The 60,948-nt window shown below is 49.7% G+C and overlaps 1 protein-coding gene across 1 annotated transcript; it reads right to left on the bottom strand.

Annotated features, from left to right (window-relative positions):
- Positions 1 to 368: 368 nt before the first annotated feature.
- On the bottom strand, positions 369 to 39,060 carry Shc (SHC-adaptor protein). Its single transcript, XM_075865069.1, has 12 exons — positions 38,650 to 39,060; positions 15,190 to 15,643; positions 13,765 to 14,167; positions 10,885 to 10,955; positions 10,697 to 10,757; positions 9,022 to 9,195; positions 7,400 to 7,581; positions 6,880 to 7,009; positions 4,683 to 4,830; positions 3,907 to 3,972; positions 2,862 to 3,097; positions 369 to 835 (listed from the first exon to the last, which is right to left on the bottom strand). Exons 1-12 carry the CDS (start codon positions 38,711 to 38,713, stop codon positions 707 to 709), a joined length of 2,118 nt encoding a protein of 705 aa, XP_075721184.1. The 5' UTR covers positions 38,714 to 39,060; the 3' UTR covers positions 369 to 706.
- Positions 39,061 to 60,948: the final 21,888 nt, after the last annotated feature.

Raw genomic sequence — 60,948 nt, 5'->3', positions numbered from 1 at the left:
TCCACATGGTGTTATGCCGGCAATACTTTTATAAATGTCGTCAAACTGGGCCTCTAAAAGTCTTGCCAAAGGCCTAACAAAAAACTTGTATACGCATCTCTATTATAGCATTCCTCTCCACAAAACTGCTGCAAATGGTGGTGGCAGTCACTGCCACTGCACAATACTGGGCTGACAGTTTTCAAGAGAGGAAATGTAGCAGCTTAGGCACTCGAGAAGATGCCCCTCCCCCCCCCCCCCCCCCCTCCAAACTTTTTTTAAAAAGGGCAATGCATTAAGGCTGGCTTTGCCACTAAGAAGGGGGGTTCCCAGCTTCATGCTGCGACTTTTTTTGTGAAAGTGCTGCTGATCGCAGCCGACTATTCCACCTACAGTGCTGTTCCTACACTGATTGTCGCAAGACAAGTCCAAGTGACTGCAGCAGGCGGAGGACCACAGTTGCTACCCGTGACTCGTCGAAAGTAAGGTCGTTGCAAATCCACCGACGCTGGATGGTCGCACTTTTTCGCCAGAATGTGGCACACTCCCAAAGTCTCATTTCCGAGGAAGTTGCACAAGGAAATAATGTAGCAATAAAAAGTTCCACGACAGGCTGCGACACGAGTCCTCTGAGGAGTCCACAAAGGCACCGATTGCTGATTTGCTTCTGTGGCGCTTCTTGTTAGCCTTGCGTCCCGTTTTTCTTTGGGTGTCGAAGTGAGGTTGATCAGCGAGGCCTTGGCACAGGAGTTTTGAGGACAAGTGCGCTCTCCGCTGAGATGATGGGAAGAGCGTTGTCCCGGTGAAAGTTTACGAGGTGGCTGACGCTGTCGAAAGTTCGGTCCTTTGTGCGCACCTGAAGTAGAAAAGAAAGAGGTTTCATTGTAGGAGCGCGGCACATTCACATAGGCAACAGTATGATTCAGCATTCTGCCATCAGCCCGACCTTTACTTCCCCTGGCCACCAAGAAACAAAACTAACTATGAATGTTCAGATTTATGAAGCTCAGTTGCAGTTCAAAGTTCGGTTAAAACATGTAAAGAAGAAGTTGGAAAAAAAAAAAAGATTGCACATGACACAAAAGAGCCACATAGACGCAAGGGGTAGTTTAGGTTGACCGTTCAGCAATACAGAACTCACGAAATGGAATAAATATGAACATGCCCTCCATTAGCCAACACCATACACCATTCAGCGATGGTGAAGCTGCCAATACTGCTGCACAATGACTTAGCTGAAATGCTAAAACACGTCGCATGCAAAAGAAGTGCACGTTTACAAAAGTGAAACGATTTCAGCCAGCAAGCTACATGCAGTGAAAACCACCAGTAAGCAAAGCTGTTAGTACATGAGTGTCATTCCATATGGTGAAAACCATCAATTAGCAAAGCTGTTACATGTGACTATATGTGATTGGCTAAAGAGATCACGTGGTGTCGTCAATCGATCTCTTGATTTGAAATATGCTTATAGACCGTTCCATTCGTCAAAGATTGGACCGGCAACCAGCACTTTTCTCCTTTCTAGAGCATGCTGACGGCACGAAGTTACAGGATGATGCTTAGATGAGTATCTTTTTCATACAATTTCAGCGTGTTTTAGGTCGAACTGCAGATTTTATTCCCTTTTATTGTGATGTCAGCCAGGAAAAAGGTCAACGGGAAGCCACTGTTCCATTTGTGATTGTTCTAAGAACAACAACAAAAAAATAAATAAAAGAAAACTGTTGTCTGAATATGCGGCACGCATCACCAAATGTGCAGCATATGCAGTTGCTTCACGGTACAACTTCTGTGTTATGTGACAAGTTCTATCACGGACAAGTTCTGACACGGAATACCCAGTGTTCCACTCAGCCAAATGCCGATCGGATATGATTAGATTGACGACCAAACTTAAGCGGTCAAGTACGGCTCTATCCGTTACAAAAGATCTGAGCACCACCTGTGTTGTCTTTGCCTCGTTTTATTATTCGATTTCAGTATAATGGGTTTAGTCACAACAATTAGCCTCGTAGCTCAGCTCAACACAGTGATGAATGTAGTTGATGTGGCTGCATTAACACGGATGAGAAACCCCTCACTTTGCAGTGGAGTAAGCGGCATAACATGATTTAATCTGTGCTGCGCACCCGCATTGTGTAACCAGACCATTCACTAAATTTTACATGAAAATGACGTGTCGAAATGCTTGTGGTGAGCATACAACTTCCGTAATACAGCAAGATGGACCGTACCCGATGTGCGATATCAAAGCCGAATAGTGAAAAAAAAAGGGGAGTTCTGTCACATTGTGCTTTGAATAACTGCTACAGATACACAATTTCTCGCGCGGTCAAGAACCATGTCTGACAAGTCGCGCAATGATACAGTATACAACATAGTTAATTCTCTTCTAAGACCAAACAAAACTAAGCCACGTTGTTGCGGTTGTCTGCTGTTTCTATAGCTGTTAATTTCACTTAGCTTTGCGAACGACAACGGAGATTTTGCAAAAGCCGTACAACTGGTAGACAAAATTATTTTGAAAAAATAAACACAAAAATGGGTGTTATGCCAATCATAAGCCAGAGCCCGGGCGTGCTTGATGTCTCATCGGCAAAAGAAAGAAAATAAAGCACGCTGGAATGTAAATATCTGCATTGCTTTTTGTGTGCCAGCACCTCCCTGTAAACAGTGCGAATTTTGTTTACAGCCGGGGAACAATAAATAAATGATCATGTAATAAAGTGCAATTAAAAGTCGAGCAAACGATAGACAACAGTTTAGACAACGGCTACTGCTGCTACTACTACTACTACTACTACTATTATTACTACTGCTACAGCTACTATGACTGCACAGGGTAGACTAAGACAGCTTTGTTGTAAAATCCAACATACCACGCCTGCTGGGTCCACGAGGAGCAAGTGACGGCGAGCACCGTTCTGCATGCCTGTCAGCACAAACTGCCCCGGGGAGTTGTGCGATTCACGCACCAGAAAGTCCCCATCATGGGCGAGGCGTGACTCGCCCTCCTTGCGGCTGATGGCACCATGGAACCACACTTCCCGTTCCAGAGTCGCACGGTGCCACGCCTCCTCCTGGGCTACACCACTCTGCGGTGGTGCTACGGGAGCTGCATGCGAAGTGTGCAATGAAGTTAGAAGGGCATTGACACGACACATTCTGTCTGCCAACGATGGCCAATGCAAAGTGTGAAAGACCAAGCAGCAAGTGGCGTTTACTGACTGTTGGGGTTTCACGTCCAAAAACAACAAAATGATTATGAGGGACACTGTAGTGGGGGACTCCGAAAACTTCAGCCACATGACGTTTTTTTTCTAAACATGCACCTAAGCACACGGGCCACCAGTATTTTCACCTTCATCGAAAATGTGCCCGCCGTGGCCATGATTGATCCAACGACCTCCAGATCAGCAGTTCAGAGTAGCAAGTTGAATGACGTAGAATCAATGTTCCTGAAGGTTAGTTTGCCCCACCACACTTAGATCACGAGAATGCTGTAGTTAAGGGTTCCGAGTTCACTTTGGCTACGTGATTTTTTTTTTCTTAAGGGCGACAGTCTTTCTTGAGATACTTCGACGCAGAAATTTCGGTCTGTGTGTGTGTGTGTGCGTGTATCTTTCCTGCCTTCCTGTTGGTTATCCGATTTAAGTAGAATGGTGAATGCCGGAGACCGGCCTTCATCGGGAAAAAATGATGAAGGCCGGTCCCCAGCTGAAAAGTAAAAAAAATAAAAAGTTTTCGTTTTCCCATCCTCTACTTCTTAGTATGCACGCGCGCGCATACACACAAACACACGCACACACACACACACACACACATCCAGCTGACGGGTGAGGTATGCTTGCCTCAAGAGTTGGTACGCCCCTGACCACAAAATGCAGGAATGTGTGATAGAAATGGCAGCAAAATAAAACTCACGCATATCAAACGGGTCCAAGATGCCATTTTTGCCCAGTCCAGTGTCCTGGCCCATGTTGACGTATTCTGTTCAATGAAAGATTAAAGAATGGTGAGCAAAAGGACCTAATGGCAGGTGTGCCTCTTTACTGAAAAAAAAAAAATGTCAGATTTACAGTGCACCCTTAGTATAGAACAAAAGCTTAGATAAATTATGCATGCTCAGAGAAAAGAATGCAAGTGTCATTGAAACATTGAACTTCATAAAAAAATTTGGTCAAGGTATTAAAAGATTACATCATCATTGAAGATGTAGTGTAATGGTTCTTCAATGTGGCAGACGAAATGTTGTTTTTTTCTGTTACACTTGATTTTACCCACAAGAGTGCGCTCGCTACTATGATCATGCACTTTGATTGGTTTGTGTGACATAAAGGGACTTCACAGAAGGACCATGAGCAGAGATCATAAATAGAATCGTTGGCTTTACCAATAGATGAATTTCTGCAGCCTTTGTTAAAATAATCAAAAGGCGATGCAACAGATACAGAGAATGTTCAGCTTAGTGTAAATGCAAGCAGCAAGCAACAATGTGTTGACAATTTTATACTAAATGCCACATTGAAAGAGAAGTTAACCTACAGGTTATGAATCTGGTATTCTTTCAGCTATCTAAATGAGCCTAGAAGCTTAGTACACGTTTTCAATGGGGCTTATTTATCTATTGATAGCGAATGACACATGTTTCCCACACGAAGTGTTGGGAAAATGTTGAGAAAACCCTTTGATCAACTCACCATGACGTTGCACAATTGGCACCGGTGGGAGTTCCTCTCCGCTCAGGTCGATGAGATTTGTGTCGCGAGAAATCTTGCGTGCATTTGGCTGAGGTGGAATGCTCACTGGTGCACTTGTTAATGCTTCTCTTGAGGTATCCATGCTGTCCTGTAATGAAATTTGAGTCGTGTTAACACTGTTTCGTGATGAAATGACCGATCGAGTTGAAGGCTGCTAGACATGAGACCGGCCGTCACAGACTTCGAACAGAACGTACAACATCCTAGTAAATGATAATGAACTCGGGGGTTCTGTATTCCCCAACCGAAACCAATTACTAGGCATGCCCAGGTGGTGATTATGACAGTTGGTGACCACAATGTTAAAGCAACAGGAATGCTTTAGTAGGTACCTAAATTTATATACACAAATGCTGGTGTACACTCTGCACTCACTGAAGCGAGGTCACTCGGCTAGCACTGAACATATGACCTCAAACTCAGAAGTACCGTATAGTGCGGAATATAGGTCGAGATTTTTTCCAAAAAATTTCGCTAAAAAGTCACCCCTCGACCTATATACCGGCCCTTGGCATAAACAAAGTGATCGTCTGGCAACAGGGAGTGTCGCATGTTTTTTGGGCATCAGCATCGACATCGCCTCCATGGGCCGACGCCTCTGCCGACGCCATTTTTCTTTTCTTGTTCATTTCGTGTTCGTAGAGAGTGGCGACTTTTACTCTGCGACCAGCTATGAATACCGGGACGCGGCGCCAGTTCACCGCCGCGTTTAAAAGAAAAGTTATAGAATTCGCGGAAGTGAATGGCAACATGGCGGCACAGCGGCAGTTTGGAGTGTCCGAGAAAAGCGTCAGATACTGGCGCAACCAAAAATCCAAACTGTCAGTGTGTAACGCGAGGAAGACGTCGTTTCCAGTCGCCGAGCTGTGCACCCGGAACTCGAGGACAAAGTGGCGGATTTCGTCCGCGAGTACCGTGCCAAATCCCTTCCCGTGAATGCGGAGCTCATTCGCTCAAAAGCCGTCGAGCTCGCCCGTGAAGCCGGCCTGTCAAAGAAAGACTTCAAGGGATCCATTTATTGGGTCCGTCGCTTTATGCGACGCAAAGGATTTGCGCTTCGACGGCGCACGTCGATATGCCAGAAGCTGCCGGAGATGTACGAGGACAAATTGATAGAGTTTCAACTCTATGTGAACAACCTCCGGCGGCAGCATGGCTACATGCTAGGCCAGATCGGCAACGCCGACGAAACGCCGGTGTGGTTTGACATGCCGTCGTCCACGACTGTTTGTGAACGCGGGGCAAAAGAGGTGAGGCTTTTGTCGACCGGTAGCGAGCATTCGCGCTTCACCGTTATGCTTTGCTGCACGGCCGACGGCAGAAAGTTGCCCCCCTTCATAATCTTCAAGCGGAAGACGATGCCGAAGGAGGCCTTCCCGCGGGATGTCGTCGTCCGCGTCAACGAGAAGGGGTATATGGACGAGGCCCTAATGCGCGAATGGATCCGCACAGTGTGGAACCGGCGGCCCGGAGCCCTCCTGCAGCGCCGGAACATGCTCGTGTTGGATGCATTTCGCGGGCATTTGACAGCATCGGTGAAGGAGAGCCTTCGCGACGGAAGGACGGATCTTGTCGTCATTCCGGGAGGAATGACATCAACACTTCAACCGTTGGACGTCGTCCTCAATAAACCTTTTAAAGACCGTGTGCGTGCGCTGTACACCGAATGGATGGCTGGCGACAACCCGCGGACCCCGACAGGCCGGCTGCGCAGGCCACCTCTCGCGACAGTTTGTGGTTGGGTCTCCGAGGCATGGAGGTCTCTGCCTGAAGAGATGGTGGTGCGCGCATTCAAGAAGTGCTGCATCAGCAACGCTCTCGACGGCACCGAGGACGACATGCTGTGGGAGGCGGCTAGTGACAAGCAGTCGTCGTCGTCGGAGAGCTCCGACAGCTCGGAGGACTGTGAGGACTGACTAAAGTGAAGCAGTGAACGATTCCGCGTTTTTCTTTTTTTTTTTTGCTGGTCAAGGTAAGGGGGTCGACCTATATTCCGCCTCGACCTATATTCCGCATTATACGGTAAGTGCAATGCCATCACTACTAAGCCACTTGGGCAAGTGATGCATAGGATCTAGTTGCAAGGTTACCTTGTAATGTCAGATTATATGAATCAATTCCGACGAGGTCAACTTACGTCGGCCGTCGGATCTGTGCGATAGTCAGGCAGAGGGGGAACAGGCGGTGGTGGAGCCTCGGGTGGTATCTTGCCAGGAAGATCATTGTAGTAATCAGGATCATCCTTTGACGGTGCCACAGTCTCTGGCCTGCAAGTACGTCAAAACGACAGCATCAAGACAACTGAAACCTGGAGACTTTTAGCTGTCGCCACATAAATTGCAATGTGAAGGATGCCACCATGAACAAAGCCTAATTTTAAACTGTCTCAAATACAACCCAAATGAACTTATTTAAAAGTTTGTGCTAAAGTTCTTGCCCTGTTTACGTGGTAAATTAGGACATCTCACATTCCTCTCATGCACGTGTTCCAGCAAACATACAATGCTCTTTCTAGCATTTATACATGAGCACCACTTCCCAAATAGTTCAGTCGATGACCGTTTGCTCAGCAACCAATGCATTACTTTGTACGTCGGTAACGCTTGTCTAGAGCATCAATAACGGGGAGGTTATCAAATGAATGTGGCAACACTCACCTCTTTGGTGGCAGCCCTGGTGGTGGTGCTGTGCGCATAAACTCTCGGAAGCGAAGTTCGAAGGCATGCCCGATAGTTGAGATGACATCCTGAGCCAACACACCACCCGAACATTCCAAGACAAAGCAGGCTCGTGCGTTCTGCCCATCTTTGGCCACGTATGCCACAAAGTCCAGAGTTTCCTGCATGCCACCACAAAAAAGCACTTCCCTTTAACACCGTTCTCCATCACATGTCTTTCTCATTCCCTCCCTTCATAGTACGAGCGCTCATAAACAACATTACCAGGTCTTGCTCAGACATCGAAGGCTTCAATCAATGTCCATTAAAAATTGAAACAAAGATAATTTCTTCTTTATGTTAACATCAAGCTGCCTGAACATCTTGGCTGAGCAATGGGGTGCTAATGTGTACTTGGCAAAAGTTTATAGTGCTCATGAACCATTTCATGTTAACTCATTTTGAATGTACAGTACTCACTGATTCAAATGTCCCATCAAATTATTTAGTATAACGACTGCTATATGCAATGCTCGAGATTACCACATCATGTCACGAAGAATCTCGTTTCTCAAGAAATTCTTGGTGCTGGTCTACATGCTCAGAGTCAAAATCACACTGGTACAACCCAAACGGAGGACTGTGGAAATGAAAGTATATGCGTTACCTTGTCCCAAATTGTCTCATTTCGATCTGTGAGCACTGTAGATGATTTCTTTTTGACACACACACACACACACACACACACACACACACACACACACACACACACACACACACACACACACACACACACACACACACACACACACACACATATGTAATGTGTTTTTTTTTTTTGCCATAAAAGTACTTTTTGGGTTGATTTTATACTGTGCCCACGAACTTATTTCATTCACACCCTAAACAGTTGTCATACAGGCACTTTCGATTGTGGTCAGAGACCACCTGGATTTGACTCTATCCATATCAAGAGCTGCTACATGGTCACTTTTAGTCATGATCAGGCCCAATCGGGATGAAGAGAATCCCAATCAACACATCGCAATCTAATTGAAATATGTGCCAAGCTCAATATGCACTTGTTTTGAACTACGTAGCAGTGACCACTCTTGTTCCCAATCAAGAAATATGATGTACAACAAACTCGGTTGTGGTCAAATGTGCCCGTGTGACAATGATATAAGTGTGCCCAAAAATTTGAACGCTAGCCAGAATCTCCAAGCCAACAATATACCTAAATCAGGCACATGCACTAGTTATCAAACAAGGCTTCACTTTCTTGCTGTGTGAGTCATGAAAGCATGCACATTATTACAAGGTAACTGCAATGGGTTTCTAGAAGAACAAAAGGACCAATGAAAGATAAGAAGGACATATGCTGCATTACAGTTTCCATGCTACCAGACGAAATAGCAAAGCCATAATCCAGGACTCAGGTTGAAACTGTATCTTTGTTGCAACAAATGCTTAGGTAGTTTCAGAAGAGACATTCATAAATGGTCAGCAGATGGAAAGAGCACTTCAGCTTGATTATCAACAAATATTAACTAATCTAAATGAGCATTGCTGAAGTGTCATTACAGTGCAGTAAAAGAATAAAACAAACACACAATGCTCACCGTGTCTCCAGCAGAAGCAAATGATATGTTGGGCATGCTGTGGTCGGCGATCACTTGACCACTCTCTTTAACAGCCAGTGTTAGATTGGAGCTGGTGACACAAAGGGTTACGTTCGAGCCAGCATAGTCCAAGTTTGGCCTATCAGCCAGCATACGTTGCAGTCTCCTGTCCACCTGCAAAGATGGCAAGTTGCAAGGTAAGTTATGGCACACACAAAAAAAATTCTTTACAAACAATATTGCAGACAAGAATGACTGTCACACCGCGCACTTATAAAAAGAGCAATAAAGGCAGAGAGAGTCTAATCTGAAGCATAAAAGCAAGCCATTCTTCAAGATTTATTCAACCTGGAAATGTAAATGGTCCCAAAAGCGTGAACTTTCTTCCTCTGTATCAAAAGTGACATCCGTCAAGTCATCCCTTTTCATGATGGATGTCCAAATGGTACGCGCAAATTTTTCCAACAAGCATTCACAATGAGGCAATGGAAGTGACTCAGGCCCTTTAGGAACGCTGTATCCTGATGCTTTGATTCAGGTGTACGTTTCCTGCACCGGTCTAAGCAATCTGTCAAACAGAAATGTAGCTGTATTCTGACACTCTAATTGAACAAAATCTAGTGAAGCCACAGAAGGAAGTTCTAGGAACAATGCGCTAAAATAAGAAAGCAGCGCACCAGCCAGGCTCTCCGACTTCAAACATATGTAACCGCCTGTCCAGTAGTCTGAAGGGGTTTATAATTTATGGATGCTGCTAGACACACAGCTGCATGATTGTGTGAGCATAACTTAAGCAAAGGAAAAAAAAAGTGAGCATAGTTTTTCCTGGTCCAAACATCCGGAACAGCAGTGCGCTTGTTCACATTCGCCCGTGTGGCCTTTTTTTTTTTTTCTGTGTGCATTGTTCGATATTGCCAGACCCGCTCAACATGAGCCACGAGTCAGCAGCACTCGTCTCCCTTTTCAACACCCACGCATGCACGCTGCAAGTTGCTGAGACAGGAAGTGGGGAAAAAAAAACGTGATATTCGCTGTGCCAGCTGCAAATGTTTCGGGGGCTATAAATCAACGCGAAGCACCTAAATGTATTTTTAAAACACACACTGGGCAAAAGAGGAAAACACCCATGTAAGTGAGTTACACAGCAGGCAGCTGCAGCTTGCAGCACAAAAGCAGCGACCACAACCATAAATCAACTGATGAAACCGACACAGCAATGTGGAAATGCCATGGTTGGGAACTCTAGTCTCTCCTTTTGTGCGAGTGCAGTTAGTGCAACACTTTTCAAAGTGAAAACATCGTCATGTGCACCACGAGGCTTAGCAAATTGAAAGAGAATAATGCTTTAACATAATTACACAATAGATAAAAATGATAGACATGTAAGTAAACTACAACACAATTGTACGGCTCACTATCATTGCCATGAATGCTCATATGAACACTGTGATTATTTGCTTTTCATTATCCAGAGAATACAATTATAAGGACAGAGAACAATGAGCAGAATGCTGAATTAATTGCTTGGAATTCTTCTTTTACGATAAACTTGGGTTATGGTGACTGAAGCAATTGAAAAGAAAAAGACAACAACACAAGTCAGAGTATTTTCGAATAATTTTTCTTCCTTTATGATAAAATACGCATATGCTTGTAATATTAGCAGATGCCTCACCTTTCTTTTTTTATCCACAGGTCTCAGTCCTGCTGCTTCACAGACCCTGGTGATGCACTCTCTGAAAAACACAAGACAAACAAGATTGTTTTTAGGCATCATAATGATAACATGATATTGCAGTGCACCTAATACATCTAACGATAAATGTTCATTTATTGTGCACAGGCAATAACAAAATAACTTACTTTGCAATCAGAGACCTCGTGTCAAAGTCCAGTGACTTCATCGACATCTTCACGTCAAGGCAGCCAACATACTGCAAGCACAAAAAGAAAGGTGCGCAAGAATAAGAACATAACTTATAATTATAACACAACAGCAAAGTCAAATGAGCTTTGGTATACGAAAGCAGTTCGAACAAGCTCCGGCTGCAGCTTGTGCAAAGTGGTTTATCACTTAGAATGAGCCACTGGAAAAGGCAATAAGCATACAATTTCTGGTCCAAATGGGAATTTGTCAACATTCAAACTAGATGAAACAAAATATGACTCAGAAGTGAAGCAAAACCCCACTCCCCTTCCCTTTTTCCCTCCAATAAAGACAAAAATGACCTTTCTTAGATTTGGACAGAAGAGTAGAAGGGCTTTGTCACAGCAGTGCTTCCAAAGCAGTGCATGGACACTAACAGACCACCCCACTTTTGCAGAGAAAGGGCACATTTGTAGTGGACCTATTCAACTTTTTCGCCCAGTCATAGTGAGAACCCACACCACTCCCAATTTCGAAATGGCCTAGCAGTGCTTGCCCAATGGAGAAGGGAGAGGGAGGTAGGGGGTGAATGCTGTGCCACTGTTAAACGCCCTTCCCCTATTCCAGGTAGTCAACGCGGGCGCTCTGTTAAGGGCACAGTTGTTAGCCTTCCCCTTTCCCCCCACTCCTCTTCCATCAAAAGCACAGAGCCGCGCCCCGCCCAGCAGTGGAGCTCGTAAAAGCTCACAGGTGGCTTCCTTTACGGCCCTGAACACCCGGGGGTTTTTCTTTTCGCTCTCGCAGGGGGATGCGCGGGATGCACGGAAGGAAGGAAGGGCGAGCGGGGGAAGGCACACGGGGAGCGTCCACAGGAGGGCGGCAATAGAAGCACCCACCCCGACCGCGCAGGCAAAGCAGACGAGGGGACAGCAGCGGGCTCCGGGAGGACATGATGCCAGCTGTTCTTTCGATTCGACCCAAACACACAGAAAAAAAGACCTTCCGGCGGGAGATGAACCCCCCCCCCCCCCCTGCTCTACCGCACACTTACGTTCCCGCTGTCGAAACGCGCGCTGCCACAAAACCGGAAGTAGAAACACAGCGCTGCTCCGCACGCACGAACTCCGGTCGTCGTCTGCTTCCGGTTTTACAACACGCTTCTTGTTACTGCGACACACGCTGACTTACCCTGCATCCCCCCCTTCCTTTCTCGCCCTAGCTGGCTGAGCGAGCCATCATTACGGCTTCCGATCTCCGCGGGCACGGAAGCGGCGAGGAGGAGCCCGGAACTGAGATCGGGGAGGAGGACGGAAGTACGGAAGGAGCGCGAAGCTAAACGAAAGGCAGTTGCACGCGATCGACAAGCGTTCAGCCCGCGCCGCAATGGTGCTCGGTCCAGATATAACCAAAAGATTCTATACCATCCCATTACTCTGCATTCGAACAGTGCTCAGACTACGCTTTATCGACAGGTACGGCCGATCGGGGTCAGAGTGCAAGATAAAAACAAAATATAGCAGTAATAATAATAAGAATAATCTGCCGCTAAAGGGAACCATGTGTAGATGCGAAGCAGCGGGCGCCAACGCTTACACTGGCGGCGGCTTTGACGCTGGCGTTCATCGTGGCATTGCGGAGGAGAGAAATTTGGGGAGGCGGAAGCACGCAGTGATGGACCTGTGTTTCCTATACTGGGACATGCCAATTGCTGTTGATGGTGGGCGATGGAGAAATATAAGACTACGACTGGACACAGAGACCCGCAGTCCGGTTTCAGTTAAGGCGCAGGCTTGGAATTTTTATTGCTCAACAACGCACAGGAGAAAAAATCTCCCACCGGCTCTACCTTGGAGGTCAAGATACAGCGCCTATGTATACGGGGTGACCAGTCAACGGCTGTGCAGCGCGAGCAGCCGGTTTTTTTTTTTTCAGAAAAATCAAAGAACTCGCTAGCAGGCGTTGTCTGCGTTGCGAGGCGAGAGAGGGGGAGCGTAAAAGAGGAGAGAGGGGAAAGAGACGTGCGCAGTAAGCCTGGTTACGGAGCACACCGGATTGAACTCAACCATAAAGACGATTCACAAGTAAAAAAAGCGACATTATAAACGAGCATCGTATTTTTGACCGACACTTTCATTTTTTTTTTTTCATCCATTGTTACCCACAGCACTGAATCTATGTCGCGCTACGGCGTCCAAGCCACATAACTCGAGAAGGACGGAAACAAATGACCAACGAAATGGAACAGTACAAAGTGAGCTCCATGGGTCCGACGATAGTTATAGCGCGAGAACAAAACGACGACACAGGGACAAGAAGGACACGCTATAACTATCGTCATGCCATACCAACTAGCCCAAGCTGCCACACTTCCATGGGTCCATTTTGTAATGATCCATTTGCAGTGGTGAAGGAGTAAGGCTAAGGTATTCATCAGCGGGTTATACTGTGACGCGCGAGCGCTGATCGTGAGCTGTTGGAGCCGAGACTGTGCCGGTTTTTCTGCCCGCTACCCGTCGTCAGTAGTAAACTCCTTTTCAAACTCGTGGAGGCGCACGGTAACGGGCAATAATCCCTCTGTGGCGGCCACAACCCAGTTTCATAACGCTGTTCCTTTGCTGGGGACTCCACGGGATGCCGCCGCGCTGACGTAATTGCCGGCTTCGTCCAGTCGAAGCCCCAGTCCAGTTGTGTGAAGGGCACACTGTCCGACATACTACCGACGCATCATTGTTGATTTACACAATGACCACACGAGATCATGGCTAAGATGAGTCACTTATTTGCACAAGCACCCGGAACGTTACCGCCGCATCACGGGCAGCATTGCGGCCAAAAAAACGTGTGACGGGGGCCCGTGGGAAAGAGGAAGCACTCACCCTGACGGCGTACGTGACTCCCGGTCCGAGCACCTGCTGGTCCGTGTGCAGCCAGCCCCGGGCAGGTCGGCTGACGAATCCCGACGGCGGCGGGTGGGGCTGCTGAGGCGGGGGCGCCCTGCTGGGGCCGCCGCCCCCGATCTGGGACCAGGACGATGCCGCGGTTGCCATCCTGGTCGTTGTGCGGCCGCGGGGAGTCGGACTCCGGCTCGCCTCCGGCTGGTGCGGCGGAGGGGAAGGGGCCGCGAGGTTCGACGGTGCCGGCGGCGAGGCAGAAGACGACGAGGATATCACAGCGGTAAGGCCGTTCGACGACGTCCGGCTAGCGGGATTCGGCGCGGCTGGGCTCGCAGGAGTCGGAGGCGCCTGGCACTGTGGCGGCGACGATGATACGCATGTACTTCTGCGTCCAGAAAGAAAGCGGGAAAAGGTGCTATAGCCACAATTGAAGACCGGCTAGCACAGGTCACATGTCCAAGGGTCATTTGATACGTAGATTAAGTTGTTAGCTATCTGATCGAGGAACTCTGGCAGAACTTAGAAGGACTAACTGCTGGGCTATGCGCATGTGCTTCTGCGTCCAGAAAGAAAGCGGAAAAGGTGCTGTAGCCACAATTGAAGACCGGCTAGCACAGGTCACATGTCCAAGGGTCATTTGATACGTAGATTAAGTTGTTAGCTATCTGATCGAGGAACTCTGGCAGAGCTTAGAAGGACTAACTGCTGGGCTATGCGCATGTGCTTCTGCGTCCAGAAAGAAAGCGGAAAAGGTGCTGTAGCCACAATTGAAGACTCGCTAGCGCAGGTCACATGTCCAAGGGTCATTTAATACGATAAATTAAGTTGTTAGCTACCTGATCGAGGAACTCTGGCAGAGCTTAGAAGGACTAACCGCTGGGCTATGGTAGGTCTTGCACTACGACAATGACGGTGAAATGAAGCGGATAGAGAGAAACATATATGCATGAGCGTAGGCAGCTCCCCCCCCCCCCCCCCTAAAAATCCTATGACACCCATGCAACCCTGGAGAAAGAAAAAAACTGCCCTCAGAATTTTCGCACATTTCCAGATCAGTACACGGATGCTACAGACAAAGTCAAGAGTGGAAGGGCGCATTGTGCAATATTAGGGGCCCACTACACGTTTTCTCGAACGTAGGAAATCATCAGCCGTTGTAAGATCATTAAAAGTCTCCGTGTTAGATTTTCTCAGGTTTCGAAGGATTCTGATGGGATTACCGAGTGATATCTCTAAAACGCGGTGTCAAAAGCTCTCTGAAGGTCTTGTGTAACTAAAACGAAGCTACATAAAATGTTGAATATTGAAGCTATAATTTATACTAGCTTTGAAGCATCACAGTCACGACTCCTACGGCGAGTCGTACACGCCCGCATCGCCAAATGTGACGTCATCACCGCCGCTCACCCTTGAGGCAGGCGCGTGTAGCGCTCAGCGCCGTCGGCGGCGAGCAGCGCCGCGTCGTCCCCTGCGGCGGCGGAGGAGGAGCCCTGGTGCAGCAGCAGCGCGGGGTCCTCTTTGCGGCGCAGGTTGGCCTCGAGGTGCCGCACGAAGGAGGGCGCGGGCCCCGCGCCCGGGCCCTGCGCCGTCCCGCTGGCCCCGGCGCCCGTCCTCGCTCTGCGCAGGACGCCGCCCTCGGAGACGACGCCGCTGCTCAGCAAGGAGCGCTGCTGCTGCTGCTGGTTGTTGAGGGGCTGGGACGACTGCTGCTGCTGCTGAGACTGGTGGTCGCCCCTCCTACGTCCTCCAGACTTGGGAGGAGACTTGGTGGCGCCGTTCGACTGAATCGAGGAGGCGCCCTTCTTGCCAAGAGTTCGGCCGCCGCTTGTGCGGTCGATGGCCACGGCGACACGAACGGGGCCTGTACGGAGAAAAACACACACACGGTCAGCGTTGCAACCAATTCAAGTGTTTCGGTTCGCAAAACTTGAGGCACTTGCGCACGTCGAGGCATATATCTAATTGCGTAGTACTGCACGACGGTATATGCAACGCAGATGTCGGTATACAAATGTCATACACTTGAAGTCACATACCTGCACAGCCACCGGCGAGCGTAGAATCGCCCTGAAGGTTGCCATTGCGCTAGCTGATCGTATTACTAAAGTCGTGATCAGCGAATCTCAACAGGCGATCCGCAGCTACGATGCCGGCCGTATCTCTCGCAAGGCATTACGCATTCTACTTGCCGTTCCCCTCTTTTGCTACATCCCGCTAACTGACTTGGGCTCCGGCCCACAAGCCGCTCAGCGGTAACGACCAGTCCCGAAATCTTAGCCGCCTAGCCGAGGGTAGAGTCCACCACGTCGCTTCCCCTCGACACGAGTATGTCGCAGGACTCTCTGCTGACCACTTACACGGACATCGTCACGCCTAGGAAGATGCGTATACCGTCCTGCGCACCACGATCTAACAAGACGCGAGACCATCTCATGACGCGAACAGTATACAGACAGGCAGCTTTCCACATCCCCTTTTATACAGCTCACTAGCGTAACTCATTCTCCAGCCACACTCATATATAAGGTGTGGACATGCACGCACTACAAAGCAGACAACACAAACACCGCAGTCGTGAGAGTCCCTTCTGCCTGCCCCTGAGCTACGCCGCCGGCTCAGTCCAAGGGATCCCCGCCGACCTCCTCTGAGTCAGTGCAATCAGTCTTCGTCCCCTCTTTGTTTGGACGCAGTAGAGAGACCACCAGCAGCCGGTCGAACTTGCCGCTGATGGGGTCAAGTAGCGCGAAAAGAAAGTGGCGCGCACGGGCGCCAATATCGACTGTACAGCCATCGGCCACCGTTGGCCCGACATCCAGCCGGCTGCGATGCAGAGAGCGCTTTAATGGGCGGGGCGTACTCATTCCGGCCGACAACACACGGGGCTCTCTGGCCTAATTGCCGCTTCCAATGAAAATCATCTCTCCGCCGGGCGAAAATCATGAGAACGAAGTGCGTTTCTTTCCTCGCGTAATTGCTCCCGCGTGCCAGCGGCGGCGCTAAAAGCGTCTCCACACACCGGCGACTCGAAATCGCCTCTGCGGCAGCCGTTTCCCAGCCACGCTTTTCGCCACGTCGCTTTCCACCTGGGGGCCCCGGGAGGAAAAAAAAAAAAAGGAAAGAAAAGGCAGCCAGCCAGAAACTACCCAGCCGCACGGCTCCTTCTTCACGCCGGAATGATCCGAGAAAGGTGGGGAGAGATGCACTGTACTTGGTACACACACACACACACACACACACACACACACACACACACACACACACACACACACACACACACGCACACACACGCACACGTGTGCCTGCACCGCGGCGAGAGAACCGAGAATCTCGAGAAAATAAACTCGCCAGTTGGTGCGTGTTTTTTCGGGAGGCGGATTCCTTCGAGCATGCATCGTGCGTAATACAACTGCGCCAGCGCAAAAGACAACTAATTTAAGCAGAGAGGGGACGGCCTTAGGAGCGATAACCGTACGTCAGAAAACCGCGCGGAGTCGTTTAATAGGTCGACACCGATATACATGGGGCGTGTTGATGAGCAGAGACTCCGTTTCGGCCTTGCAGGTTTGGCAGAGAAGCGCGCATCAAACACGGGGCCGACAGACGACACGCGCTGTGGTGTGGGCTAGCCAAAAAACGAGCGGGATATGAAGTCGCGTTCACTGCAATCAAGAGCGACGGAGGAGCGTCGACGAGTATGGATTCTATGGAACAGAAGTAGTTGCGCGCAAAAGAGAGAGGAATAAAAAAAAAACGGGGGCGGGGGGGGGGGGGGTGGCGTACCAAATTAGAGCAATCATATCAGCCAGCCTTCTCTACGAGCGGTGAATGGTGGGGGAACACGGAGCTTGCTACGCACAAAGGAAGAACGGCACACAGTGGGTCGCACTCCGCTGCTTTTCGGGGGACGTTGAGGACAACAGAAAGGGGGGGGGGGGGTTCAAGCCCGAGAAGGAAGGAAGGAAGGAAGGAGGGATGAAGGGAGGAGGTGGGTTGTAGTATAGTAGTAGAGGAGAACAGCAGGCGCGAGCGCTTCCCGGAAACAGAAAACCCCACTTCCGGTCAGGGAGCGGCGCCGCGAGAAAACACCGGAAAGCGGAAACGAGCGTGTCGCCTCTCGACGCCACAGAGAGAGAGAGAGAGAGAGAGAGATCCTTGAACAGCTAAGCCTTACAAGCAGGCGGGCGCCTTAACCTGCCACGCTCAATAGTGCCGGCGAGTTGAAGCGTCGATGGCCAAGTGTGCGAGCGTTCGAAACATTCGCACTAACATCGCAAGGGTCGGGTAAAAGAAACAGTGGCGACGGATGCATACGTCACTAATAAGGAAGGTACTTAAGTTGTACGGCCAGGAGATACGGCCCGACGATCAGCGCGACAGGATGTCTCGAGGAGGCATATCGTAGTATATAGTGGGGTGTGTTGCCCTAAGGCAGTGCGAAGGTGCATGTATAAATATAGTAAACTGTGTCACGTACGGGTCACACCAGAGTCCTCTTTTTTTTTTTATTCCGCATGCGTGGTGCGTCTTCAACAAACTGAAAGTCTCGCTTTTTAAAATTAAGTTCTCGTGTCCAGAGGACAATTAACAATTTCCCGATAAAAAAAAAGCTTTCCCGACACGACAAGGTGAAGTTCTCTCACGTCTCTATAACTGACAAAGCGTGACTCGTTGTAAACAATATCGCATAAACGGAAACCTGATTTAAAAAATGCATCCCTGTTCTTTATTTGCGTGGGTTTACAAACACGATAGTCACGGCGATTTAAAGTAATAGAAAGCACAGTTTATTCCGTTTCGCTAGATCTATAAGATATTCTACTACTCGTCACGGGGAAGGCAAACAGGTCGCTTCATAGTGGAAACGAAAAGTCTGCCAACACATTTCTGCCAGGTTCACATGAAGTCTATGACAGCCCGTATACTGTCGAAGGGAACCTATTCCCGAATCACGCGAACCCGCTTGGAATACCAGGAACACAAAGTCAAATGAGTAACTTTCGCAAAAACATAGTACACAAACTTCGCACAGTCAAAAGAACAATTCTGCGGATAGGCAAGGTGGTCCTGAAAACGGTTTCAAACAATACGGTAGGATAGACCATTTCCGTAATGGTCTATCCTCTCTGTCAAAATCTATAGCGACTTAACCAGCGATAAAATAGATTTTGGAATCGTGCGTAACAAATCCAGCAATCAGGCACAATTGCATCAGCGCCTATCAATCGGCAAAGAAACAAAATCGATGTTGTCCAAGACCAACCCTGTACAAATTATACGGTTGCACAAGGCATAACCAGTGAAATAATTATATAAACAGGGAAAGTTATCGTCATTCCCCTGACATGCAATAGCGCCCCCCTCCCCCTTCTCCCTTTGTGCGATGTCACGCTTCTTCTGCCGCCGAAACCGCAATCACAAAGCCGAGTGACAACATAAGCCGGTAAGCTATTACGCATGCCTGAGAGCGAAACAATCGAACATATTGTGTGTCGGTGCCCTCAGTACAGGTGTCAGAGGCAGCCCCTGTCAGCAGTGTTTGCACGCCTCGACAATTTCTGCGATAAACCCACCTCGTCGAGCAATTGTGACATTTATAGTGTGCGCGCGTGTGTTTTCGCTTCGATCCCGCTCTATCTCATTCCGTTTTCCATAGTTTTCGGTCTCCCAATCCCCATTTCCCAGAGCAGGGTGGCAAACAAGATACTTGCTTTCCGGTTAACCTCGCTGCCTTTCTTAATGCCATCTCTCTCTCTCTCTCTCTGTGTGAGAGCTCACAAACAAGGCATCGAATTTCGTCGTATTTAACCAGAAGCGAGCACAATACGTGCGCCAACATTTCGAGGTCAATATTGTGATGACACACATCTATACTCTTCATATCGCTTTGCACACTGCCAGACTACAAACGCGGATGGGCGCCAGATCGGATCGATGAATCGATACTGGAGCCATACACGATGCATCGTGCAGTACATACTACACACGCTGTCCAGTGTCCGTGGGCGCAGCTCGGCCCCAATTAAAAAGAAAAAAAAAAAAACATTTGGGCCAAACGCGAAGCAGGGCATGCCTGAAAAGAAGCACGACTTCGTGAAGGATTGACACGAGGCCCACGCGCGCGTTAGGACAGCTTTCGCTCGCCCACGGGTTACACACTTCCCGATAGTTTACGGTGCAACGAGACGGGAGAGAAAGGCGCGGAAAGAAGGAAACGAGCGACTATAACTACACCTATGACGAAAAAAACGTTTCCCTTTGGGCGGCGTTTTATCTTCCACGTTCTGCGCACGCATAGTCGACCCTCCCCAACGGTGTCCGGCCGCACGTGGGTTACGAAGAATAGCGGCGGTGCTCGATAGACTAAAAGGAACGGTCCTATAGCTGGCGCCCTCTTTTGAACAGACTCATTCATGGATTGCTGCTACACAACAGGCACTTCTCGTACGTTGCAGTCGTCGCCCACGCGCAATCACGAAAGCGGCGCGTGACCCAGGAGGGTGCGGCGTGACGGCATTTTTTTAAACTCTCTCGCAACTAACGAGGGTTAGCGCGCGCCTCGACCCGGGGAACCAGCCGAAACACACACGGCGGACACCGCCGCACCGCTCCTTGTTATCCACTCGCACCGGCGGTGAAGAAACCTCGCCCACTGTATGCACGACGCTAAGGGCCTCAGGCGAAATCACGCTGGGAACGCCAGCCGTGTACAGACGGGTTCACAGTTAAAGGGAACACCTCCATGCGCGCCACGTCCAGATTTGGCTCTCTGGCAAAAGCATAGTGGCTTAGATCTGCATAAGACTACTGCTCGTTGACTGTTCTGAGTCCTTTTGATAGACAGTGCCAAGCACAAACAATATCATTATGTCTACGTGCGCTTGTGAGGCCCGCAATATGACAGGTGCTCATCAGAGTGTTCCCTTTGACAGTGGACGGTACTGTACATCGAGTACGGCGTCACCACAGCGTACAACGCGTAACGTCGCGCTAAATAGTCGTGGTCTATGAACGCACGCTATGCCAACACTCCTCGTTAGCTGTAAGCAGGCCAGAGAGAGAGAGAGAGAGAGAGAGAGAGAGAGGTGCACTGCAGCCAAACAACATAAAGGATTCCCCCTTAGGACCGTCATTGGCCACGTCGATTCAATCAGATTTGAAAATCCCTCTTTCTCCCCCGCGTGACACACGTATTGGTCGTCACATGTCCGTTACGTGAGAATCAGTTAACTGAGGCATTACTACTCATCTGCTTGAACATCTCTAAGCCATCAGAAATGACATTTGATACACTACAATGGTCGCCACTGGCGTAAATATTAGCTGTCCGCATTTGCCTACACAGACGCGCCAGAGCTGTAGGGTATATAACTTGTGTCACACATAGGGGGCATGTCATGCGTAAATTCTGGAAGGGGGGGGGGGCGATTTAGCTTCAAAAAAACATCTGAATTGCTTGGTAGTTACAGCACTATAGGAATAATATAGGTATGCACCAACGACGGTAAATGGAACTGAAATTGGAAAAAAAAAAGACTACCTTAATGTGCTCGCATTCTCATTTGAGCATTTAACCCTAAGGAGTTATTTACTATACTCGAGGACGACTTTTCTTGGTACGGGAGCGGAGCTACTGCACATGTACTCCTCCGCCAATGTAGTTTCGCGCTTCCAATGACGGCCGTGTTCAAATAATAACACTGCATTCAATTTACTACGTCTGCCTAGACAGCCATTCGTGAGCGAAATTCGTCACAAGCTTCTTCGGCGAGTCGTCGAAATAGCTGGGTGGCGACGAGCGCTCATAAAGACGAAAACGCCATTTTGAGAGTGATGTGCGTACGTAAAACGAGCCATGTTTTCACAAGTACAAAAAACACGAAACGACACTGCATGAAGTAAAATAATTATCAATATGTCACTAATGCGTGTTGCGTTTCCTTATAAACAACATTTCGTAGAAAATAAACTGACGTTTTTTTTTTATGTTCACGTGGAAAATACGGACGCAATTGTGGGACTATATTCTTCAACGGTGGCACAACACCTAGTTTAGCTCCGTAGCCTTCCCTCATACCCAGCAATTCGGGACATCGCTTTACGTTCACCGTTTTTTCACACCACGTGGCGTACAGCCCTTCATGCTGCACATCTGCAGACTTTTGCTGAGGTTTTACCATGATCGACGTCCACTTTCCCATTGATTTACCGACAAGCAATTCTTTTATCCCTGCAATGCTGCTTTGCTGCACTATCGATTTGAGAAAGCTCTTCAGGAAAAAAAAAAAAAATCCATTGATCGTAATCCCACGAAATTTCAAACACAAAGACAGGTTGTTTTACCGTACATGCCACTAGAGTGCAATTAGCGAATAACTCGTCGTTGCGCTACAATCAGCTTTTTCAAAAATGACCCAATACATTTTCAATGAATACACAAAAGTGTCTCGGAAAAAAAATCCATCCGTCCAATTAAAACTAATCGCGTTGTACAGCATAAGGGCGTTGTCAACATTAAGTTCCTGAAGTTCAATTAGCGAAAAAAGTCAGGAATTGCTCAGTAATCATTTTTTTTTTTGAAAAACGCTCCCCATAGCGTTACACCCAGCATTGCTCCTTGGGGTCGGCTTTGCCGCACTAGTAAATGTCCCAGATTGCTGGACTTTCCATTGCCAAGTGAAGTCGTCCGCGAGTACAGAAATGTGCCAAAGCCCATTTATGAGTTAAACTTCAAACTGCACTTCACCAACGCGAGTTTCTATCATTGGCTGCTCACTGCTATTAGATTAAGCTCCCTGGCCCGGCCTCGAGGCGACCATGCTCGCTTTACTTTATTTCAAGACATGACTAATATTTGCATAATTAAAACAAAACCTATATCAATAAAAACGAAATGAACGCCATGAAATGACGCATATACCACATTGAGATTTCTCTGGATTTACACCACCGGGGGCATCGACTATGGACGAGACGAAGGATAAGATTCAAAAAACTCCACACTAATCTGAGTGATGCGGGCTCGAATGTTGATCGCCTAAGTACAACGCAGTGAAACTGAAGACACATGGCGAGTACATTTATAACACACACACACACGAAAAAAGTTTGTGTAACACAACTGAAGCTCCACACGGGAATGCTGCCGTTGTTTGAAACGTTGGTATATTCATAAAACATGAAACATCCACAATACGGATATGCAACACGGCATTCCATTTAAAAAAATTGAAACCGAGTCTCAGATGTGTACTGCATGGAATTGAAGAACCGCAAAATGACGTCAGGGTGGCGGAGGAAGGAGGTTCCGAACAACAACTAAGGTGTGGCAGAGTCGATACTTTTTGGAAAGTAGCGCTACTAAAAGTGACAGGCTAAACTTTTTAAAAGGTGATCTATCTGCAACAATACTACCTTCTGCAGTGATGCTACCAAAATGGAATTTATTTTTTGAGTATTCCCGAACACCTTCGAACACCACTTAGATTTCATTCACTGAGCCGCCCAGAGATCTGGGAACTCAATCAGCGCATTTCTGGCATTGCTGCGGTGATTTCATTACATTGGCCAATGAATGAAATTATTTTACCCAAGAGAGAAGGAAGACCTCACGGTTTTTGTTTTCAGCCGAGTAGAGTGGCTCTGTGGCACAAAAATCACGCAAGAGAACCGAATACACAAACCGCTTAACTAACCTAACGTGTGCGCTAGACTGCGTCTTCTTTCTTCTCTTGGCACGGCTGCAACACCGCGTTGCGTAATTCTACCTCGCGCTTTTAACTATAACAAGGAAGCGAATCACCGAGCAAGAAAGACTACGCATCCGCGGCTTTTAACAACAGCGCGTCCATACGCGGAAATACACAATAAACTCTCTTGGTAGAGATAACGAGCGAAGGAATAATAGCGTGACAGCTATAGGATGCCACTTTCTCCACTCACTCCGATCGGTGTAAGGGAGCTTTGTATACACTTGCACAACACCGCGGCATAGCATTCAAGACGACCGACGTCGTTAGCTGGCACCGAGCGAAGGAGGAGGAACCGCTTCATCGAGTGTCGACGGACGGTCATCAGGCGGAGAAAAATAAAGAAAGGCGAAACACACACGCGCAGCGCCGATGACGCAAGTCGCAGCTGACCCGAGTCGTGCGCACGGCGTCGGACGCTCTTTCTGTATTACGTCAGCAGAGGTATAGCAGAGATACGTGAGATTTTTCTTTTTTTCTTTCCTTCGGTCAAACCTTTCGCAATGTTACGATACCGGTGGACAATAGAGAAGCGGACTTTTTCCAGTCTTCGTAAGTCGAGCGAGGGTTGGAGAACGAAAATATGAGAAGAAACGACGCTGCGTGCATCAGCAAGCGTGAACGGCAACCACACACATTCCCGACATTAACATACTCGGAGAACGTCAAACATTGCCGCGTAGAGTGCGCCAGGAGCAGATCCAAAGGGGGGCGGGGGGTGATGATGTAAGACAAGTCAGCGAGGCGCGTGGATCAACGTACACACTCTTCTCTTCCCTCACCCATTTCCCTTTCTCTTTCAGAATTCCGTGAATATATGTACATATTTATGCAGGTGTGTTACATGACGCGCATCTTCACCCAAAGAATAGATATTTATGCAGGTGTGTTACATGACGCGCATCTTCACCCAAAGAATAGATATTTATGCAGGTGTGTTACATGACGCGCATCTTCTCCCAAAGAATAGGTATTTATGCAGGTGTGTTACATGACGCGCATCTTCACCCAAAGAATAGATATTTATGCAGGTGTGTTACATGACGCGCATCTTCCCCCAAAGAATGGATATTTATGCAGGTGTGTTACATGACGCGCATCTTCACCCAAAAGAATAGAATCGTGAATCCGAGGCATCTGTTCCCCGTCGTGTTCACCGTACGTGTTGCTAGCAGCGTCCTTTCGCGCGAAGCCAATCTCTGCCGTGCAATTTTCTCTATCTCCTCGATCAGCTTTTTTTTTTCTTTTACCGGAGGCTGCAGTGACACTGACGGGAAAATGATTGACGTCCGGCATCGACCTAACAGAGCAAAAAACGTGAGCGAGCAAGGGCGCGAACAACAGGCATTCCGCTCGTGTGCCTATTTAGCTACGGAACTCGGGCATCCATCACCGGGTGGGTATACGGCGTCATCTTCGCGAAGGCGTCCAGCATGAAGGTGGAATAGGCGGCTGCTCTCCCGTGAGTGCCGCAGAAGTGGCCATACGAAAAATACCGCTCTCTTCGCCACGCGGGTTCGGCAGCACCGAAAGTTGGAACTCTTGCTCGCTGCGGCTGCTGCTGCGCAAAAACTGCTTCCGCCGCATTCCGCACCTACGGACCCGTGACACGTCGCAGGCGACCTTCCTTTGAACTAATGACAAAAAAAAAACTGATAGAAAGACGGGGGGAGAGAAACAGAGAGAGAAAAGCGTTTACGCTGCACGCAAACAATGGCCATCACGAGCGAGCGTCCCCAGAAGCGGCGCACTGCACACGGCGACGTTTTTTTCAGCCAACAATGGCTCGACCGAAAAGACAATGCGGCAATTTTGCAGCTCGGCCAAGGGTCACGGAGCAGGGGCCAACACGGGGCACACGGCGGTCACCCATTCAGCAGCACCCGGCAGCTCGTGAAACGCGGTGTCGCATGAAGCTTCCTAGCGCACGGAGAAGAGACACGTCGCACGGCGGCAAGACCGAGGAAGAAGAAGAGGAGGAGAGAGCCATTGAGGACAAAGCGCCATTCAAGAAGACGGTGGAGGAGGGGGGTCACACATGCGCCCACTTTTCTGCTGCCGCACCCGTCCGCTCGCGCGAAGGTCCTCGACGCGCGCGCACAGAAAATACGCTGCCGGCTGCGGACAAAAGGGGGCCGCGCTTCCGCACAGAACGTAAAGGGTGCGCCCCCCCCCCCCAGCCCAATCATATCCCCTCCCCCCGCCACCAACCCGCTGTGCTACGGTGGTGGCGACCTTGAGAGAAGAGTGCTCTTTCGGGGGCGCGGCGGCATACCCCCCCGCCACAACTTGTTCCAGCCGGCGGCAACTACCGGCCGAGCCCAGAACGGGGCAAGGCGAGCGCACCCTTCTTTTGCACCAGGATACGACGCCGGATAAAGGAGTAGAAAAGCGTAAAGTAACGCGCCAGCCCGTATGGGGGGAAACGTGCGCCACAACGGAAACAGTCTAGCACGGCGGAGAAGCGGAAGCGGGACTTCCGCCTACATCAAAGTGCGTGATCAGTAGTAAATCCTACGATTTGTGGAACGTCTAGGTAGCAAACGAAGCTCGAGATTATCCCCAGATCGCACAGCAAATTCGGTCTGCTGTGAGTGTACAGCGTTGAAAGTTTAGAATACAGGAGACAAATGAAATCATAAAAAAGAATATATTCCACTGATTGGTCAGGCGGCCTTGTATTACCGGCATGTTCGAAAACGTGCAAACAGCGTGTACTACGCAGTTCGACCGCATAGAGTGACAAACCACTGAAAAATACAGGACCCAGCGGCCTGAACTTCTATAACGCCTAGTGGGCTGAACGTTTGTCATCCGCGATAGTGCGTACTTCCATCGTCATCATAAGCATATTCTATGCCCAATGCAGCACAAAGGCCTCTCCCGATGATGTTCAGATTATTAACTATCTTGCGCAAGCTGATTGAATTTAATTGGACGAGCGCAAGGGAAGACAGTGAGAGCAACGTATAGACCCCGTGTACACACACACACCTCTTCCCTGTGTCTTTCCTTGCGCTGTAGTCACTCTTGAAACAGATTACCAACTAGCCCGTTCCCCCACACTTTGCTTCAATTTTACAGCCTACGAAAGCTGCCAAAGCGAGTGCGGTAGCCAGGACAGACGAGAGCCGGATGCTCCCGCTTACATTCCAACTTAGCACCAGCACTATAACCACGCACACCCGATTTCTTGTACTTTGACACCCTGCGCAGCGATCACGTCGGGAATGCGATGCGCGTGGTTTGCGCACCGTCAGTCTGACATGATCCACCGTTAGTGCACTCCCATATTCATCCCACTGCTATACGGCGAACAAGCCTGGGTTGTGGGACACTTCGCGGCGGATACCACGAGGCGCTGGGAAACGGGACCCCATTCGCGTCTTGCAGTTATACTGTGTATATAGCTCTAGTTTCCTCCCGCGCGAATGCCTGCTTTCTACGGTCGACGGATGTGGGATCGATTGTCGAGTACGTCGTGCAGGCGATTATTAGTCGCCTAATTGCGCTGCAGAGGCACGCGTCAGGAAACGACGCAGCGGGCCGCGCGGCACCGGATCATCGCCTGCCATATTCGTGGCCGACCGGATATACGAGAGCCGCATTCCAGCGGGCATTTCGACCCCGATAGCACAGGCGCGCACCGGCGAGTTAAAAGCGGTGTGTGCACGGCACGCGCGGCGCGAAAAGTCTGCCCCGTTGCCAGGGAAGCATCTTACAACGTCTCTTGGCCTGATTGATTGATATGTGGGGTTGAACGTGCCAAAACCACCATATGGTTAAAAGAGACGCCGTAGTGGAGAGCTCCGGAATTTTCGACCACCTGGGGTTCTTTAACGTGCGCCCAAATCTGAGCACACGGGCCTACAACATTTCCGCCTCCATCGGAAATGCAGCCGCCGCAGCCGGGATTCGAACCCGCGACCTGCGGGTCAGCAACCGAGTATACCTTAGCCACTAGACCCCAGCGGGGGGGGGGGGGGCAACGTTTCTTGGCCTCACTGCTGTCGCTTTATCAACGGGAATCCAACAGGTTGTCTTGTTTGCGGAACATGCTTCGGGTACTTAACCAATGCTATAATTATGTTCCCGCATTTGACCAGGAGGTACGAATAGCCTGCGAGCCACCATTTCAAAGCATTTTCACATCTTCACGAAAGCACTTGGGCGTTCCTTGCCATTAAAGACAAATTGTGCGGGCTGCTTGCACTCGAAAAAAAAAAAAAAAGGCGGGGGGGGGGGGAATAACCGACTGGCCGCCAATGCTTGCGCAGATGGCGTCACGCCCGAACAACCACCAAACCAAGAGTGTCAAGGGCACGACGTGTCGGGCTCGTGCCATGTCGCGTATCGTGTTACCGGACCGTGACAACGCCTAAACAACCCACAGTAAACAATGTCATCATGCAACCTGTAATTGTTGGGAGTTCAACGTCCCCAAAACCACCGTATCACCACGAGAGACGCCATAGTGGAGGTCTCCGGAAATTTCGCCCACCTGGGGTTCTTTATCCTGCGCCTAAATCTAATAAGCGCACGGGTGCTCAATCATTCTCGCCTTCATCGAAAATGCGGCCGGGATTCTATCCCGCGACCTGCAAACTGTCATGTAAATCATCGGGGAGTAACATCTACCCCCTCACGGCACTGAAAAGCCTCAACTATAGTACATTCTAGTTCACCGTAGCCACAACCAACAATATATAGATGCCAGAGCCCGTCTGAGAGTCGCGGAGATATCAACGCATGCAGACACTCACTGCAAAACCTCTGCATATAATTTACGGATATAGAAGATGACTCAAGACGACGAAAATTATAAGCTGAGAAGCAAACACCCTTTTCGTGTCGCCGCTGAAAAAAAAGAAACAGCAAAAAAAAAAAAAAAAAAGGGGGCATTGGCAGCTGAAGCGGCATGCAGCGCTTGTAAGTTCTTCGGTATCGATACGAAACGAACAATTCCATCAATACATCGGCAGTTCGTGTTCAAAGATTCTGTAGCCGAAACCGTGAGATGCCGCTTGTTTTTATGGAGGGGGCGAGAGAAAGGAAAGGTGGCGTATCGACTACACTTCCATGACGATTGTATAAATACGGATATACTACAGACTTCCTGCGGGTCTTGTTTTGCAACTGCCTGAAATCTACTAAAGATTTCCAGTATGGTTCACCACACTCAGCGCATTTTTTTTTTCTCTTTTCTATACGCAAACGGGTCGAAGTGCTTTGAATCGTTCAACAAGGGAATCGGCGAGATACCACATACGCGCGCTAAAACACCGATTTCTGCGATGATCGTATGCGTGCCAAACGCACGTATAGGCGGGACACTCACCGTCGTTCCCCGGGCGCAGTTAGCGAGACGGCAAGCGAGCTTCCGCTGCCATCGCAACAGTCACGTACAACACCATCGGAGTCCAGAGAAAATGTATCAAGCACGCGATTAGACTTAGCGAGAGGCAGCGCGCGTTCCGGGGTCCCCCGGGAAAGTGGTGACTCGAAAGCGACGGGAAAGACGCCCTGCCTGCCGTCGCGCGCACTTCGCACCAGCAGTCGTCGTATGAGTCACTACACAGAGCACACGGGATCTGCGCGTCTTGATTCACCTGTGCGAACTCGTGCTTTCTCGATCACGCCTCCCTCGTCACAGCACACGGCGAGCGTGTTCCTCGCGAATGCAAAAGTGAAGATCGGATCGATCGATCGATATGTGGCGTTTAACGTTCCGAAACCCCGATATGATTATGAGAGACGCCGCAGTGGAGGGCTCCGGAAATTTTGACTAACTGGAGTTTTTTTAACGTGCACCCAAATCTGAGCGCACGGGCCTACAGCATTTCCGCCTCTATCGTAAATGCAGCCGCCGCAGCCGGGATTCGATTCCATGACCTGCGGGTCAGCAGCCGAGTACCTTAGCCAATAGACCACCACGGCAGGGCAATGCCAAAATAAAGCTTAAATCGGAGTCCTTCAAGTATTGAAGGGCTCTGGTTAAACGTAGACCAGACAATGATGGGGAATTTTCCTCAACACAGGGAGTCGGCCAGATCGGTAGGCGGCTTCGTAAGTGACAAGCGTGAGAAAATGGTGAATGAAAACTGGAATGTGCGCACAACTTCTTCAAATGCACGAAAATGTTTCCAAGAAAAAAAGCGTTTCGCAGCGATCGATCACCGCCCGCAGATCGAATCTAAACGCGCAGCACCATGGACGATACGTCTGTACTGTCTGTATCATGGGAGATTGATTGATTGATATGGGCGGTTTAACGTCCCAAAACCACCATATGATTATGAGAGACGCCGTTGTGGAGGGCTCCGGAAATTTTGACCACCTGGGGTTCTTTAACGTGCACCCAAATCTGAGCACACGGGCCTACAACATTTCCGCCTCCATCGGAAATGCAGCCGCCGCAGCCGGCATTCGAACCCGCGACCTGCGGGTCAGCAGCCAAATACATTAGCCACTAGACCACCGCGGCGGGGCGTATCATGGGAGAGTCTGGTCGCATGTCTGTATCATGCGTGGTATAGAAACGGCAAAACGCGGTAGTTAGTATAGTTGACTATCAGTGGTGGAGAAACCACAGAGGAAATGTGTCAGTTCCGATTTCGAACCCATCCTTAACCACAGGGTCATAAGCCAGCAAGTACGTATTTGCGTGCGCATGCGTACAACACTACTTCGAAATGAGGAGGATACACACCGCTCTAACTTACCAGCTGTAAAACTGACCCGAAACGTCGGGTCAGTTTACAGTTTTCAAGTTTCATCTAATTTGAAACTTTGAACTATGAGTGTGGCTGGAGAGTTCAGCTTATTAGTGTGGCTAGCCGCGCACCATGGGTTCAGTTAGGGAAAACCCTCCGATTACTTCGCTGTCGTAATGAGGAAACTGTTTGTTGGGAACGGCAAGGGGAAGATCGAATTCAATGCGTCGTACCCTCCCAGAGGATGCGACGGGTGTCTGTGAATCAGCAGCAGCAGCAGCATCAGCCGTGACGGCAGCGTGAATGAACCAGGCGCGCGTGCATGCGAGCCCCGTTGCGCGCATTCCTCGGAAGTCAGCCTTGGAGGAGAATCACCACCATCCTCCCCCTCGGCTCTTTTGAAAAAAAAGCCCACAGTTCTCTCCTCCCCTTGCTCGCGTCAACGAAGACTCTTTTTCCCCGCGCAAGGTGGCATTACGCTTTCTCGACCGCGCCGCCGCCTTTCTTTCGTACTTTTTTCGGCTGACGTCAGTTGTGAAACGGAAACTACCCAGAAAGTGTAAGAGGAAGATAAGAAAGGATAGCGAAATCCAGCTGCACGCTCACTTGGTGGTGCTGGTGGTGGCACGCGAAGAGAAAACGGCGATGAATCGTCGGAACGGCACGTGGGGCCACCACTCGGCCACCACTAAAACTTCCGGGACGCGTTTAAAACAAAGCACAAGCGCAGCTTCGAGGAAACGGGCATGTCGGAAGGCGTCCGTAAGCGGTAGGGGAAAAAAACACACACTAAGGCTGAATGCCAAGGCTTCGTGATCCACTGGTGAGGTGAGAAACAGGAGTTACAACTGCTACACGGCACCACAAGTCGTAGTAGCGAATTGCCGACTAACGCTTTTTTGTGGGGTGAAAGTTGCAACAGTATAGGTCGCCGTTTTCGCGCTGGTATTTTAAGCGTGAATCCCGGTTAGTCGTTTTAAACGTTTCTCGATTCGACAGTCCACGTCGAATTTCGAGTGAGCAGCGGACTACAGTCACCGAGTTCTTCGATTATATATATACTTTTTTCATGATCAATCACTCTGGCGGAAGTTCCAAGAAGCTGATTCAGTCGTTGCTGTCTTACAGGCCTTAAGCGTGAGGTTGGTTGCGAGGCGTTCCACATAGCGCGGAGCATAGAGGAACAGTTTATATACGGTCGACAATGGTAAGTTTGGGGCTGCGTGTGTGCACCTATATGTGAACTTAAGAACACTGCAGAGGTCTCGACGCTATCATAGCGGCAACACAGCAAGTAGAGAGTGCAGGAGAGAGAGAAAGCGAAAACCAGCGGGGGACGGAACTGTCTTTGGCTGAACCCAGTAGGCTACCGGTAGGTAGCCTAGTTGTGCTTCTTAATGAACAAAGACTTTCACAGACTGTGAAGTTTTTCTTCGTTTTAATTGCTTGCCGTTCCGACCCTTTTAGAAGTACAAACTATAGCTGCGAATCGAAGTTGTGGAACAGGAAACAATCGAACTTGTTTACCATTACTCGACATTGGTCATGGCGATGTGTTAACGTGGCTAAAGCTGAACAAGCAAGCAGCACTACTTGGAGAGTTCTTCATTTCCCAACGGGCGACCATCCCCATTCTCGAACTTTTTTTTTCTGTATAACCGAGTAAAACGAGGCTGCACGTATCGTCGTCCACACCTATCATCAGATGAGAGGAGGAAAGTCGAGAAAAAAAATTGCCCGCAGCTTCCCTCGGGGGAACACTGAGGAGGATGCGGACCATATAATTGGTTAACGGGGTGTTAAAGTGCGACTTACTTGGGTCGATGGCTAAATTGGTTAACGTCGTTGTGAAATGGGGTGTTAAAGTGCGACTTACTTGGGTCGATGGCTAAATTGGTTAACGTGGTTGTAGGAGGGAGTGTTAAATGAGTGAACACGTACACACGTATGCGAAAGGGCGGCGCTGGTCGAAGGGACGTCGATCATTGTGTTTGTGGATTCGTTGGAATTCATTTCACCGCGACCTTGGACGTCGACGCGCCGTACAAACCAACCGACGAGCGGCAACTGAGCGAGCGAGCGCCGACCTTGAGTATATATACAGCGCGACGGCGCATGCACTGTCAGCTGTTGAATGTTCTCGAAGCGCGACGCCACATGCGCGTCCACTGGAGAATCAGGAGAATTGTAGATGTCGAACGCGGTGTGTAGAGGAGGAAGGGTGCACAGATGGTGGAGGAGTGAAGCGCGCGCGGTGTGTAGAGGAGGAAGGGATGCACAAATGGTGGAAGAGTGGGCGACGGCGCATGCGCGCGCGTCAGCTGTCGAATGTTCGAGAAGCGGTGCGGACGGCGCGGACGGCGCACTACAAGGCGCGAGTATAAGATGCTCCGCATCTAAAAGATGCAGGAAGTGAGCCCCACCACCGATAAGGACGGTGCACCGTGCGGAGTAATCGGGCGAATACTATCGCACGGAGGAAGGAACGTTCTATCGCGAGAAACGCACGCGAAACCACAGCAGACGGTTATGCTGTCTCAAAATGCGGAGAGAGAGAGAGAGAGAGAGAGAAACCGCAAAACCGCAACAGACAGTGATGCTGTCTCGAAAGAGAGAGAGAGAGAGAGAGAAAACGACAGATCCGAGCTTTTCCAGACGGCGTCAACCGGTGCGTCGTCGAGTGTGCCGAGAGAGGGCAGTTGTTGACATCTCCGTGACGAACGAAGAAGCTTCACAGTCGGCGAAGGTGGTCGTATTTGGAGTTTGGCAGCTTGGGCTAGTTGGTATGGCATGAGTTGGTATAGCGCGAAAAGAAAACGACGACACAGAGACAAGAAGGACACGAGCGCTAACTTCCAACTGAGTTTATTGCGCAGAGCGCAATAAGTTCAGTTGGAAGCTCGTGTCCATCTTGTCTCTGTGTCGTGGTTTTGTTCTCGCGCTATAACTATCGTCGTATTTGGAGCTAGCAAAACTACGCACTCGACACATGGAAACCATGGACTGTTTCACTGTCAGTTTGCTATATCACCACCGTAATGGCAATCCCACTGTTTTGAGAAGGCGCGAATACAAGCATTTCTTTTATATCCGAGGAGAGGGTCTTGACTGAGATAGTAGAGCGCAATAAACTCAGTTGGAAGCTCGTGTCCATCTTGTCTCTGTGTCGTCGTTTTGTTCTCGCGCTATAACTATCGTCGTATTTGGATCTAGCAAAACTGCGCACTCGACACATGGAAATCATGGACTGTTTCCACTGTCAGTTTAGCTATATCACCACCGTAATGGCATTCCCACTGTTTCGAGAAGGCGCGAATACAAGCATTTCTTTTAAATCCGAGGAGAGGGTCTTGACTGAGATAGTGATTGATGACGGTGATAATTTCACAGACGCTAGCGATCAACAACATTCATCTGCGTCCCAGTGGGCCTGCTAACGACACTATTACTACGGAGAAGGTCTTCACGGGTGTCATGTTGGGTACAGTGGCGAAGACATCCATCAATCGCTCCTGGATCTGTGAATGGTTCCAGGTAGGTGATTCGACAGTTGTTGGATAACACGAGATCCACTATACATCGCGGAAGGCGCCGGGATGGTTTTGCATTTGTCAAAATATTCACGGTATAGGACGGGACACGCCAGAAGAAATAAGACAAACAAGCGCAGGCTTTCGTCTCATTTCGTTGCGTCCCATCATGCCACGCGGTTCGACCACGATTAACGCCCACGGAAACTCGCCCAGCATTTTACTCTGGATGTCTAAAAATCGATACGACAAGAGTCTGCAGCGATATATGCCCGACCTTTGTCTGTCGCGGAAATGCGACGCTTTTTGTATGTGGCGCATGCTCAAACCGACAGAAATACGAATTTCCGGAGACTTTTTAAGTCCACGAGTGGAGGTTGGCTCGTGCACCAGAGCGAGGTCCGTGGAGAGGTGGTTCAAAGGCAGTATACACGGACGCCTTCTTTAGGCGCTGATGCATGTCTTTCAGAGCGGCACGCATTATGCATACCCCCCTAATTACGACGAAGTGCTTTCGCGCCTCGGGCTGCGACGACCTCGAAGACGACTGCGTCACAGCGGGAAAAGTTACGCGACGCATGGTGCGACTGCCACGTCAGAGGAGAAGCGTCGCCCCACTGACTGCACAATAACACTGCACCACTACACGTTGGTACGAAAATAATGGCAGCTCAATGGTGGCACCGGATAGTACAGGGGAGGAAAGAAAATAGAGAGGTACAAGAACCAAAAAAGACTGCCCACTGGTTGTTCCTTAGTCGACATTAAAATGGACAAAAGAGAATAACTCGCAAAGTTCGCGAATACCGATGTCGCATAAATACTTACAAAAACTCCTTCTTCCCGAAAACCACACACGAATGGAACAACCTACCAGAATATATTGTATCCACCCCGCCACCCTCATTTCAAAATGCTCTGTCACAATTTTTGTTAAAATGAAAGATGCCAATTTCTGTCTGCATTTCTGTTTGTGTTTTACTTTTCCTTGATTGCCTCGTGTTCCCGAGAATGTGTACACACTGTATAAGCTGAGCATGCTTACTTGTTTTATTATCGGTATTCATACCCTGTATCAATTTCAAGTTTTATGTCTCCTCCCCCCTACTGTAATGCCCAAACTGGGCGCTGTAGGTACTCGAATGAATAAATAAATAAATAAATAATAACTACTCGGTAAGCTGCGGTAGTTTTCCATGTACCCCGGTTTCAAGCTTTCCGTAATTGGCTCGGCAGAGTGATGTATTCATAAAGAACAACAAATGTATCTAGCGCACTTTTATATATGACCACAGAAGGTTCATTTGTACAAGAATACAAAAAACAATGAGATACTATTTCAGTTGTAACTTTATTACCACACTGGTCAATCAGCAATTAGCTCACACTGAGCTACCAAAACGAGCTCCCCCACTGCTATACTCAGGAACGCCACCTTCAATGTTATTCAGTTTCTCCAAGCGTAAATCTGGATATAGAGGTATCAGAACGGCGTATAGCATCTATGCCCTAAACAGACAATGCTTTTTTGCTCCGTTAGTCCACGGTCTTCATGAGCGATTTCTCTTCTCTAAAAGTCAGCTTTAAAAACACGTGAAGGCGCGACCTCGACAATATCGGCGTTACTCTACCTAATGATCCAAGATGCTGTACCAAAAAAAAACCCAAATGTAAGTCGACTTGCACCCGTTCTGTGTTGTTTAAAGTTCCTAAATTTAAAGTCCCCAGAGAAATAAGAAGGAAAGATCTAGGAACATTAGCGCAGTCTTCTATCTACACCAGCGAGAATGATCAACATGTAATACAGCGAATATCGACACGTACAAGTGAAACGTATTATTTAACATTCGGCGGACTGAAAAAGCAGGCACCCCGTTGCGGCAAAGATACAAGGTCAGCCAGCTTTACTGCCCAGCCCTCATCATGCGGGCAGATTTTACACAGTTACGCGCAATTGTCGACTCGCAAGGGTCCATTGTGCCTGGCGTTCCCTAAAAACACCCCGATACCGTGAACGAAGATCCGCCAGGCCATTCTAGGGAGTCACACAGACCAGAGCCAGACCATGTATAGCGATCATTCACCGCTATAGAAGCGAGGCGCGCTTGGCGCAGTCGAGCGAACGCCGACGCCACAGGCTGCTGCATGCTCTGTACAGCGCGTTCGGCCTTCTCAAGGGCGAACAGTGCGGCAACCTCGGCTCGTATCGCACGGACGCCTGCTCGCCCCCAGTGACACGTCATGCGACCTCACTCGCTTTTTTTTTGTTTATTTTAATGTCTCCCGTCGTTTTATTAAGGAGACACGTTGACTGCAAGTTTGATCAGTTTCGCTGCACTGCACAATCGCCCTTCTTCGTTCGCAAACCGTGGCGAAACCAAACCCCTCCCTCCCTACTCAATCCTCTTTTTTTTTTCTCGTTGATTCATCGTCGCTTACCTCCACCTCCCATGCTGCTGTTTCTGGGACTCGCGAGGCGAACAAAAGGACTCTAGCTGCAGCGCGCTCCCCCTCGTACACGCTTCGAACACAATGGCACTACTACTACTACTACGCGCGGCACGGTCGGCGCGTGACGTCACGGAAAAGGCGGCTCGCCATTGGTGGCAACCGCAATCAATGAAGCAAGCGACCCGCGGCGACCCATTCACGGCTATTGCGCTAGCTAGCGTACGGGAGGACTACGAGGAAAAAATGCATACGCCGGACCGCGACGTCGTCGATAGCGAGAGAAAAGAACGCAATAAAAGAAGTGCGCCGACCACACAAGAACGTATTTTCGGCGCGAAACGGTCTCGGCGGTGGCCCAGTTACACCATAGAGAAGAACCACGTTTGTCGCGGCCTTACAGCAAATTCCTGCGACCAGCGCTCTCCTTGAAACGCTGATTACGCAGAAGGCAGTTTCGGTTGGAGAAAGGTGCACGTTCCGTCGCGCATCTACTAAAAAAAAAAAAATCGACAAATAAGTTTCGCATATTTTGCTGCCCGAGTGTGGCTGAAAAAGGCACTGAGCTACACACCACCGCGACTGGGAGGCGCTGTTACGATGAATACCGGTGACACGGTCAATTGTGTTTACGAAGCATGGTTGCTCATACCGATGGCTACAGTCAGGTAATGTATTATTACTATTACAAAACGGTTTGCAACGCTATGGGAAGACCTGACTCGTGCGCTCCTGCTCCCTGCTTCGGGTCACAACTGTTCGTTCCAATTTCTTCGAAACAGTGCCGTACAGCGTGAAATTGATTAACCCGATAGGTGCGGTTACAAAGTTGTCCCGATATAGGTGCTCAGCCATTAAACGATTCCGACTGTGTGTCCTCAAATCCAGAGCAGCGTGTTAGCAGCCGTGCTGGGATAACATTTTGGCACTGTAGGCAGGTCTACTTCTACAACACTCAATAGTGCATGTCTACGCGTTTTTTCCCCCACGGCGCGACAATGCTAAAGATGTTCATCTGACTAAAGCTCGTGAAAAAAACTGCAGTCAGAGCACGTATTGCCCTCTCTTTTTGAAGAATGTAGAGACGAGACGGAGGGGGGCGACTGTACAAGTTTGTTCATCAGGCTCGCCCACCGTGGCAGAGAAGGGGGTGGTCTCGTGTCAGCGCACCCATTTCTGTTTTTTATTTCCTCTTCGCGTGGTGCCCTCGTTCGCCACGAAGCTTGTAAAAAAAACTCGAAATAACGATAAAAATGAAGCCGAGGCTCCGCGCTTTTTCCTTCTCGGATCGGCGGCCATTCAGTGCACCAACATGACACGCCTTCAGTCAACCACTACCACGCTCACGGAGGCGCCGAGCCACAGCCACAGTGAGAATGCAGGCACTGCGCCGTGCTCCCGACCGGGTTGCAGAAATTAGGTGCCTTTTCTCATCTTCTAACCACTACTACCACCACAACCACCAGTGAGAATGAGGCGGTCGTTGAAGCTCCATTCAGACTCGAGCCTGTTTTTTCTCGTGGCTTTATTAGGCAAGCTGTGGGGGTCGGGTCTCTCGTAATTACGAGGCGTAGTCCAACCAGCAGCATCGCAAGGTATTGCTACTACGGGACGGCTAGAACAACAACGTTGGTCGACGTTGAAAAGACGGCCACCACGACACGCCGGTATTCCCTTTCCCCTCCTTTCTTGAGATTTTTACGGAATGAATAGGCCGGGCAGGTCCGCGCCAGCGTGTATACTACAGAATGGCCGGGCAAGGCACACGCTGAGCGAGGAGGGACTATTGAGGACACGGGCCGCGCTGCGCCCAACAACCGCGTGGTGTGTGCCTACGCAAGGAAAGGAGGTGGTGGTGGGGGGCTTCCCAGCCGGCCCGAAAAGGCCTACGCTTCTCGCGCGGCGGCCGACGCGAGAAAGAAGAAAACGCCGTCCACCCGCCGCAATGGCGGCTCGCGCTGCCGAAAAGACGCTTGCCATCATCGTGGTCCCGCTATCGTGGTGGCAGAGTAATTCCTCGCCACCGTGACCCGCGTCGTCTTGTATTCCTCCCATATGTGAGACGAGCTATACCGAGTCACAGCGAAACTTCCGTGGCGCTCCGTGTGGCCTACTCGCGTCGGCGGGCGCGGTTCTTGCGCGACAACCAGGGGCAAGCCCGCAATGTCTTTGGCAAGTAGCAATGCAATATGTGCGTTACGGATTGTTGAGAGATTTTACGGCACAAAGACAAAAGGAGAGAACAAATGACATTGCTAGAATGCTAGAAAAAAAAAAGAACGACACACGTAGCCGGTCCATGGAGCGCGGAACACCCACGTCTACTGCCTCTCGGCCATGATCGAGCAGAGACGTTTTGCCACCATCAGACAAACCCTTAACACAAAAAACATTCGCAATGTAAGCGTGGACGAGAGCAAAATGACTGACCCTGCACGTCTGCATCCTCTTCCTTGAGAGTGCGGTAAGCCGGCAGCGTGAAGCAGCGTAGCATGGTTGAAGACGACGACCGTCAGACCACCGGTGCCACACAAACATAGACCGGAGAGCGCACACGTCGGCGTGAATTTTCCGAAACACCTCGGGAGTCCGCCGCGTTACGGATCACGTGAACCCGCGGTCGATGATCATCCGACCACGAGAAGGCGACGAGTGAACCACGACGGAAGACCTCCCCGGAAAAGGAGAGACAAGCCGCCGCCGGGGACCGTTAGTCCTAGAGATTTAGGCTGACGCTGCGCCGGCGACCCGACGATCGGCGGCTGCGGAGCGCCTCGCAGACGGAGCTCGTTCCCGACAAGAAGGAGCCATGACAGCAGCGGCGAGGAACGACGGGCAGCGGACGCTGCTTCTCTTCGGAGTACGCCGCAGGGCCCCGCTGCTGTTGCCTCCTTGCAGCGCCACTGCGGCGTCGGCCGGAGGTCATCCGGCACGATGTACAACCGCTGCCACTACCAGCCACGACGTCTTCTGGAGACAGGACTCCGGAACAAGGCCTACTCCGCTTTCTGTACTTCACACACGTTCGAAGAGCTGCTGTGTAGGCACAGGCGAAGAAGACCCGGTCCAAGTTGAGAAACACTTCTCGGTCCGCAGAAAGGACGAAGCCGGCTTTTGAACACTCACAGAAACACACACTGTAGCGAATCTCTCACTGTCCTACGTCACGAAGCGAAGCGCGCACACACACATCATCATCGTACACACGAAGTTTGTTTCGAGCGCGGATTTACGACGAGCGCGACCCGACGCTACTACTATCCGTCGTCGTCGTCGGCGCCACTACTACACCAAAACGTGCGTTCACGCAACGCAGAAAAAAGATACTAGAAAGGAGGAAGGAAACGCGCACGAGGAGGAAAATAGAAGGAAAACGCAAACAGGCTCGACAAAGCAGCAGCTTCTCCTCTCTCTTTTGGTGCAGAGCAACGCTTCTCTCCGCCTCGTACTCCTCCTCGGTAGAGCAACAGCCGGCTGCGTAGGCGCCGAAAAACCAACTGCGCCGCAGCTAGCAGCAGCGAGCAAACTCTTGGGATGGAGAGAAGAGAGAGGAGGAAAGAGCACGACGAACAACCCCGAACCAGTCAGCCAGCGGGCCAGGCTCTCTCCGAGCTGCGGAGCCAACAGCAAATAAACACACGCACACAGCTCAGCTTTCTGTTGCTTCTTTTATTTCCGCACGGTCCCTTTCACTCCTCCTTCGTGCTACACGAGCATGCAAGCTGTCTCTCTCTCTCTCGCTTTGAACGACAGAAAGAGAAGCAAGAGCAGCGGGACGCTGACAGAGGAGGAGGAAAACGAGAGAGATCGGCCGCGGATGAATGAACCGGGAGATGCAGAGGAGAGAGCAAGAAGGACGACCGGACGTGACGTCCCCGAAAAGCCGTGGGAGTAGATGCACAGCAGGAGGCGGCAGCACACAAGTGCGGAGAGAAGAGTGAGAGAAAAATCAACTGCGCATGCGCGCGTCATCCACGCAGTCCCTGCTCCTGCCGCAACAACCTTCCCTTTCCCTCGGCTCAAAGCGTGTGCCTCGCTGTGTACGGGAGTGCTTGTATTTATCTCCCGCAGCGAGAGGAGACAGAGAGATAGGCGAAGCAGCAGGCCGGCTGTCGCTGACACGGCAGCCCAGAGGCGCGCCGGCAGAACTTCATGAATGAACGCGAAGAGGAGGAGGAGGTCGGAGTAAGTCCTCCTCCTCGTCGCCATTATACTCGGTCTCTCGCCGAGCGTGAAGGAAAAAATAAAGGAGAACGCGCAAATTAGACGCGAGTGCTGCACAAGAGACAACAGAGTTCCCGTGGAGATTCAGAAAGGAGAAGGAGGGTGCCGAAAATAGTGCAACGAGCTCTTGATTGACGTCACAAGAGGCGCGCGCTCGTGTAGCGTGCTCCGCACACCGAATTTCGCGGCCCACGCCCTTGCAGCGCGCGTGGCGTACTCTTGGGCAACCATACTCTTGGGCAACCTAATAAACGCCGGAAAGAACACGTTAATGGATTGTGAAAGGAAGAAGGACCGCCGCAAGCTAATCTGCCCCGTATTCTCAACTTACATGTGTTTTTCTGTTCTTCGTACACAAAGGGGTGCGTACCAGTTACCAGATATCTCAGAATCACAGACATTCGCGGCTTCCTGACCACATCAAACTGCCAGAGCTTCCAGCGTCAACGCGAATCATTACATAAGGGAAAAAGAAAAGGAAAAAAAAAGGTCGTCGACCCGCACACTACTTCAATCTTGAAGGACCACAAGGAGAGGAAAATAAAAAGAAATATCGTTCCGCCCGCCCACGCGCGCACGACTATTTTCGCGCCAGCAGTATCGCAAGTGCACAGGCGCAGTGAGTCCGCAGGAACTGCGGGGGTGTCGGCAGCGCAACGATCGTTCTGCCGCACCCGCTGCAGCCTCTCGCGTCGCTCCCCGCCGGCACCACTCTGTGCAGTATCTACGTCGCCTGCCAACTAAAGCAAAACACACACACACACACACACACACACACACACACACGCACACACACACACACACACACACACACACACACACACACACACACACACACACACACACACACACACACACACTGCTGAAAAGAATTCCTGCCTCCGCGATGAACCTTAAGGTGCGACTTTAAAAGAGACAAGAAGAGAGCAGGGTGGGTCAGGGAACAAACCGGAATTAAGGATATCATAGTTAAAATCAAGGAGAAAAAAAAAAATGCGCATGGGCCGGGCACGTAGCACGTAGGCAGGATAACCGGTGATCATTACTGACTGGATTTCCAGAGAAGGTAAAAAAAACGAGGGAGAGACGGAGAGTTGGGTGGGCCGACGCGATTAAAAAAAAAAAAAAAGTTCGTAGGTGTAACGTGGCGACAGAGTGACCGGGTTGATTGGCGGATCGTGGGGAGAGGCCTTTGCCTTGAAGTGGGCGTAGTCAGGATGATGATGATGATGATGATGATGATGATATGTGAGGTTTCACGTCCCAAAACCACTACACGATCATGAGGGACGCCGTAGATGAGGGTTCTGGAAATTTTGACACTCTCGTGTTTTTTTAACATGCAGTGCACGGGCCTCCATCGAAATATCGAAAAGTGACCTCCGCGGCCAGGATCGGACCAGCGACCTCCGGGGGTGAGCAGCAGCCGAGCGCCACTGATCCACCGAGGCGGACATTCGAGATGGCTACATAGGTGGTTCCGTGCTCGAAAGTGCAAGTGCGAATAGGGAAACAAGATCGAGGATCACAGAAAGCGGGACACTTCGCATTAATTGATCAACAATGATCGAACAAGGGATATCCACCTTTAGGGGGAGAATTCTTATCGTACAGCTGCCAATCGCCGTGAATGTTATGGTCACGATAAGTACTCGCAGATGGCTCTGAACTATCGCTTACAGCAGTTTATGGTACACCGTCATCACCCCTGAACGTCGCCACTGCATCGACCACGACGACCTATCAGCGCTTCGGGCAGGGTTCTTCTGTACACTGACCCATTTGTAATCGAAAACAGGAAACATGATATTGCCGCGGAGGAGGGCTCGCGATAACACTGTTTCCGGTGCGCGACATAAGCTATCTCATTGATAACGCACTGTGATTACACGGCGCGCACGCTTCAATCACCAAAGCTGTAAATACGGCGAGTCATTACTGCGAACATCCATTATGAGTTACACAGGAAATTGGCCCGTCGTGTCCATCGGTTCGCCCGTCGTACATCGACTCGGAGATAGTACATCGCCGTGAGTCCGTCCGAACAAGCTCAATTTATGGATACTCTGGAGATCCGTCGAACCCTTCGATACAGAGTGAAGCATGAGTGAAAACTATATATACGCACGACCACCCTCAATGTACAGCCCGGTCCGGTGTTAAAGAGAACAGTCAGTCACTAGTACTACTGAATGAACTAGCCAAATTTTGTACACGTATAAGTAGAAAGCCGCTGATAGAAATTAACGAAGTTGCCTCCTCGATTCCTTGCACCGTACCTTAGCAATAAGCGATGGAAAACGAAACAACTTTCTCTCTGCCGGTGAACCGGGCTGTATATGTGTCAACGCGGGGGCCCCGCCTTTTCACTGAAGGTTCACTGGAGGGCGCAATAATGCACTCTGGGTTGTGGTAAGTATAGGCGTGACCACCCAAAATTTCACTGCCGAGGCACTGACTTCAGCCTACTTCCCTAGCACTGGTAATGACACTGTAGAGCACAACAACTGTTTGGTCTGCTTCTCTCCCTAGCCTGCCAGTGTAACTAATATACTATTATTAACTCATGGTGACATGATTAGAATGATCTTCCTCAAATATTCAATTGAGGTAGTCATGGCATGAAGGCCGAATGAATAATCGAGTTAGGTGGCTCATCGGTAGCCGCCCTGTTACAAAGGGGACGCTCATAACCACGTTATACGACTCGGACAATCCTTGATGATTTTATATCCCCCAGAATTGCGTTAAGATTGGCGAATGCGCGCGACAGTAGATGAAATTAAGCTGAGGTTAGATTGATATTACGTGTTGCTGAATCTGTATGGTATACGAGTGTTATCCCCCTTTTTTTTTACCCTCAATCGCACTTGACGGTCAACAAAGCTACGATATCGTCTCTGAAATATCAATTTACATGCAACTTCAGCCGAATCTACGCGACTGAAACGGACAGCTGATGACTGAAATAAGCTGTCCGGTTAAGTGCCTTTGTCAGTCAGGTAAGTGAATATTCATAAATTGTCCTGAGGAGCAGATTCCCTCAAGAGGAATGACAGCTGCGGGCCACGAGCACCCAAGTGGGCGAGTTCCTTCGCAAAACTGCAGGCCCTCTCAGGGAAAGCCAGGTTAAGAAATAATCTAAAACAATGATTTGTTTCGGTGTGCGGAAGAATCCTTGCCAACATGTACGAACATTAACAAGTCTTCTCGAAATGCATCTCAGCTGTCCCCACACCACACTCCCACGTGAGATGGATTGGACAAGCTTACATAAGAAAAAAACCACTAGACGATTGCCGTTTTGTAGCCAGCGCGAGACGAGTATACTTGAAGGGAATAATACAAAGGTGCGTACTGAATTGAGGACACCACGGGATATGCGAGCGAGGGCTGGAATCAGTTCAAAACACTTGGCGTGATGACACGCGCACGCACGCGCATACACTCTCTCTCTCTCTCTCTCTCTCTCTTTTAACGTTATCCCCTGCAAACAAAAGGCGCGACGTTGCTTCAGAGTAACTCCAGCTACAACTCAATTTCCATTCCCGTAAGGTCGCTTCGCGACAAACCGGACCGCCGCCAGTCGAAGAAGGTGAAGCACGTCCAAAACAGGTCCATTACTATGCGGTTCGCGGCGCAGGCTCGAGGGGCGGTGCGTTGTTCTGTCGGGTATAGGAACGTCGCGGGGACATCCCGCTGCTATCCGTTTGCGGTATAGTGCGCGCCTATGTGTATACGATTCCGGGTATTCCTTCCTGCATGTACATGGGAGCGTCACTATCGCCAACGGACCTTCTTCGCGCAGTCGACGAAGAAAGACCCGAAGGCCACCGCGGAGCTCAATAGGATGCGCCTTTTTCCTGGCTCCGTGTCAAGGGAGGAGGAAGGGGGCTGGCGCGTCTGCAACGTCTCATTGGCATCGAGAAAAAACGGTTTTACGAACGTTCCCTGATGCGCAACACGCGCGCCTTGCGCCGTAGCCGGAATTCGCAGCCAGAGATTGGACACGGCTAACAGCCATCGCGGCTGTATATTCGCAGAAGTGTGGCTGCTTTGGGCTATAGTTGGTATGACATGACGATAGTTATATGGCGCGAGAACAGAACGACGACAAAGAGACAAGAAGGAGAGACGCTCGTCCCTATGTCGTCGTTCTGTTCTCGCGCTATATAACTATCATCACGTATGTTGGCATCGTTGCATGACAGCATGTAAACGGCCGCGGAAATCATATATCGGCCGCCATTGGCGCTGCCATCCTGATGTCTCGTTCGTCTACAAGTCCACCGCCGAAGTATAGATATACACTGTAATCTTGTAGCCTCTTGAAAGCGGTACAGAGGAAAGTATACATACGTACACTACATCGAGGTGATTGAGGTGCGACCGCAAGCATTATACATACGCGCAGCAGTGGATTAAACGAACTACATACAACGAACTCACTCCCATATTCCGTCGTTGAAATAACATTGCTATACCCGTCGGCTCAAACGAGCAGTGCGTTTGAGCACAACGAGGAGCATTTTTTTGGGATAGCCTGTAAGCACCAGACGTGGCAAAATTACTTCGAATACCAACGAATTACATTACTATTTATTCTTTAAAGTACCTTAATAAAAGTTCATTCATGTATTACCTTATGGAAACTCTATTTACAACACATACCCTTTGCAATCTCTTGAGATCCTTGATTCGATAAACTTCTCAAGCTTTAAAATTTGCACAGGTTAACTGGCCTATAACCAGAGTCCAATGCTTTTGAAAGACACTCCTATCTTTCTTGCCATTTTTTATACCAAAAGGGGAGTCGAAATGCAAAGTCTCAGTCAAAAGTAATTGAGGATGTAACGAATAGCATTCTATAAATTACTCGCCTGAACCAATTCATTACATTATGGTCACTACGACAAAAAAAATGTCATTTAGCTACTGCCAAGTCTGGTAGACATCTTTGTGAGTACATGCACGCGCAGGTCGCATCTACATCAGTGTATACCACAAACTATCGCTTGAGTAATTTTGTTATCTAACGAGACCGTTTTTCACGGAACTATAGCAACACCCCTGATTGCCATACAGCGTTGCACAGCACAGCACTTATGGAAAAACAAAGAATTCGCCGAACCCGTGCAGCTCTATGAGTACCTGTTCCACGCCCACTATTGGAACGTGAGCGAGGAATGACCGTGTTATCTTTGCAGCTTATAAAAGAGCATTCAACGAAGGTATGTGTGCAGGTGTAACGTATATGTAACAACTTTAGAGCACATCGGTCGGAAGCAGGTAAGTTAACGATCGATGATGCTGAGCGAATAAAAAAAAAATGGGAGAGAGCAAACTTTATGCCAAAGTGAGACTTCGTGGTTAAAAAAAGGGTAGAGCCCTCCAGTAGAGCCCCCACTAGCCGCGGCGGCTCGCAGAGAGTGGTCCCGCGTCACCAATATAGGCTCCCCAATGCCAACTCGAAAATCCGTGCCACGTAAACATGTCAGCGTGCTCCCCAAAATATCAATGACGTATCTGCGAAGTGCACCTCTATAAGATTAAAGCAGCTTAGCACGAGCGGCGCCGAGACCGAAGGGTGCTGGGATGCCTTCGCTGTTTCTCTCCAGATTTCCTTTTCTTTTTCTCTATGCCAGTTTCTCTTTCTGGCTTTTTTGTTCTCTAAATATTTCCATTATTTTTTTTCCTTCCCATTTTCCTCTTTCCTTCGCTCTATCTATTGCTTGCTTGCTGGCTCTTTATATATATATATATATATATATATATATATATATATATATATATATATATATATATATATATATATATATATATATATATATATATATATATTCGTAAGTATAGTACGGAACGGCAGTCTAAAGAACGAAGTTCCAAGAACTAGCCCATTTTGGAAAGAGCGCCACTGTTCCGGTGCGTGGTGTTTAACGTCCCAAAACCACCATGATTATGACAGACGCAGTAGCGGAGGGCTCCGGAAATTTCGACCACCTGGGGTTCCTTAACGTGCACCCAAAGCTGAGCACACGGGCCTACAGCATTTTTCGCTTCCACAGAAAATGCCCCATCCGCAGACGGGATTCGATCCCGCGACCTGTGGGTCAGCAGCCGAGTACCTTAGCCACTAGACCACCGCGGCGGGGCTAAATCAACCGTTTAAAACAACTGCAGCCCATATTAGCAAACAACTGCAGCCAATTAGCACTTTATTTGGTTTCAGGATTAAGCAAAACAATATTTTTGTATAAAAAAGTCAAATGTAACGGTATACAGTGTAACGAGACGCTCCAATTTTCGTAATGCAACGCGTTCCTTCCCCATTAGAGCAACTAGTAACGGGAACTCGTTCCTTCCGTTCCTGTTGTAAAGGAGCGTTGATGTACGCGGTTTCGCCTGCGTTATACGCCAGACGATGACAGCATACGACCTTATACGGCGCTTCGCACTTAAAAAGGAAAAAAAGGAGGGCGGGGGTGGAGGGAAGTAGCTTCAGTACACGCCTGGCAAGAATGTGAGAAACGAAGTCTCCGCGGGGAGGTTTGGTCGACGTCCGCGCAAGTTGAACCGTGCACGGGTGGCAGTGACCATCTCCTCTTCGCATCCTTCCTCCCTCTTCCCGCCGCCTACTCGCCATGCAGCACGACTACGACTCAAGAGGATGTCGTTCTTTTCTTACATCGCCTGGAAGCGGCCGATACGATGAGGTGACGCGTATACATGCGGGTGAGCCACGCAGTAAGCGTCCGATGTCCCCGGCGAATCATCACCACTATACGCAACGCGTCTTCCGGCGATTGTTGCCACTCGAACCCTTCTAGATGTTTTTGCAGCGCTTTTCTCGCATCTTGCATCACTGACTGTTTGCGGCCGATAGGGTTATGTGCACCTTTCCCACGATTCGTATATACGCGATGCGCGGAGCCAGCACTGCACCCTCTGTGTATCGATGACGACACATTGAGACTGCACACGCAGGACGACGACGACACCGGAAGTGACGCACACTTCCAGGCGTGCACCTCCCTTCTGCGGTTGACCGGCTCGGTCCGGACAACGCGCGAACACATAGCAAAAGAAAAAAAGTGCGCGTTTCTATTGCCGATTTCTCCGCTTCCACACTCTCACTCCGGCTGCCTCGAAATTTTCCTCGCAACTGATTTAATACATGGGCACTATACGGTCGTCGCAAACAAAAAAAAAGCATTAACACAGCCAGGCACACACCGGCCCGAGCGGCAACTTCCGATAATCTCGTTTTCTATACCGAGACTCTATGCCAGGCCATCTGCTTGACAGTAATCGCGAGATACTCGAAAAAGAAAACATAAATGAAAAAAAAATAGCAGTGACATAGTCCGGCTATGACAGAATATACGTAGCGTGAGCTACGTATATTCCGTCGTCCGTTCGTATGGACGAACGGACGCACTAGCGAGCGAGCGGTCTCACGCGAGTCAAGCACCAATCAACCAGTGACTCGTGGAGCTTCCAGGCGTTCAGCGCGCAAGCTGCGCGACGTGCGGCGTCACTGCTCCTCGCGCATACGCCGAGCTGTTCACCATGCGCCACGCGAAACTGCTCAACCTCGGCTATAGTGTAGCGTATACGCTACAAAACTTTTAACAGCGCGAAACCGCAATACGCAACATGCGCATTCCATATTATCGAAAACAATGAATCCCCTTTGGGAATGCACCGCGCGCATGCAAACGCACTCGGGCCATTAGCCCGTTTTCGACAACTGTTGACAGTTTCCTCATTACTTCGCGCAAGCCGGGCGCGTCGAAACGCTCGAAACGTTTTTTTACAACGCCGAAGGAGCGTTGTCGAGTGGCCATTGCGCTATTCGCACTGACAATGATAACTGAAAGCAAGAAATTTTCTGTCGTTAACTGTTTTTTGTTTCCCGCGCGGTCCTGCCGAATCCCGAGATTACAGATTCCGACTCGGATTGCGCGCAATACTTCCCTGCCGTTCCGAGCTTCGCCATAGATCGTACACTATCCTGCACGTCGTTTCCCGCGCACGTCACGCCCCGTCCGCGTCCACCTGCGGTGCCTGTATACGAGCTCGGCAACGTGCGCCCCTCTTCCCCCTTTGTATTGCGCCCTTCCACTTCCGTCATGCGTGTCCTTTGCAGTGCACGCGAATGACGAGTTGAAGTCACGCCGAAGCGTCGTGCCCGCAAAATGCCTGATCGGGGCACTTGAATCCCGTTCGAACCGGATCGGGTGGGCCCATTTCAAAACGAGATGATTCACACACACACACACACACACACACACACACACACACACACACACACACACACACACACACACACACACACACACACACACACACACACACACACACACACACACACACACACACACACACACACACACACACACACACACACACACACACACACATATATATATATACCACTTCGCAAATCTTTTTATAAATACCATCGCAACAATATGTATTCCACGCTACCTTCGACCCCGTTTAAAACAATAAGCTCAGTAGCAATAATATCGGAAGTTACACGTGCTAGAACCACGACTACGAGGTATACACTGTATACTGGAGAGGTACGCTGAACGTGGAGAGCTCCGCAACTTTGGAAATTACGACTACTATGATTGATTGATTCGTGGGGTTTAACGTCCCAAAACTACCATATGATTATGAGAGACGCCGTGGTGGAGGGCTCCGGAAATTTCGGCCACCTGGGGTTCCTTAACGTGCACCCAAATATGAGTACACGGGCCTACAGCATTTCCGCCTCCATCGGAAATGCAGCCGCCGCTGCCGGGATTTGATCCCTCGAACTGCGGGCCAGCAGCCAAGTAGATTAGCCACTAGACCACCGAGGCGGGGCCAATCACAATGACTGACGCGATGAACAGGACGCTTAGTTTACGTAAACGGAGACACTATTTACAGCATTCAAAGTAAACGCAGATCAGTCACGTTCATGGCATGCAACAATTAAAGGCGACTATATATGTGGCTCATAAAAGGCCACACAGACACGCGTTGTTCTAAAGCTTCATGTGGTTCTTCTCTGTGCCCCAAGGCGTACAGCACTGTTGGCTGGCGCCAGAAATGAGCCCCGGTTGCTGATCGATATTCAAACAAGCCGGAAAAAGCTCGTTTTAAATTCAGAGTGAGTCGAAGGCACGGATGATTGTGTTTAGACAGTAAGAATGTAATTAGATATCTTGCATTTCTCGCGAGCCAAATTTGCGTCACCTATACAAAGCGCTCCTCCTCAGGTACTACGCATGCTCCGGTTCCCATACGTATAGATCCGGTTCCCATACGGTTCCCATACTCCGGTTCTCGTACGTAAATTTAGCTTTATCGAACATTTCGCGTCCCGCAAACTTTTTTCTGTCGATAGCACGCACGCATGTCAAGAGGGACAGCTGTAGGAACCGACAAGATACGCGTAGCCTTTGCTGCGTGAGGCACGTGAGCTTCCCATATGGCGCTCTCGATTTCGCTGCGTTGATGGCGGATTTCAGGCAGAATACAGGTTTAGCTCAGGCTGACGACATGGGCAAAAAAATATCCCCATTAAAAACGCACTTCTTCAAGTCTAGTGTTTTAAAGCATCGCTCTCACCTCATATCTCACTCATCTCTCACTCACAACTCCCTGTAAGCTCGTAATACGTTGTTATCGCTAACACGGAATTAAACTCGTCACATTCGTATTGAGCCGCGTGACAAAGCTTCGCAAATGCATTGGTAGCAATTAGGGCGTGGCTCACGCACACCACCGATGATTGACGCGTCCTATCTTATCTGAGCGTGACATTATCTAAGCATTGCGCATGCGGCACTTCAAATCCTCAAATTATAAGCTTGCAGCAACCGATTGGTACGTTATTCATTCCTTAATTGAAGTCGACATATTGATAACGGAATGAACCCCACTATTCCGCACACGATACAGGAAAAAAAAAGAAAAAAAAGGAGAGCGGATATGACTGTCTCCAAACCACGAGACCACGCGACCGATCGGAAACGGAATCATTTCCGCTCGAGCAACAGGGACCGATGTGGGAGGGGAAGTGAAGTAGTTGCCGTATATAGAGAGATCCGGGGGATGGCAGTCTGAAGCGAGGAAGGGGGGGGGGGGGGGCGTGTGGATGGATGAGGAATGATTCACGACAGAGTGCTGACGTGTGACAGCGCGGCGTGACACCAAAGGAAAGAGGAGAAAGACGGCGGCGGACGGTATATACTACAAGCGCAGCAACACGCTTGACTATACAACTACACATGCCGACTTCTCTCTCACGCAGCGCAAAACAAGCGCAGGCGCACACACAAGCAGCGCGCAGCATCAGGTGAGCAACCGAATAACCAAACGAAGCAAACAACACCGAGGCGACGCTCCCCGCGGTGGGCGCCTCTTTTCGGCGAACCGGGATTGGGAGGGGACGCCGAATTCTTCCGCGAACGGGACGCCCCGAGAGCCGTTTTCTTCTCTCGGCGGCGAAGACGAGGTGCCTCGCAGAGGTCGTCACTTCCGGCATGACGAGGCACGCATCATCGTGGCGCTCCGATTTCGTCACGCCCTTTGACCCAGTCGGCTCGGGCACACGTTTTGCCGCCGATCTGGCCGAGAGAAGCCAAGCACGACGGACGGATGAGTGGCACCGCCCACGCACCAAGGATGCATCACGTCCACCAATACATACCACGAGCGCGGTTTATGCATGCGCATACTATGGGCGCATACGTGTGTGTGTACGGCGGCACCTGTGTATATCGCGCGCGCCACGCTGCCGATGCTGCTGCAGGTGACGCGCAAGAGAGATCCGTGGCCTTCGCCGAGCGTTAGTACATTTATACGAACGGTCCTCTATTACGTACAACGGGTCGTTTTCCTTTCCAAGTCTTTTTTTTTTTTTTTTTTTTTGCACCACCATCTCCATAGGTTGCGAGGGCGAGAAATCGCGAATATACGCCAAGACGACTTTTGGGCGCGCACCAATTTCTGAACCGCTACCGACGCGGCAGCCTCGTCGGAGCCATATTTGGACGAACCAACACTTAGTCCCATTTTGGAGGGCGCATATAGGGCAAAGCTTTAGCGCTTTCTCGGGGTCCGCAAAGATGGCAACAAAACAAACAAATTCATAAAAACTACACTGTGGGTGAGTGACCCTTTCGTCTTTCTAATACCTCCCTTTCTTAGATAAAATTCTACTTTATACAAAAATAATGCGTAATATATTGTCCAGCGTCACAACTAAAGAACGAGATGCGCAACCCTTTCGGTCCGACGTCCTGCGTCAATAGCACGCGAAAACTAAGTACCTGTTCGTGCCCCTTGTCGTTTTGTTCTGTTTTTGCGCAGTTACGCTTCAGGTAATGCAGTATAAACTGGACAAATTTGTGACGCTACGTCAGGCACATGCTAATCAACGCGCATCAACACACACACACACACACACACACACACACACACACACACACACACACACACACACACACACACACACACACACACACACACACACACACACACACACACACAAACAAGTATACCTTCGAAGGGTAGAGTCGAAGTCCGGAGGCATAGTTCATGTTCACACTCCACGCCCAGAGTATAGGTGAGGGTACATGATGTGTAACATTTTCAAACTATACCCAAGTAATCTTTGTCCACATTGTGGAGAAATAGCTTCATTAGAACACATGCTCTGGCAGTGCGCCAAATTCGCTCATTTATCGAACATCACCTCTGCCAGATGGGAGGCGGCAATCCGCAGCTCGTCCTTGGCAGATCAGCTCTGGGCTGTCCACCAAGCCCGCGAGGCGGCTGAGGAGCTTGACCAAATAAAAGTTTATCCAATCCAATCCAATCCACGCCCGGAGAAGGCGAGCTCGAGTGTGTGGCATGCACGCAACCAGGATTATAAATGTGAAACATTTCTTTGAGTACTGCAAGCGCTTTTGGCGTCTGTCTGTCTGTCTGTCTGTCTGTCTGTCTGTGCGTCTGTCCGTCCGTCCGTCCGTCCGTCCGTCCGTCCATACGTCCGTCCGCTCACGTATGGGTGATCTCGTGATCACCCTTTGAGACTAGGCCACCCATTTGTGCGCCGCATGGCACATCCCCGCCCGCGGGTATGTGCCACTGTCTGGCGGAAAATGTTCGACGACGTACGCGATAGGATTGTGAGCGGATATTCGTCAAAACCACGTTACCTTCCCGTACTAATTTTGGATCATGCCAAGTTAAGAAGGCGGGTATGAATCAGCGGCGGGTATGTGTCACAGATGATTGACCCTTAGTATCTACCCAGGAAGGGTGAGAACACACACACGGGCAATTTTAACGCATGCACGTTAAGCAAAAAGCCGACATCGGCAGCGTTCACCCGAGGAATGCAAAGAATAAACGTCACGGTCCCAGCAGGAATCGCACCCCCAACGTTCCGGGTGGCAGTCGAGTATTCTATCACAGAGCGACGACGCCAGTCTTCGCGGCTACTTTTCAAATAAACCTTGACGTTCTCAAATCGTCAATTGTGGTTGCAGCGCTGGTCATACAAATTTACAAACATTGCACATATACAAACCTATAGTACAGCCGTCACGTCGGATTAACATAAATTGTAGTTAGGTGCCATCCGCTGAAGTTGAATTAAGTAGCAGTGTCCAGGGCTGTCATCCTCGCTAGCACTATAGCGCTTCATGTCAGCTCATCGCTTCTGGTGTTGCCAATACACAAGCACAAGATTGGGCTGATTGGCAGATCATGAGAGAGGCCTTTGCCTTGCAGTGGGCGCAGTCAGACTGATGATGATGATGATGTGTTCCTATTGGCACCGTTGCGCAAGTGCAAACAACTGTTTATATAAACATCTGCAACTGTTCAACATATGGCTGCGCATGGAACCTTTGTACGTATATTTAGCGTAATTTCATAATGTGTTTTACCATAATAGAAGTAGAACATGGTCACCTTCCTTTTGCACGCTTCACGAGATGTCGAGAGAGAGAGAGAGGTTAATGAGAGAGGAAGAGATAAAAAAGGTACTTGACATCTGTCTAACTTTTTTCTCGCGGGGGAGAGGTGGGGGGAGGCCTAATTGTTCGAAATAAAGTCTCTCCATGGCAAAAAGAAAAAAAAGGAAGTTAGCCGGAAATATGGCCGACTGGACGAATTTCCGGGGGGGGGGGGGGGGGGGAGGGTCAGCCCTTTACCCCTGCCTACATACGTACTGGCGTGTGGCCAAGCAAAATACGAGAGAGGTATATGGAAGCAAGCCGCCCGATAAAAAAAAAAGCAAAAGCGCAGACGTAATTTACTCGATGTCAGTAGTAACACATCCTTATATGCGCATCATGTTTAACTTCTGTACTGCTCAATGGTTATATGATCCTCATGTCCTGTTATTATGCTTGCATGTTTTTACGTCTACATCCTTTTTTTGTGTGTGTGAAAAATTACTGTACTGCCCAACTGCCACGCTCTCGAAGGAGAGTAGCAGTATTGTAAATAAATAAATATATAAATAAATAAATAACAGCCTTACATTACGCACGTGGAGGTTTATGTATACGACCTATCGCTCATATACGGAGGCATGCAGCGCGAAGCGGAGTATATACACACACTCGTATTCTTCATTCGGTCAGAGCATTCCGCGCGCCTGGATTTCCACACAGCTAGACAGACGCCCGAGAGGCAATCAACGACGACCGATTGCCGAGCGTAGGCTCCGGTCGGGCCCCGGATCTAGCAGCGTAGGCGCGAGCGCGGTCCAGTTTCCTCCCGTCGATCCGACCGAACTCCCTCCCTTGGCCCGCATGCACCCACGCCGAGGCCTGCTTCGCGGAGTGGACGCACAAATGGGTGGCCTAGTCTCGCCACTCGCGAGTTTCCTCGCTAACAGGAAACGTCAACGAGTTACGACTTTTAACGTCTTAAGGAAGACTATAGATAAACGGCGGCCGTTAACGCCGGAAGGGTCGAGAGAAACAAACGCGAGGCTTATTTCGTATAAGCGCAGGGGAGACGAGAAAAACCGAGGGGCATCTTTGAGTTTGAGTTTATTCAACCACGTGACAAGTACACGAAAATACAATGTATACGTGGTTTGGTGCGAAGGGGAAAAAAGCTGCATTTCACAGCTTGACTGGCCCCTTCACCCAGAAAAAAAAAAATCTAAACTACAAGTTTACAAAAAAATTACAAACATTACAGGCAGCGGAAAGCGACAATACAAAAAAGAAACACGCATGTGGCCCGTGACAGGAAATAATAGAATCACAACTCTAAAATACATACAAAAATATTCATAACAAAGCAATGCATGAAAGAATAAAAACTGAATAACCATTACAGAAATCACCCAAACATTCATTTACAACACAATCAGCACATCCGATTTAACATTTCAGTTTTAGACAATATACGCAGATTATCAGTTGTTAGTTTCCATTTGTTCGACACACTTGGAAGGCGGTAACGTAGTGTTTCAAATCCATAGTTTGTGCGAGGACAAGGTGTGACTGTTGATCGATATGTGGGGTTTAATGTGCCAAAACCACCATATGATTATGAGAGACGCCGTAGTGGAGGGCTCCGGAAATTTCGACCACCTGGGGTTCTTTAGCGTGCACCCAAATCTGAGCACACGGGCCTACAACATTTCCGCCTCCATCGGAAATGCAGCCGCCGCAGCCGGGATTCGATCCCGCGAACTGCGGGTCAGCAGCCGAGTACCTTAGCCACTAGACCATCGGGGCGGGGCATCTTCTCTACTGTAGCGGCGTATATGGGATGGTTAGATATCGATGGAAAATACCTAGCGGACTTAACAGTGTGAACACATTAGCGCAGTGAAATTCATGCTCATATTTCATTTTTAGTTGACGAACATTACTTTTTTTTCTAACTATTGTGAGTATTATGAGTAACACATTCACTGGTATATTATGGTTCAAAGTTATCTGACACTATATTTTCATAAGCCATTGTACTACCCGATAGCCTGCAGGGGTGGGCTTAAGGCCGTCAGATCATTGTTGAAGCAACCAATCAACAAATACGTATTTCTGCGTTGGACAAAGCGTGAACATGACTATATACGTATCATGTTCAGAAACATGAACTGTTGCATTTATTCTCTCTCTCTCTCTCTCTCACGCGCGCGCACACACACACACACACACACACACACACACACACACACACACACACACACACATACACACACACACACACACACACACGCACACACGCACACACACGCACGCGCGCGCGCGCAAAAGAATTTGGATTAGGCGTAAGGCAATATATAAGAGGCGCGGGCGTACGTGAGCGAATGCCTCATAAAACATGCATTCTTCTTTTTTTCGGACAATGCGCATCGCTTGTTGGCTGAGTTAGTCCGACACCGAGCCACTGTGAGACCTATATATACACAACGGACACTATGTTATAAAGCACATTCAGCTCATCGAACTACACACATTTCTAATGGGTGCGGCATAAGGAACGTCATCACTAGCATTCGTATAAGAACAATGACTTCCCATTCCTGAACGAAACATGCAAACGTGTACGACAAAAAGAAAATAATGTACGCCATCAAGTTTTTACCGTACGCTTAATCCTCAGATACAGTTGGTTGACGTTTCTTCCCAACATACTGCTACCCAGCACACGTTTATAAATTTGGGTTCCGAAGTGCCACCAACGAAAAAAAAAAAAAAAGACGCGTATACTACAATTGTCAAGACATTCACCCCGAGTGACGCATCCACTCACGGTCCGCGTCGTAATTAAAAGCACTTGTTATCGTGACCGGAATGCTCGCTACGAGTACTTCCAAAGTACATATACTAAAAATTGGAACGATACAGAGAGTCCTCCCTCCTCTAGCTACGACGTACTACGCATTTTCGACGCAGCTATGGCGCCTATAGAGGGCCACCATAGCACGGCCATCGTGAAGCTTCAAAAGGCCTTAACGGCGACGCCACGCCATGGCGACGACAAATGCATTTCCACGCAAAACAACGCCGGCGATGCTAAAGGCACCCCCTCTTCACGCACACGGAAGCCTCCTAGAACCCGCTATTTTCTGTTATTCTCTGTTCAATCGACTTCAAAGCGCATCCTCCCTACGGTATGTCCCCTCGATTAAACATCATTACTCCTTACTTTGTTCAATATTTCAAAGCACACTACACAGGATGATATATTCGTTATCACAACGTGATGGTAAAAAAAAAAAAAACAATACAGATCTAAAAGACGTGAAAGAAGAGAACCGTTTCACGATGGCAACCGTCCTCTTTTTTTTTCAACCCCCCCTCCCCCTGCTCCCTTTCTTCTTCCTAAACTCTCTCCGTCCGCCATTGACGGCGCCGCGCCGGTCTCTCCTCAATGGCGCCGCTACGACGTCCTCCTCCCAAAGCACGTCTGCTCTTTCGCTCCGCGCGCCGACCTCGTAGTAAAAAAACAGCGTAGTAGCCGTATAGTAGGGCGCTCTTCCTTTCTCTCTCATCCTCTCTCGTAGTGCGGCGTATTTGCGGCGCGTGTGGCAGATACGCCGAGTTACGCCACAACGCACACACACGATCACGCTCCGCGGGCCCAAGGCCGTGCGCCAACAGGAAAAAAAAAAAAAAATAAAGGAACGAAAGAAGAGCCGCTGCTCGGGATTACACATTTGCACGCACGAAGGAAGGAATGACGAGCTGCTCTCTCTAGAATGAGCGGCCGCCAGCGAAACCAACGCCGCACTCGCACACACTCGCTATACGGTCGAGTAGACAAGGCATGCGCGGCACGCGGCGAAAGCGTGCGCCAAGGATCCGTCGTCAACGGTACAAACAGAAAGAGTAGCTCGCTGCTTCTTTAATGCCCGGGGCGCCCTCTACGACCGGAGCTATATAGTGCCTATACCGTCAGGTGTAGGTCTAAAACAGACGGGACAGCGGGTCGTGCGGTAACGACGCATTTTCGGCGCGGCGTAGCTCGGAAGAGAAAGAGCATTAATCCACGTACCCGCGGTTCATTACTGTGGTAAGACATTAGTTATGTAGAAATTACCAGACGGAACTCGCGTGCCGCGATCGTTGAGACACCGTAGGAATAATGCCTTGGTCGGGTTAACGGCCCGAAAGCGAGTCGCGCTATGAGAGAGGTCGTATATATGTATAGTGGACGGCTTCTCATGATGCCGCCCACAGGGTTCTTTATAAGGTGCACTGACGTCACAAGGGTCTCTTGACGTTTCGCCTCCATAGAAATGCCGCCGACGCGGTCTGCATCGAGCCCGCGTTCTCCGGGTCCCTGATTGAGGCCGCACAGTAAACGCAGGACGCAGTGAGCATCATCCCCCGAGCACATCCACATACCTGCCTTCAGTAATATGACACCGTTTGGGGTGTATACTGTTCCGCTATTGCTACCACAAGTAGCAGCGATGGCGTAGTGGTTTAGAGCATCAGCCTCGCATGCAAGAGGTCCGTGGCTCGAATCCCGGTGCCGCGCAGCTCCCAACCAGTTTAAAAAAAACAATAACAAAAATTCACGGGGTGATGGAACTGCATAAGAGGCTTGCATGGGGTGCGCCTTCCCCTGTGCAGACCACCCGTAACGCACTCCCTTATCAGAAAAGGATTGGCCACCCTGGTGCATGCAGCGTTTGGCCGCTACCTCCCACATGCAGAAGGCAAGCGGTTTAGGGGGACACAGAAAGTTAAAAGAGCAGATGAGAATTCGCGGGTACAAAATGACAGCAGCAAGCGCAGGACCGAGTTGACTGGCGGAACATGGGAGATGTTTTTGTCCTGCAGTGGACGTAGTCAGTCTGATGATGTTGATTGATTGATTGATTTCTGGGGTTTAACGTCCCAAAACCACCATATGATTATGAGAGACGCCGTAGTGGAGGGCTCCGGAAATTTCGACCACCTGGGGTTCTTTAACTGAGCACACGGGCCTACAACATCTCCGCCTCCATCGGAAATGCAGCCGCCACAGCCGGGATTTGATCCCGCGTCCTGCGGGTCAGCAGTCGAGTACCTTAGCCACTAGACCACCGTGGCGGGGCCAGGCTGATGATGTTTCACTATTTGGGAGAGAGAAAGCGCTAAAGCAAACCAGTTACAAGCTGATTGAGGCACGATTCGATTTAGCTCGGTCATCATACCTGTAGTTCAAGTACGCCTCACATTCGCCACCCTGGTTCTCTAAACAAAAGGAATCTTCAAAAAAAAAAAAAAGAAAAAAAGGGAAGAAAGGATATGAACCCATAGAGAAACACCATGTTGAGTCATGGCGGACGCCTTCTCATGTCGGTATATATAAAGTACAGCATTTATGAGGACCATGACAGAAACTGAAAGTGCACGCGCAGGCGAAGTGACTCACGGCTACGTGCACGTACACTAAACAGCGACGAAGGTTCGACTATACCGAGCAGGACAATGCAGAGAGATATGGGTGCCGACGCATGTGTATACGCTACATGACGCCCACACTAAAGCACTGTCCTTGTAAACGTCCTCTTCAGCGACACGGGGCACTGCCGGAACAATGGAGGTGGGTAACGTGATCACGATTTACAACAACGGCGAGAGCGTATACACCCCGACCACAATAAGGACAACCACGGGGAGCTTCGCGTGGGACGTCACATGAGCGTGTAATGTCGGAACGAAATGGTATCGAATTACGAATCCTTATACGAGCCATACAACGGTATGCATACGAGACACAGCGTAAAGTAGGTTAGGGTTAATTACGAAGACTTGTGTGCCATAACCACGGCACGATAATGAGACAACGTACAGATGGGGGGAGCTCTTCATAAATTTGGACCACGACCAAAGGTTATTTAGCGTATTCCAAAAGGACTTGTTTTTGGGCTATAGTTGGTGCATACTTGGTGCAGAAGACTGAGGCGCAAAAAACGTAACGTGAAGCAACGTGTCTTAACGTGTCTTCTATCCTGATTGATTGATTGATTGATATGTGGGGTTTAACGTCCCAAAACCACTATATGATTATGAGAGACGCCGTAGTGGAGGGCTCCGGAAATTTCGACCACCTGGGGTTCTTTAACGTGCACCCAAATCTGAGCACACGGGCCTACAACATTTCCGCCTCCATCGGAAATGCAGCCGCCGCAGCCGGGATTCGAACCCGCGCCCTGCGGGTCAACAGCTTAGTACCTTAGCCACTAGACCACCGCGGCGGGGCATGTGTCTTCTATCCTGCTCTTCCATGCTTCACGTTATGTTTTTTCTTTCTCAGTCTTCTGCACCAAGTTACTTAGCGTGTGCACATCAATTTGAGTGTGCTGGTGTTATTGCAGTTGGCCTCCATCGTAATGCAGCCGCCCAAACGACCGGGGACTAGAATCGAACTTCTCAGCGCACAACCCAATAACCGATAAGCTACAACGGCGGCTAACGTTATATACAATTAAACACCGCAGTGCGAGGTGAGCGGGGATAGAACACTAACCGCGCGCACAAATAGTGACACGACGTGGATGGATGCGTCGCAAGACGGCGCCGCGAGTACGTTTGCCATATATGTTGCTACGGGTGCACCTCTGGAGCCTGATGCGCTTATAACGCTTTTATGCCAAATGTATAATCCAACGAAAGACGTGCTCAGCGCCCCTCTACGAACTGATTTAAGCTGGGGCCTATACTTCAGATTACGACGTATACAACGGCGCGCACGTGAATCACGGGATCGCTGCTCTATATATAGTCACCTGCATTGTCTTCCACTGTGTATTGTCCAGTTCACTAAATGCGTACCGACACCACACTAAACAAGTCACCATCTCGTGCAGCACGAGTGAAAGCGGAGGAAAACATGCCCGGAGAAGCTGCGTTCGAGGAAAGAAGTGCTGCAGCGCCACACAGGAGGCGTCCACTAAAAGCTGTCTTCGTGTGTGGCGCGGTATGCTTCAGCAACAAAGAATCGCCCACCGTCGCGGCGGCCTTTGCCTGCTGATGCTGACCATTCTACACATGAAGGCCGCGAGGAAGGTGTGCGTGCGTCCGTACGAATTCGAGGGTTGCTGCTGCTGCTGCCTTGTTGCAGCTTTCGAAAACGGCGTATAGGACAAAGGAAGAAGCCGCATTGCACATTACTCCACGACGTGGACACGGTCCAAGGATGCACGACTGAAAGCGCAGCCAACGCTCGCCCGCGGTGTAGTCCGCTGCAGGGCTGAGAAATGTGGGCTAAGAAGCATCGAGGAGAGCCCAAGTGGAGCGACGGGGCGATTGACCGCGCTGCGTCTGCAGCCATTGAGCGGGCGCAGGAAGGAAGACGGCACACACGTCAGCATGTACGTACACGCAAGCGCATGGACGTTAGGAAAAAAAAATATGAAAGAAAAGCAAAAACGGCGACTGTTGAGTCGATGGCGCGCGACGCACTACGACACCGTTTCCCTGTGTCGGATGATTGGGGCATTCCGTATAGTCCGTACTCTCT

The sequence above is a fragment of the Rhipicephalus microplus genome, chromosome 1 (assembly GCF_043290135.1).
Source record: "Rhipicephalus microplus isolate Deutch F79 chromosome 1, USDA_Rmic, whole genome shotgun sequence".
NCBI classification, from domain to species: domain Eukaryota; kingdom Metazoa; phylum Arthropoda; class Arachnida; order Ixodida; family Ixodidae; genus Rhipicephalus; species Rhipicephalus microplus.
The sequence above is the reverse complement of the archived record's forward strand: the minus strand, read 5'-3'. Positions and strand labels throughout refer to the sequence as shown.

Coding starts and splice junctions, on each gene's coding strand:
- Shc (XM_075865069.1), bottom strand. CDS start 38,713: ATGCTACGCTGCTTCACGCTGCCGGCTTACCGCACTCTCAAGGAAGAG. Junction 10,758..10,884: donor ACGAGGTCTCTGATTGCAAA/GTAAGTTATTTT, acceptor TGTGTTTTTCAG/AGAGTGCATCACCAGGGTCT. Junction 3,973..4,682: donor GCCAATTGTGCAACGTCATG/GTGAGTTGATCA, acceptor TTCATTGAACAG/AATACGTCAACATGGGCCAG.